This window comes from Vigna unguiculata, chromosome 1 (genome assembly GCF_037176805.1).
Source record: "Vigna unguiculata cultivar grain cowpea cultivar isolate G323 ecotype 2 chromosome 1, ASM3717680v1, whole genome shotgun sequence".
Lineage (NCBI taxonomy): Eukaryota > Viridiplantae > Streptophyta > Magnoliopsida > Fabales > Fabaceae > Vigna > Vigna unguiculata.
In genome coordinates, this window is record NC_140792.1 from 6,145,779 (window position 1) to 6,217,867 (window position 72,089).

The 72,089-nt window shown below is 34.4% G+C and overlaps 2 protein-coding genes across 2 annotated transcripts; both read right to left on the bottom strand.

Moving 5' to 3' along the window:
• Nucleotides 1–8,070: 8,070 nt before the first annotated feature.
• LOC114163994 (E3 ubiquitin-protein ligase RMA3-like) lies at nucleotides 8,071–8,867 on the bottom strand. The gene has a single exon (XM_028048445.2). It carries the CDS (start codon nucleotides 8,843–8,845, stop codon nucleotides 8,261–8,263), a length of 585 nt encoding a protein of 194 aa, XP_027904246.1. The 5' UTR covers nucleotides 8,846–8,867; the 3' UTR covers nucleotides 8,071–8,260.
• A 20,500-nt stretch (nucleotides 8,868–29,367) lies between these two features.
• On the bottom strand, nucleotides 29,368–30,834 carry LOC114176613 (uncharacterized). Its single transcript, XM_028061706.2, has 2 exons — nucleotides 30,532–30,834; nucleotides 29,368–30,423 (listed from the first exon to the last, which is right to left on the bottom strand). Exon 2 carries the CDS (start codon nucleotides 30,410–30,412, stop codon nucleotides 29,600–29,602), a length of 813 nt encoding a protein of 270 aa, XP_027917507.1. The 5' UTR covers nucleotides 30,413–30,423; nucleotides 30,532–30,834; the 3' UTR covers nucleotides 29,368–29,599.
• Nucleotides 30,835–72,089: the final 41,255 nt, after the last annotated feature.

Genomic DNA, 72,089 nt, shown 5'->3' on the forward strand with positions numbered 1-72,089 from the left:
GTAGCCATATACATGTTTATTTTTCTGAGAACATCATAAATAAGGGCAATAAAATCAAGCATATATAATCAACCTTCATCCACTAATTATCAGTCAATAAAGTTTCTTTCACAAATTGTGCATTTTCCATATTATCCTCTTTGTAAGAAGACCATTCATCACTAACCAACCATCTCTTTAAGTCCTTTTTTCAAACTTCTAAACCTTTTTTAGCATGACAATGGTTGAAGCAAATCTTGTCAGAGCAACTGAAAGCAACTTCAATAAGTTGAAATTATTGAACATTGATAATTTCAAAATGTGCCCCACAATAAATTTTTTACTAAATGTAGCATCATCAACAATTTGTGTGATCCAAGAAAATTCTTGATAAGTATCACTATTATTTTTCATTTTTTTGTTGCATACATATTTTTCAATGCAAGATTCAAGGTGTGCGCTACACAAGGAGTCTAATAAATTGAAGGAAATTCTAATTCTATGAGCATATCGATTGCCTTACATATTATTGCATTATCGTTTATAATTTGTACCACATTGTTTGGTCCAACCTCCATAATTGCAACTCTCATGTATTTAGCAATTAAATCCTTGCCCTTTATCTCATCAAATCCATCTATTTACTTCAAAAACATTGGTCCACTCATAGTGAAAGCCATAAATATCATAAGTGATTTTCTTTGAGGATCACTCTACCCATCACTAATTATTGTCACACCTTTCTAGTTTCATGATTTTCTTATAAGTTGTAGAAGATTTTCTATTTTCTTTCTTTTGAAAGTAAAGGACCTCTCAATTTGTTACATGATGGTGGTACATATCCACTAAGATTAGAAGTATTGGTAGCGTAAGAAAATGCACTCCTATAACAATGACTTCTTGCGATATAAAATGGCAATCTTGAAGAATAAAACATCCTTCCAATTTCATAATCAAGAGTATCTTTAACTTGAATATTTAAAGAAGTTTCTAGAGGACATTTGAGTTTTTGGTTAACACCATTGTTTGTCTACTTTCCTTCCTCAAATGCATAAGGTAACGAGACTTTTTTTTTCTTTGAATTTTCTATCTTTAGTGTTGCTTCATTATCTAATCTTTTAAACTCAGCAAGTTTTGACAAGGTCATATTTGGAATAATTCTAATCTCTCCTCACATAATTTTTAACATATAAGCTTTATTCGAGTGTAAGATGCAATAAATGAAATATCACACAGACTACACTCAGTCATATTATTTCCACCACCAGAAATTTTTCTTATATTTGAAACATATCTCAAGAGAGGTTTTTGTTTCATCTTCTTCTTGGATAGCTTGATTAGGTATACTCATCTTAATTTCCTATAACAAAAATAATTTAATGTAAAAAATATACTAAAATATAAAAAAAATCTAATAAAAATTAATTAATTTAAATATAAAAAATAAAAATGTCACAAAAAATAAAAACTAATTACACTATAATATATTATATATTGTATATTTTTAAAATAATATTAAATTATAGACTATTTAATGTTATGTTATATTTTTAATTTGAGTATAATTGCCGTAAAAGTATTATCTTTAAAATATTATTTTTTTAAGAAAAAATTTAATTTATCTTTTCATAATTAGGGATGGCAACGGGGCGGGGCGGGTACGGGTATCATGATCCCATCCCCATCCCCATAATAAAAATTTATCCCCATCCCCATCCCCAAACCCAACGGGTATACAACTTTTGACCCATCCCCATCCCCACCGGGTAACGGGTATTTTCTTATACCCATACCCATACCCATTTTTTTATTGTTCCATATATCAATTAAATATTTTTTATAAAAAAAATTTAAAAATCACACCAACGGAATCATGATACTATCAAAATATTCAATATTAAAATAACATACTCTTTTTGATTTTCATGATGTCAAATATTAAGAAAAATATTATAATAGTATAAATCTCAAATTAAAGTATCAAATAACAACTAAATAAAATTCAAATAATTATATAAAAGCTAAAAAATTACACATTACTAAAATTTTATAATAACCAAAATATTTATTAATTTTACAAATGATCAGTGGTTTCATTTGCATTCGATCCACCTACACATAGAAAAAAATGAAAAATTAGATATGATATAATAATTGAAATTGAAAATTTTAATTACTAGAATATAATGTATCTTCTTCATCAGATTCATTTTCACTCATGAGAACATCTTTTCCTTTTAATTTTTTAACACCTACAAACACCAAATGTAGAATATTAGATGAGAATTCACAAAAAATACTAACAAAACATATTAATAAATTTGAGTAACTTACCTAGATGGTTTGAGTTCCATATCCAACTTCTTGTACACATCAAAGCCTCTATAGTAATATGATGAAGTCGACTACGGTGAGAAGTTAATATCTGACCACCAGTACTAAAAGCAGATTCAGAAGCTACAGTTGTTATTGGAATAGCTAAAACATCCCTTGCAATTGCTTGAAGGGTTGGAAACTTTAACCCATTTGTTTTCCACCATGATAGGATATCAAATTCTTGTGTAACCGGCAAATTATCTTCTTCCAAGTAATAATCCAACTCTGTTTTCACAACTGTAGTTCTAGATTTTTTCTTTTTTGCCATAAACTCTAAAAATTCATTCGCATCATTATCAACATCCTTTCCCAACTCCAATGATATAGCTCTATAAGAAGAAGTTTCATTCTTTTTTGATTGATATTCCAAAACCAAATCATAGCACATTTGACGAATCCTACTAAGTTTCAGATCAAAATCATTACCATACAATTTATAAAAATAATATTCTAACATGTTCATCTTGTACCTTGGATCTAAAACTGAAGCAATTGCCAATATATCATGAATAACACTCCATTAACTTTCAAAATTGAGAATTAAACATTATCATGAAACAAAAAATAAATAATAAATAAAATTATCATAAAGGAGTAAAGATAATTAAATGTGTGACCCAAATTTGAGAATATCCATTTGAACATAACATAACGAAAAAAAATGTATAATTAAGATTATGATAAAAGGAAAAGTACCTTGAAGATCTGCTTAAACCTTAAAGAACAAGCCAAACAATTAAAAGAGAGTAAAAAAGTGTATAACCAAAGTAACAAAAAGAAGAGCTACAAAATAAGAGTCAAACATTTTCATGAAAATAAATAAATAAATAAAGATAATCAAATGTGTAACCTAAAAATTATTTCATAGAATGAATTTGATGAACACCTATTTGAACATAACCATGTACAGAGAGTAAAAATTATGTAATAAGAAGAAGAAAAATTACCTTCAAAATTAAATCTTGAAAAACAAACCAGACAATTGAGAGAGTAAACAAAGTGTATAACAAAAAACAAAGAGAATGAGAAATATGTTATATATATATATATATATATATATATATATATATATATATATTATTATATTATATTATATTATATTATATATTATATTACTATATATATATATTATATGTGTAGATATCTTATGTTTATATATATATATATATATATATATATATATATATATATATATATATATATATATATAATTATTTATATATATTATATTATATTATATATTATATTATTATTACTATGTATATATATTATATGTGTGGATATCTTATGTTTATATATATATATATATTTATAGATATATATTTATTTTAAGTATATATTATATTATATTATATAATAATATAAATATAATAATATAAATATAATAATATATATTATATTATTATGTATATATATTATATGTATATGCGTAGATATTTTATGCTTTTATATATATATATATATATATATATATATATATATATATATATATATATATATATATATATATATTTCTTTTAAATTTTTATAAATTTATAATGTTATAAATTTGTTTATAAAAGATCTCACTAGTTAAATGATTAATTTGTTTTATACGTATATATTATATATATTATATTATATTATTATGTATATATATTATATGTATATTATATTATATTATATTATATTACATGTATATGTGTAAATATATATATATATATATATATATATATATATAAAAGTATATTTTATTTATATCTATATATACTATATTATATTATATTATATTATATTATATTATATTTTATGTGTAAATATATTATTTATTTATATATATTTTTTAGATTATTTAATAAATTATAAATAGTTTAGTAATTTAAGCGGGGACGGGTATTTGGGCGGGTATATATATATCCCCATCCCCATCCCCATCTCCAGTTGAAAATTTCGGGTATTACCCATACCCATACCCATACCCAGTCAAAGCGGGGATTCCCCGTCAAAACGGGGACGGGTTCGGGTGATACCCACGGGCACGGGTTTATTTGCCATCTCTATTCATAATATTTGTTTGTAATAAAACTTTAATTTATCATTTAAAAGATAGATTATAAATGGTATATAATTTAAAAATAGTAAAATAAAAATATATGATTCGAATAATTTTTATACTTAATACATTTAAAAATAAATAAATTTAAATTATAAAATTTGTAATTTTATGTTTATAATTTAAAATAAAAATAACATAAATGTATAGAATGCATGTATAGAATCTTAGTTGAGAAGCTAAAAAATCAACTCAAGTCAACTCGGGTGAAGGTTGAGATGAGCAAGTTAAAGACAAAGTTTGAGACGAAATAGCTAAGGCCAAAGGTCAACTTTCATCAGCATGAGCTGAAACTTGACTCAAGTTGGTTTAAGTCAAAGGTTGAGTAAACTTTATATTTGGGTTAAAAAATTGAGTCGAGTCAGTCCAAGCTGAAGATTGAGTGGATTCAGCCAAGACCGAGCGACCTAGGTCGATTGTCAAGTCAAGTCAGTTAGAGTTGAAGACCTAGACACAGAATCATCCAAAACAAAGAATCAAGTCAAGTCAGCTCGGGTAAGGATCAACTCAAGTCAGCTCAAGCCAAAGCTTGCCCGTAGTCAACTGGGTTGAAAATTCAAGTTGAGTCAACTTAGGCAAAAGGTTAAGCTTAGTTGTTCGAGCTAAAAATCATCCAGGCATGATGGTCAAGGCGAGTTGGCACAGGCCAAAGGTGGAGACGTGTCGGTCGAGGACGAAGGTCGAGATGATCCTATTAGCGTTTAAGGTCGATACGTGTCGGCCTAGATTGAAAGTCGACCTGAGTCTACCCAAGCCAAGAATTGAGTTAAGTTAGCTCATAATGATGGTCAATTTGAGTTGGCTGAAGTCGAAACTCAAGTGGAGTCAGTTTGGGTCAAAGGTTGAGTGGAGTCGAATAGGCTAAAGGTCAAGCCGAGTTAGCCCGAGTCGAATGTGGACCTGAGTTGACCAAACCGAAGAATTTAGCTTAGTCTACCCAGGTTGAAGGTCGAACTAAGTCGGTTAAGGTTGAAGGTCGAGACGAGATGCTTTAGGTTGAAAGTTGACCCAAGTTGGTGTTGGCCAAAGGTTGACCTAGGTCAACTTAGGTTTGACGTCAACTCGAGTCAGCCCAGGTTGAAGGTTGACCCAAGTCAGCTCAGGTCTAGGGATGTCAAAAAACGGATATTAAAAATGGATACCCACTACCCTCGGGTACGGGTATTTTTGATACCCGCATGTTAACGGAGTGGGTACGGTTATCATAGTATCCGTACCCGTGGATACCCATACCCGCTAAACTAACACCCCTTAACATTCTTCTATTTCCTTTCTTTGAAATTGGGCATATACATCAAACCTTATATAGACAATGAAGTTTATGGTATGCTTGTTGTCAAATGATGGAATCAAAATAAGAATACTTGACATGTGGCGATCGAGGTTTATTATTTGCTTATTTTGTTTATTTTTCAGGAACCAATCGGAGAAAGTGAGTTTGTTGATCAAAGCACTAATTAAAGAATTTCTATTGTGTTGAACGTCATTTTATATTTACTTTTACAATTATTTGGACTTGTATCAACTTGAGTTTATTTGAACTTTATTTAAAATTTATGGCACTGATGTATTTTATTTGAATTTATGATTAAATATTTGTTTTTTAAATAATTTTGCAAATACCCGCAGGTACCCATGGATACCCATAGATATGAAAAAGAAAATAGACGGATACTCGCATAATGGATACCCGACAGATATGGGTACAGGTTCGAGGCAGATGTTTATCCAGCGGGTAGGGTACGGGGAAGCTACTACCCGTACCCTACCCCTCCCCGTACCCTACCCACCCCGTTGACATCCCTACTCAGGTCAGAAGGTAGAGTAAAGTTTTCTAGATTTAAAGGCTTGACCTTTTGACTTAGGCAGACTTGACTTGACATCCAATCTAGGTCAATTTGTCTTGACTTTCTTCTCGGTAAACTTGTCTCAATGGTTGAGTATAGGTTGAGTCGATTTCATCTTCAGTCTAGACCAAAAGTTTTAAAAATTAATTAAAGTTTTATAGTAAGCTGAAATTCACCTTAATAATGATCTTAACTCATTTTAAGAGAAAGTTTTGGGACCGAAACTTTATGAGACCCTCATTTAATGGACAGATGAATGGGACTAATTTAAAAATAAATTAAGACTCACCCATGGACCATTAATAAATTTACAATTTAAGAAACATTAATTGACCAAAGATGCTACGTGTAAATTCTTCTATATACTTGAGGACAAGCACTTCGGATATAAACTAATAAAAAAATCTGAAAACATTTGATGTGTTAGCAGATCGACCTGCTTATCATCAGGCTTTATAAGTTGGATATAGACGTAAAATAAATTTTTCGTTTATTTAACAGGTCAATTTTAGCTAACCTTTTTTAAAATATTGAGGAACGAACCTCAAACGATTCACGCCAACTCATATACCCACCCATGGAAGAAAGGGTGAGCAAAAAGTATTAGTGTCCTACGCTATGAGGTGACAAACTTAAAATTATGTATTCAGATAGTATATTAGATAGTAGATGATATCTTATTACTTTTATATTCATTTTTAAACTAGGTTTGTATACGTGGGAGAATACGTGAATATTATTTTATAAGTAATATTTTGAAAAGGTAAAATAATTATAAAAAATAGTTAAAAACATTATTTTAATAAGATGTGATTTTTCATTTTACTATTAATTTATACCATTATTAATCTATATCATTATATAGAAGATTCTTTTTCAGTTTGACTATTTTTTAAATTAAAATAATTTTAATTATTAATTTAAATTTAAGCGTTTTTTAAATTAAAATAATCAGTTTTTACTTAAATTATTCATTTGTTTAGACCAAATTAATTATATATATAGTTTTCACTAGTAATAATAATAAAATATTGATGAAAACGGTTACATTAAGTACGTTTAAATATGGTTTTAGTTTTTTAAATATCTTGCTTTTAGTTTGTTACAAACTTTTGTTTCCTGCAATTTTTTTATTTATTTATCCTTCTTCATTTATTTTAGTCTTTTCAATAAATATATCCTTTTAGTTTAATTCCTGTTATATTTTATTATGAAACTAAATGATTTACATATTAAAAGGAAAAAAGATGAATATCTTACATGGATAACAATATAAAATTATAATTTTTGCCACAGAAATCAAAAGTCAAAGAAAAAAAAATTAAGGAAAAAATATTGGATAGAACTATATTTCCAATACAAAAACATGTGCATTTTAGACATACAAATCTATATATCCAACTAAGTTGACCTGTAAAAAATAATTGATCAAACATCACCATTGGAGTTGCATAGAACAAACTCAAGAAGGAGAAAGTCATGCAAATGTACATTATACAAAATGTAAATAATGAACAAAAGAAGACTCTTTAGAAGTTGTGAACATCTTCATGTTTGTCTTAAATCTATTTGCCATACTACACAGTTTATAGTCTATACAAATTTCTTGATTAATTCCCTTTCGATAAAAGATAATTATGTAAACCCTCCTCACATGCAAACCATTCTCAGTACAGTAAAATAATTTGAACAAAACCAGTTATAATAAAAAAAATAAAAGGTAAATGTTTTCATATAATGACATAATTCTTCAAGAAACATAAAAAATAGGAATGCATTACATCTACAACATACAAATCATTTTGAAATAAAATGTACTACTAATGACCGATCAAAGGATGTGAAAATGATTCTCCAAGCACACCTAAACCTTAAAATGCAAAGATTAAACCCTACATGGAACTGAAAAACTCTATATTGATCGAGATTTCTAATTTCTAATTTCTAACTAAACCCACAACAATGCTCAATTTCTGAATATCTGCCTAGTGCTCTCAACCCTCCTGGAACAGGGTCTGGGAGGAATTTCATTACTTGCTTCATCATCAACTTCACTATGAACATTTGAATTGCCATATATTGTGGTAAGACTTTCATCTGTGACCTCTCCTTCACAAACTGGACATTCCTTTGCCTTTGAATAAGAACATGGCAATGGCAACTTGTGAAAGCAAGCCCAACAAAACAAGTGACCACAACAAGTCAAAACAGGATCCTTTGCCCTCTTCAAACACACATTACAGTGAAACAACTTTGCAGCAAAACCCTCACCTTCATTGGTTCTCAACCCTAATGCTTTAGCAACCAAATAACTAGCCTTTCTTTTACCCTTTGTTTCTTCTGTAATTTCTCCTCCAAAATCACCACCGTGCACCACTTCTTCATCTTGAAGATGAGCCACTGTAACCACTTCTCCGGCGTGGTTAACGATCTGAATCGGAGCATGACTCAGTCGTCGCCTCTGACGTTGCCTTGCCCTAAAAGCTGCACCTTCTAGTCTTCTCAGTCGCTCTTCTATTCCATCTAAATTTTCATTCAAATCAACCTCCATTGCAAACTTCAATCCTATGCACACACCTAAATTATTTCAAACTCAATCAAAACCAAAATAGAATGAATGTTAATCAAGAACACGAACGAAACTATAACCAGACCCACGAATGATTTGAAACATGAAATTCTTGATGTTTAATCACACCACTTATCAGATTTATCACTCTTTCTTTTATATATTTTATCTTCTTTCTGATTCACTCGTCCTTCCACTCGTGTACACACGCACTCGTTCTTGTTTTCCCCTTTTGAAATAAAACCCTAAAATTCGAACGAATGAAAAAAAAAATGTACAGAAAGCATAATTGATTAAAACCCCATGCACGTAAAAAGAATTAGACAATGAAAAGAAAACTGATTGGACAAAAGAGTAGAGAAATTGCCTGTGTGTTGTTGATGAACGCTAATATGCCATGAACGATTGAGGTTGTTGTGAGTGATCTAAGCTTGTGAGATCAAAATTGGGGTAAGGTAATAATAAAATCATAATTGAATGGCAACATAAAGTTGAACTTCGTGATGCTGAAAAAGCAAAAGTTCGTATTGCGATGGGAGAACGAGAAATAGGGTTTGTGGATCGGATGTGCCCAGATAAGTTTTATACTTTATTTATGCTAATAAGGTTGGAAAGGACACAAATTACAATTTTTATACTTATCCTAATACAATCGAATTCAGAGAGAAACAGGTAGGTTCTTTTTTATTTTTTAATCAGAAAAACAAATATATTAAAATTTACATAATCTTTATACTTTTTTGGATTTCATCATAACCTACCGAATGATAATAGTGCGAGAAAACTAACTGAAAAGTAATATTTTATATTTGTACAAAATATACTGAAATTTATATATATTTCAAATTAAATTATAGAAGTGGAAAAAAAAAAATTGAAGGGCCAAGACGCTCACTATTCCGCCTTAAAAAGGTGATCAATTAAATAACCATTCCTTTCATTCTTTAAGTCTAAAATTGGTGTCTGATATTCTTTAGACAAAATCCCAAAATTTAAACATCCAATAAAAAAAAAGAGTGCAAAAATTCCATGATTGATTAAAGACCCATTTGAGTAAATCCCTACAGATTAAAAATAACTAAAATAATGGAGAAAACCCTGATTTGAGGAGAGAACTATCTACCAAGGTTCATTTGGGGTGGTGAACAACTTGTGGGCATTTTCTTGGTCAGAGTAATACAAATTTAGAGATAAAATTAAAATAAATAGAAATGAATAAGATATGAAATGAAATTAAGTGTTTATTCTTTTTGTGTACACAAGTTGGGATATAATTAATAACAAATTTTCTTGTGGAAAGCAGTTGAAACAGGTTGTCTATAGAGATGGCAAATAAACCCGTCCCCGTGGGTATTGTCCGAATCCGTCCCCGTTTTGACGGAGAATTTTCGCATTGACTGGGTATGGGTATGGGTATGGGTATGGGGAATTCCCGACTTCTTTAATTGGGTATGCGGATGGGTATGGGGATGTACATATCAGTGTCATAATACCCGTCCCCGCCATATCTCCGTCTCCATTTAAATTATTAAAATATTCATAATTAATTAAGTAACTATATATATATATATATATATATATATATACTTTCTATTTTTTATTTCTTTTAATTATTTGGTTTGTCCTGAAACTCATTCGCATCTCCAATATATTTTTTATCTTATCATAACCTTTATGTAATTATGTTCAAATGATGTATGTTAATTAAAAAATTTTTGCCTAACATTTGAATATTTCTATTATTTTTTAATATTTTTATTTATTATATATTTTCCTTTCACATGAGAATGTTTATACTCTCAATTTAAGGTAATATAAAAAAAATTCTTTACTTATTATTATTAATTTTTGTTTAATTTGAAGAACTCTTTTGTTTCATTAAAATAATTTTCTATTGAGTATATATGTTGATATTTGAAAAGTTTTCTTAGTTCTCTAAGGTATTTCTCATTTTATCATACCTTAATTATACATTTGATTTCCTTTGTGCGATTTCTTTCGATAGTCTCTCAAATTATTTCTAAAACACACATTTGTTAGTTTTTTAATATTTTTATTACTGTTTATTTTCATCATGTAGAATAATATTTTGATATATTCTATCTAATTATTTTTTATTTTATAACTCATTATTAATCATACTGTAATTTTTTCACTTTAAATTATGTTTGAAGTGGTTAAAATTATATATATATATATATATATATATATATATATATATATATATAATGATATTTAGGAATAATATATGATAATTCACTACAAGAAAAAAATGAAATAATGACTGATTTAGTCATTAACCCATATCAATCACTATTTTTTGTCATTGGTGGTAGTAGTTGATTTATTGTCTGAATCAGTGATTAAATTAGTGACCGATTCAATTATTGAATCGGTACTTGATTTAGTGACCAATTTAATTACTAATTTATTTGTAATTTAGTGACAAATTTTTTGGGCACTAATGATATTTCTATTTAATTTTAACCACTTCAAACATAATTTAATAATTTGTTCTCTAAGATATTTTTCATCTTATCATACCTTAATTATACATTTGATTTCCTTTGTGCGATTTCTTTCGATAGTCTCTCAAATTATTTCTAAAACACACATTTGTTAGTTTTTTAATATTTTTATTTATTGTTTATTTTCATCATGTAGAATAATATTTCGATATATTCTATCTAATTTTTTTTATTTTATAACTCATTATTAATCATACTGTAATTTTTTCACTTTAATTGTATAAATAACTTTTATTTACTACAATATAAAAATTTAATGTAACTGCTATGAATATGTTTTTGTCACTATCCAACATATATTGAAGTTTAAAAGATACAAAATCTATGTCAAAATTTTATTATTGTGTTTATCATTTGTTCTTTGTGTCATTTTGATCAAGTGATGTATTATAACTTTTATTAGTGTATAAAAAAGAGATTCATTAGAATTTAAAAAATTGAAGTAAACAAACATTTAAAATATATTTTAATTTGAATATCTGTTTTCCTTTTATATTTTTTTGAAATATTTTTTAATTTTATCAACATTAATGTTGTAGTTTGCAAATTTAATAAATATTTTGGTTCTCATGAAATTTTATTTGGTATTCTAATATAAAATGTAGACAATTATAATTTATTTCAAAGTATTTGATAATATTATGTTTTCTTTACCGTAATTTTTTTCTCTTATAAAAAATAATATTGAAGTTGTTAGAACACGAGTACGGGTATGGGTACGAGATTATACCCGTTATCCGGTGGGGATGGAGATGAGACAAAAGTTTGATACTCGTTGGGTTTGGGTATGGGGATGAGGATGAATTTTTTTGCGAAAATGGGTATGGGATAGCGAAACCCGTCCCCGACCCTCCCATTACCATCCCTAGTTGTCTATATCATTAGAGCGCGAGATTAACACTGATAGTAGTTTTTTAAATTTAGATGATAACACAAAGATTGATATATATATATATATATATATATATATATATATATATATATATATATATATATATATATATATATGTATACATATACATATATATATGTATACATATACATATATATACATATACATATACATATATATACATATACATATACATATATATACATATACATATACATATATACATATACATATATATACATATATATATATATATATATATATATATATATATATATATATACCGATACAACTAACTTTTAAAATATAAATTAGAGTTAAAATAAATGTTAAATTACAATAAAAATCTATTATAATTTTTTAATAAATAATATAGATATATTTTAAAATAATAATATATTAAAATAAATAAATAAATAAATTTTATTTATTTATTTATTATTTTAATAATATTTTATTACAATATAAAATATAATGATTAATAAAACATTAAACTGATTAGTTCATTTATTATTTTTGTTAATTATTCATTTTTATAGTATAAAATGTGTATTATTGTAATAGTAAATTTTATTTTATTTATTATTTTAATATTTTATTTTGTTATAGTATATAATATACATTAATAAATATTTAATATTATAATTATTAGTAAAACTAATTTATACACCTTACTTTATTTGATCAATTATATTATTTATATTTATTATTATTTAGTGTCTAATCCATTATCGAAAAAAAGTATAATTGATTATATATAATCCTTACTCATAAATTTTGAGAAGAAAAATAATTATACTATATAAATTAATTATGAAAATATCCTTGGTAATATTTTAAGAAGAAGTATAAATTAAATTTAAAAAGAGAAAAACATTAATTTTGAAATAATTAATTAATGTAATGGAAACTTTTTAAAAATAACAATAATATTCTAAAATTATATATATATATATATATATATATATATATATATTTTTTTTTTAAAAATAGTATATGATTTGCAAATTTAAGGGTAAGCCCATCACCGAAAAACAAGTTAGAAATCTAAAAACAAGTTAAAATATGTAACCTATCCTACTACAGGGTGGATCAGCAGGCTGGCCCACTATTTTTTTAATTTTTATTTTATTTTTATTTATAAAATTGATTTATAGATATACTTATAAATAAATATTTATAGTATATTTAATCACATAAATATTTTCTAAGTTTTTAATTGATCAATTAATATCTTTACTCAGATAAGTTAAAATATTTACATGTTAAATTATTCTATTATAACTAAAAAATTAGAACTTAATTGGCAAATGTTAATAATTTAAATAATAATAGTATTGCATATTTACAATTATAAAAAAATATAATATAAATTTTATTTTTTGTAATTATTTTTAATTTTTTAAAATTTAAGAAACGGGCTAAGGGCGGGCTTGCCTGCCAGTTTGATGAGCCAGGCAGGTTGGGCCAAAAAGGGCTAGCGGGTTGAAAACACCAACCCATCCCGTCCTTTTCTTGATGGGCAGGCGGGCCAGCCCGACCAACTAGCCCGCTTTGACACTCTTAATTTAAAGGATTTACCTCCTCAACATTAACTTTTTGTATAATAAAAAAAGTTAAATATGTTTTTTGTCCCTTAACTTTAAGTGAAAATTGAAATTAGTCTCTCTTCGAAACTTTGGCCAAATTTAGTTCCCTACAAATGTGTGGATTTAATCATTTTAACAAAATTTTGTTAAGTTTATTTGAAATTTGAAATGAGTTTCTCAGCTAATATTAAAGCCGAAATGTGCCAAACAATGTAAACAACTCAAATGCTATCATGAAATACGTTTAAAATGTCAAATAAAATTAACAAAATTTGGTTAAAAGGACTAAATCCACATTTTTTTTAAGTTAAAAGACTAAATTTGACCAAATTTTTGAAGAGAGACTAATTCCAATATTCACTAAAAGTTAAGGGACAAAAAACATATTTAATCGTAATAAAAATGAAATGCATGTTATTGCAAATTTTCTACAAAGTAACAAAATGAATTCAATGTAGATCATTTGCATCGTGTAATTATTGATAGAATATTATCGAAAGTAATAAATCTATCAGTAAAATTAAATTTATCGAGGATTTGTCGATGAATTTTAAATTTTAATTTATCAAGGAAAACTCATGTCGGTAGAAAATTCGTTTGTAAAATTTGTAAGAAATGTTTGTTTGTAAATTACAACTATTATTATTATTGATAAATTTTTTCATAGGTAATTTATCATCACAATTACAGACGGCAAAGGTCGTCAAAATTATCTGTCAATAAATTACAATTCTTATTACTAACGGATATTTTCAACGGTATCTTAACATCACAACTATTGATGACCCCATTCCATCAATAAATTGTCGGCACTTTAGGCAGCAAAATTTCCCACCTAATCTGATGGGGTATTTTTATAACGGGATATGGGTGAGAATAATAAGAGAAGAAGGGGAGGAGGAGGAGATGACACAACAATGGTAATGGTGGTGGCTTGGTGGTGACACAAAGGCTCGCTAATGACACGAGCCAGTAATGCATGTCGATGATCGTCAGTGAATTGCCAATGGTTTTCAGAGTTAAAGGAGGAAATGGAGGAAGAGGAAAGGGAAATAGGAAGACAAATAAGAGGAGAGGATAAGACCTCAAAGGATGAAAATGACCTAGAGGTGGTGACGGTTGCATGGTGGTCCGACGGTGGCGAGGAGAAAAAAGATGATAAAATAAAGAAAAAAGAAGAGGAAAAGGGGAAAAAAGAAAGAGGCCAAATCGTGCCTTTACGTACGAATTTGTGATTGTCGGTACCTAACAACAGATTTCTACATTTGTCTGTACAATTTACCAATAACGCTTTATTGAAAAATATCGAAAATTATGTTGAAAGAAGTAAGAATGAAAGTGTTATATTGTTTTTAAATTGTCAGTTCTAATAGCTTAAAATTGTCAATTTTAAAATTTCTCACTTTTAAATTTAATAATGTTAAAGTTGTTGATAATCATGTAAAGTTATTGCATTTTAAGTACAATTGTTTCTCAAAATCACACTACAAGGAATCATAAACGCAAGTTCTTCCAAAATTTTCTTCACCGATCATAAACCTGCAATATCATGAATCATGTCCTTTAAATGATTGTCCATCTCTTCTTCTAAATTTTTGTTGTTCCTAACTAAATAGCAAGGTCTAATATTTCTTCGTGTTAAGTTCATATTGTATAACTCTTTACTATATCAAAGATAATCAGGTGATCACACATCTTCCTCAAATCCTCACTTATTTGATTTAGACAATGAACGCAAGGACAACAATATCTCTCGTTCATAGGTTTTTCGTTTCGGCAAGCAAATTGCAAGAACTTATTGACTCCCTTTTCATACCCTAACATGATCTGCATTAATCCAACTTTAGTCAATAACTACATATGCTACAAACTACATCATCATTAAGTATGCAATGTGTTATTCTCACTTGCGTAATTAAAGGTAAGGCTCTTCTGAAAAAAAAATTACATAATTCACTAATAGGTACAAATAAAGTCCATTATCTTAAATTTGATAAAATTCTAGTAGCATTTCGCATTGGTTTCCAAAGTGTAAGAAATGAAAGTTTTAGCAAAGCACCATGGTCATGTATCAAGAGAATAATACAAAATGATTTCAATTGAAATTTCACCAAATTTAAGTATAGACTTAGAATATGTATGTATTAACCAATTATAAAAATTATTTTGCCAAGTTGTCCAATCGAATGATTCAAGATTTAATACAAATTATTAACCTTTAATCATTTACAATAAAACTAAAATGAGAATTAAAGTTTGCTTAATGCGTGCATGAATAGGATACTTAAAATAAATGAAATTAATAAAACTAAATCAAATAGAATCACCTGAAACATATTCAATACATCTTACTCATATAGTAATGTAAACTACATTTTATAAAATTTCTATAATTTGATCCCTATCATTTTAAATAAAGTAAGGACTAAAATATTAACTCACTTCGAGTCACTAAAATAAGTAATTAGTCTCTACAACTTTTATTTTTTTCTAAATTTCAAATTATAATTTACTCATCATATAATATTATTCTCTCCTTAAAAAGGTTTCATTTTAATAATCAAATTTAACAAACTAATTATCAAAATATAATTTAAATAAAAATTACACCAACAAACAAATTCAATAGAGACATTCATGTGTCATCATAATTGAAATCTCCAATGACACACTTGGACCTACAAAAACTTTAATCTAATTAAAGAAAAACATCAACCATGACAAAAGACTCTCACCAATAGTGGTAGATCTTTACCGATAATTTTGGCAAAACCAAAATAATATAATCAAACTTTATATATTTAATCATTGTCACTAGTAAAACAAAAATAAACAATTGAATCATCAATATCATGCTTCAAAATAGGTGAAGAAATTGAATTATTATTGTTTTCATCTTCATACCACCCCTACACACTAACTAATTCAAATTCGTAAAACGACCTTTAACACCTTTCAAAACATGCACAAACAGAATCGTTAGAGAAAGAAATGAGATGGAAGGGATCACGAGGAAGAAGATAGTTGAGAGCCCTAATTTAAATGATTGTACATCGAACTCAGAACATGCCAACATAAACAAGTTCCACTTATTTACAAAAATGTCACCAAACATTTTTTTTTCTGTTGCTTTTCTCTAAGTTCATGTAAAGCATGTGACATAGAATACTAATTTTGCACTAGTGAACCAACTAGGTTTTAAGTTATTTAAAGTTGTTTGTGATTTAAAACAAGTTTCCAAAGTTTGGTATTAGTGTATAGGCTCTTTTGTCATTAAAAATGGTTTTACTCATGTGAAAGTAGACACTACCTTTTATCAAAGAAATCACTCTATTTTTTTTAATAGTTGTTCAAATTTATGTTTATGTTATAATCTTTGAGCTACTATAATGAATATCATTGTGAGAAATTATCCCAAAATAGAACAAATTTGAAATGAGGACGATGGCAGAACATAAATTATTTTTAGATTTTTAGATTAAACAAGTAGACTTGATAGTAAGGATGAAAAATGGATCATGACCTGCATGTTAGCACACCATCCACCCAAAACAATTAAGGTTGGATTGAAATTTTCATCCCGCCAACCCATTTTGGCTTGGTCTGCCTAGCCTGTCAAATTGGCAATTTGAAGACAGGGCAGGCGGGATAGTCCACTAGCCTTTTTTTTTAAATTAAAAATATAAATATAAAATAATTTGAAAGATTAAATGTTCTATATTATAAGATGTAAATATGTAAAAATATTGTAACTTAAATTATTACTATTGTTAGGTGAAAAATGGCAAGTGCACTGATCGCACGTAACAAGTAATAAATATTGTTATCTCCGTAGGGACTTGTGCAATACATGACAAATCTCACAATTCACAATTTAAATAGACAACAAAGCTCACAAACACACAAAGAAACTTTTTTTGGTATTTTATCAAACAATTTGTGTGCCACAGAAATTTAACATAGATTATATACAATTGTCAAGACTAGATTTCATTCACTTTATTCTCATGCATTCACAAACATCTCAATTCAAATCTCAAGTCAAAATCAACTCACAAGAATACTCAAATCTTATTCCTAGTGACTTTGAGTCTATGATAACTCATCAAGTTCCAATTCCTTGAATCCTCAACCAGTGAAATCATGCATTAAGTTCAAGAGTCTTAAGATTACTAATGAATCATGTTCTATCTCTATATATAAGCTCCATTAGGCATTCAATTTCAGTTCTAGGTTCAAAAGACATTTTCCAACACCTCAAGAACCACAAATCATGCATGGGTGGCCAAACCAAAACAAGCATTAAGCATGGAAATCAAATACTAACATAGAAATGGAAAAGCATATGGATTAACATCACACAATACACAAGAATTCAGTTCATTACATCTAATCTCAACAAATTGGTTTAGCTCTCCATGGTGGAGAACCTAGGTTTTACAAATTAGAGAGATGGGGAAGAAAGGGAAACCAAAGAGAAGATGCAAGGCCTCTCCCAAGGTTCTTGGTTGTTGCTTCATGCTCCAATTATGCCTCCCCTTCGCATTAACACCTCCAATTCGTAGATCCTCTCTCTCATCAACCCCAAAAAGGGGAAACACCATGGATGAAGATTGAAGACCCAAAGAGGAGTGGGAGAGCTTCCCAGCATCCTAATCAACCTCCAAGAGCCTCTCTTAGTCGCTCTAGGTGAAGAGAAGTCGTGGGAGGAAGAAAAGATCTTGAACCTTCGTGAGAAAACATGTTTAAATACCCATTTTCAACCTATCAGTGTCGTTACCGCCGGGCACTATTAGTAAAATTGCGAAACTGAAAATTCTTGAGAGTCACCGCCTGGCAAGCATGTCTCCACCGCTCGACGGCAAGTTTTACGAATTGAATGCCGCTCAGCCTCACTTTTTCACCACTTAGCCTTGTTGGCGCTCAACCTCATTTTCCACCCCTCAGCCTTGTGGCGCTCAACCTCATTTTCCACTGCTCAACCTTGTGTAGTTTGACAACATTTTGTATTTGAAGCATTGGACGTGATTCCTTGGTGTCTAGCATGACTATTTGGCTCAAAATCAAACTTTTGTTTTCCAAAACATGCTCCCTTAGGTTCTTGCTTGTTTTTATCCACTAGGATTGCTCCGTATTCATTTATTTACACACTTAAAAGAGAGATTAGAATTAAAACAAGCATAAAATAGCTAAAACACAAAATAATACAAAACACACTAAACTTGAGAAGATAACAAGATAAAAGTTAGGAAACACTTGATTTATTTATGACAATAAACACACAAAAAGAGGTAAAAATGGACCTTATCAACTACTTACAAATTAAGTTTTAATTATTAGTTATAATATAGTAATTTAACATTTTTGTCTAATTAATTTTTAATAAACAATTAAAAAGCTTAGGAAATATTTATAATACATATAATATATTATTAAATATTTACAATACATATATATATATATATATTTTGTAAACATAAAAAAATTATAAAGTTTTAAAAAAGAATAAAAACTTAAAACAATAGTGGGTAAGCTCGTCAGCCCACCCTTTGGTGGGTCGAGTCTCAAATTATAGTCAGTTTTGTTATGATGGACTAGCCCGAGTTGATCCATTTTCAACCGGCTAATAACTAGTCGGTCCAAAGCGGGTTGGACTAGCCTATTTTGCCACTCCTATTTGATAGTACTAAAATTTAGACATTTAAACTACCCAAATTATATGTTATATCTAACTTCATAGATGAAATATTGTCTTGACATGTTTGATGAAAATATTATAATTGATGAATAATAATTCAAATAACACAAATAAATTTAGTCTTAGGAATTTTTTTATTTAGGTTAGGAATCTTTGAATGTTTTCAATTTAAAGATATTAAAGCTTTAAACATGGAATATAAATAATTTCTTTTCGTTGATAATATTTTTATAATACGTTTTAGCGAACATATTAAAGTATATGAATACTTACATTCCATATATGGTATTAAAATGACAAAAGATTATAAAAATTATTAAAAATAGGCCACATACACGAGAAGGGAACGTTAAATTGTGTACATGAATTTCTTATAATGTTCGTGATGTATCATTTGATGTTCAAAATCTAGTTTCTTTTGATGTACACAATGATTTAATTCTTTTATAGGTTGTTATTGAACACAACAATGTTTTTACAAGGCTTTTAAGGACTTGTGATTAGGTTTTAGTAGTGTTTCAACACTTTAAATTCGTTCATTGCTTCTCCTTGAAAGGTAGCTTTATATAGAGCATAAAAGAAAGAGTTGTTGGAAATCTTTTCGTAGTTGTTGAGAACTTCAAACTCATATAATTGTCTTCATGCATATGAATGAGTAAGGACATTGAGGTGTAATGAATGCTCTTTGTAACATTCCGTCCGGATATTACGAATTTAATTAATAAATCAAAGAAATAATAAATAAACTTCATTTATTATTTATCGTTTTCCAAAAACGCAGGAAATTTAAAACTTTATTACACTGATAAAACCAACTTTTATAAACACAATACATTATCAAAAAAATCTCCTTATAAGCCGAGTTCTATAATTGAAATGATTACAATAAAATCCTTAAAACTCATTAAATGATAAAATGTTGCCACAAAGTTTCCCAACTAGCCCACACTCCGGCTTTAAGCTCCACCAAAACCACCTGCAACAATATTTGCTCCTGTGTACCACGTACACGATCATCGCCAAACACACGCAGATAGGGTGAGCTAAAGGAATATAAACATATGCAACAATTTATATAACAAAACACACACATTATAGGAACTCCATCCTTTGGTATCATCATCCATGGCCACCACCATGTAATCCATGTTCTACGTCTTTGGTTCATAATCTCAAGCCATCGTTGTTGTCCAACCTACAAGCCACCACTTGTAGAACACATGTGGGAACACTCGCTATTTTGAGCCATAACTCAAAGAATGCCCGTATTACCCTCCATCCTGAGCCACAACTCCAGGAATACTCCAACATCTAACCCTTGAGATATCGCCCAAAGTCTCGTGGACCACGCACATCCAAAGCAAGCAAAACACAATGTCTGCTTCATCAAAAATCACTTGGCGCTCCACACGAGTGGCCAAGCGCAAAAGGCTTCTAGATTGTCTGGCGGGGGACACGTGCCGCCAAGTGCCAAGCGCCTCTAATGCTATTGTTTCTACAAGTATCGCCTGGCGGGACAACCCTTATCGCCAAGCACCACATGCTTCAATTATCTACTGGTTTTGTAGCTATCGCTTGGCGGTCAAACATCACCGCCAGGTGCTACACCAGTACTTGTGCAATACTGGTTTTTCAACACCCAGAACAAGTAAAAACAATCCATTCACATTTCATATATATATGAATGACGCATGCTCAAACAAATATAAGTAGCAACACTCTAACAATTTAAGCACATGATCCCATGCACCAATGCAAATTAATATTGACACACATGCATTCACCAATAACCAATTCTCAACATGTGACTAACCCAAAGGGACATTCAAATTGATAGAGACTTACCACATAACCCAATCATGCTTCATTATAAGTTACTTGAAATTATCAAGAGCTTATTCATGTATTCTAAAAACTCCAAAATCAACAATATTGAGTAACGTATATCCCTAGCTACTGACCTCCAAATCAAAGTGAAGAACTACATGTTATGGACCACTTGTCAAAATTTCACATAAATCGGACGGTTAACGAACTAGGAAATGCAGTTTTACGAAAACTGCGCAAACCAGAAAAATGGTGGCGCCTAGCGCCCAAAAGTGAGGAAGGTGGCGCCTGGCGGGACTATACGAGCGCCAGGCAGTTCCTGTTTCGTGAGAAATACGAAAAACATTGTTTTTCGTGAATCAAAGCACCATGCATCACTAGTATGGCGCCTGGCGGTCAAATGGGTGCCGCTAGGCGGTTCCTGCTGTTCCAGGAACCCAGAAATTTCCTCAACACCTACAACTCTGATTCCCTTCGATTCTAGACTCCATACTCATAGCACAAGTGTTTAGGTTTGCAATTTATTTCATACAACTTCCAATCACCCGAAATTCAGTTAATTTACCCTATTTAATTTAGTCAAACTAAATTCCCAAATTCACAACCCTAACATGACGTCTATGACATATAATCATTCTCACACAGTTAGAGTACCATTTTTCCCCTATCAAAATCATTACAAAACATCCAGAGCATCAAAATTGAACCAAAATTGGTTCGCGCCGCTTGGCGGGTGTTCATCACCGCCAGGCAGTTCATTAGAAACCCAAAAACTGAGTTTTTATGCTTGCGTCGCCTGGCGGCCAGAGTCATGTCGCCAGGCGGTTCCTCTTCAGGAACCCAGAAATTTTGCAAAACTGTGTGTGACGCTGGCGACTTTGAAGGCCCGCCAGGCAGTTTCTGAAAAATTTCCAAAAACCCATAATTACGAGTTTAACAGAGGAAAAATATGCATTTTTATACAAACACAACTGCAATATATCACAACCAATTAAAGTTACGGGTTCAGCTCCCCTAACCTGGATTCCTTCACTCTCATGGTTTTCTAGCCCCCTTGGCTGCTAGGGCTTCCTTGCTCTTTCACCTTCATGCCAAAGGAAATTTTGGCAAAAAGAAAGTTTAATTTGGTTCCACCAAGGTTCGAACCCAAAACCATTCCAATATGAAATTCCAATATGAAATCAAAGCACAACCATTCAACAAATTCATGTTTAATGATAATTCTTATAATTCTATAATTATATTACCACTCAACATGATCAAGCATAATTATTAAAAATAATTATAAATTAAATAGCACATAAATGGCACCTGTATTTCCTTATAGGTTTTCTCTCTTGATGGGGATTGAGAGAAAGGAACAAGAATATAAACTTACGTTCTATGTGTGCTCTCAGAAGGGAACCATGACCCTTTAAATAACCTAATTAGGTTAATTACTTTAAGATTCAATATTTCTAATTTGGCCCCTCATAAAATTAGAAATCACTTTATGGTCTTTACACAGTTTTTATTTTCATAACGGATGCCTTTAGCCAAAACATTAATTTAGTCAGATTACTTTATTATTTAGCTTAATAAATAATGACTCTAACACATTTAAATACGTATCATATATATGTATCATATATATATGTAAGACCCAAAATTACCGGCACATAGTATATATTTTAATCTACTCAATTACAGCTCACCTAATGCAGAAGATGATTTATACATTTCAACCAATTTCATCCGGGTTTTTAATTCATCCACTTCCACAATTTCTTCGTTCACCCCACAAGTTTTTGAATGACCACTTTGTCTTTTGAAAAAGTGACTTCCGGATTACATACCATGGAAGCTTTACGAAAGAAGCTTTCTGGAATTCCCATAACAATATTTTCAGAATAAAATTTTTGGAACAGAATTTTCAGAATAAAATTTACAAAAGATGATTTCCGAAAGGTGTGAAATGTGTTTGGAATAAATTTTCCAGAATGAGATTTTCGAAAAAAAAAATAACTTTTCTGAAACTCATAAAATATCTTTCAAAATAATTTTATTAGAATTTTGAAAAAATTTCTAAAACAAAAAATATATTTCGAAAAAGACTTTCCAGAACAATTTTTTTTTCTGTATTTTCTCTCTTATTCTTTCTGTCCAACGCCCTTCCTTCTTCTCCCTCTCCAGCAGCAAGGCAGCAGTGACGCTGGTGGAAGCAGCAGCAACGGTGGTGTGGTGTGTGATGTAGTCATGAAGGGTGTTTGAATTTTTTCTTAGTATTGTGGGGTTTAGTTAGTAATTGTGGTGGTGCAGAAAGCAATTATGATTCATCCGAAAGAGGAAACAAAACTCAGTCCAGCAATCTTAGCCCAGTTAAGGAAGAAAATGAGACAAATGCTTCCTGTATTCAATCAAACTTCTTGGTGCACCCTATCAAATGTGTGAATTGACAAAAATGAACTTTTAACTTCTTTTAATTTAATCCTAGAATTTTAGCCCCTTCTTTTTCACCTGTTCAGTACACACATCACCCATAGAACCATTTTTTTTATCAAAGAAGACAATTGTGATAAACGTGAGTTTGTTTTCATCACCGGAGAGTTTGGAAAGTGATGTTCTTTTTCATTTTTTCCGTTTGCAAAATGGATAATCTAGAAAGCCACTAGAATGCGTAACGGAGGATAGGGAAGGTGCAGTCGTGTAATACATAAACTACAAATGGTATCCGAAATTTTGTGGCGGAAAAAACTTTCTTCAATATGTTTTCAAAATGCTGATTCCAAAAAGTGTCAGATTATATCAACAAATTTCGTAATAGACAATTTTTCACGCACAAAACCCTCACCGTGTCTCCTTCTTAGAGACAAATTTGTAATAATCCCAAGGACAAAAGTGAAATTAAATAAAATAATAGGATTCAGGAAGAAAATTACGGAGATGTTAGATAGAGTGTTTATCACTAGACTTAAAATTATAACTTAAGCTGTCACTAGTCATTTTGGTTCTATTATGAATTGTTGGATCGAAAATTTATTACTAGACCAAAAATTATAATTAATAGTCAGGACGAAACACTTCTTACTTAAGAGTATAACTGCTTAAGTTTCATGATTCGATTGTGACTTTTTTTTGGCCTCCTTTACAAGACAATTAATATCAATTACAATGGAGATGAAAAAAACAATTCCAAAAGAATGATTTTCATATATTCTTACTAATGAGGAAATAAACTTGTAACCTTTGTCTAATCAACATAATGGTTTAATCAAACAAACTTGTAACCTTTACCACCGAGGAAGAACATTGTAATATAGCAATCATTCTCGTCTAAGATTATGAGTTTAATCTCTTCTGGATGAGTTTAAAAGAGACTAATAAGTGTACGTAAAATTTGTTATTTCAGTTTGCTTTGTTAATATTAGGGTGATCATGGATTAGATTTTTAATGATCCAATCCACATTCATTTTAGATCCAAATAATTATATCATATTTTTGATTAAAATTCATTTTTTTTAACAAAACTAGTTTGAATTTTTTTTAAATCCAGATCCAAATATTTGGATCAAGATTTAAATCCAGTCCAAATATTTGGATCAAGTTCAAGATCCATAATCCATTTTTTATATAAAAAAATTAAATTGATTTTTCTAAAACTTGTGTCCTCTGACACAACTCAGTTTGTCTGGGTTGTCAAGCCCGCTTAGCCCGTTTGTGTCTTTAGGCTCGCTTGGTCCGTACAGGTCATCGAGCAAGGTCTGTTCAAATCTGAATTTAGCCTAGTCCATCTCAACCTTTAGCCTAATCCAACTAAAAATTTAAATTGAAAATTTGAATTGGATTTTTTTGATTATCTATATTTGAAAATCTTGATTTAGAGAATGAATATCCAATTCATAAAATATATAAAATATAGACTAGATTGAAATCCAGATCCATTAAAATGAATTGAATTTTTAATAAAATAGATTTTAAATAGATTGAATTAGAACAAAAGTAGATCGGATCAAGAAAATTAAATTTTTTGTCGACTCCCGTGTTAATATACGACTCTATAATGACCTCTTTATTCACGTTGGATAATAATGACAAATATTTTCACTTTCTCTTTTAAACATTTTGTTAATTAAAGGAACTAGCATTTTACATTAACCTACCAACAAGGAAATTATTTTCAACATTTTATCTCAAACTCGTTCTTAAACCAACTTTAATGGGATAAAACACTTTCAAAATAATTTTGAAACTAAATTAGAAAAATAATTAAACACCATGATGATAAGTTATTACAATAATACAATTGTAAAATTATTTGTAAGTTTTTCTCCCTTTTTTTTCATTTTATGTCTTCATTTATATATTTTAAATAGCTAAAAAATAACTTAACCAAGTTCACTGCTACAGAAGAAAGAACGAGATCTGAAGAGAGTGATTATCCAATAGTTTGACACCTATATATACACTTAAGTACTCCTAACTCTTAAACAAAAATAGTTAAAACAAATTATAAGAAACAGGTGAAATGGAGAAGTAATGACCGTCACAAAATGATCAACTACATGAAATATTGGACTACCCTGCATTTTCTTTATAAAGTAACATCATTAGGACTTTGTTGTAAATAGTGAGTTATTAAGATAAAAATATTTTTAATATCTCCATAATTATTAACAACATTAATCAAAGATATCACTACGATCCTTGACTAGCAAAGATTCATCACTCTCCATCAAACCTTACATGCAAACACATCATTCCCATGCAAACAACCCAAAGTAAAGGAGCAACGAGATACTTACTCTAAAAATATTTGTATCGGGAGTGTCTTCTACTATGTGCTATATCTTCACTATGGCATAACTCTGATTTTGAAAAGGATGAATAATCAACTCATTATCTTAGAGTGAAAACAAAAAATGTTTGACTATATAATACTTTTTGTTAAATAAAGTTTATATAGTTACATTTTTCTATTTATAAGATTTTTAACTATAAAATATTTATGTTTCATCTCACTTTTACCACTTCAACTCTTAAAATGATTTACTCAATCCTTGCAATTAATCCACTGAGGTGTCTTTCAACATAATCATAATCATGCAAACATTAAAATCCCTCAATGTTAGAAATATGAGTTCATGAGGAGAGGGTGAATTGAATGATAAAAAATTTTGTCTATTGAATGGATAATTTTCTTTGACACTAGATAATCTTTAAAAAAAATCCTAAGAAACTAAATAGAAAATAATTCTAGCCTGGATAAATAATTTCAATAATATCAATTGAAAAAAACATTCTCAAAAACATGAACTAAAAAAATTATAACTTTCATAAATCTAAAAGTATTCTCAATGTCACTAATAAAAAGTCCTAATTAGCATTAACTAAAAGTTAGTACAGTTATATTGATCAAGAATAATATTAATTGAGAACAAAATCTATTGGATTGAAAATAATATTTGTGAGTATTAACCGGAAAAAAAAATATATAAAAAATGGCATTTTAGAAATGATAGTTGTCTAAAAATAGTGAGACTCAATTATTTTAATATTAAAATGTTTAAGTATAAATATAATTGTTATATAAGATTTTCATTATTTTAAAACACATTCTCTCTAGAAATCACTTTTATAGAATTCTCTGACTTTTCTCTAAGAGATTTTCCTCTCTAGTCATCTGATTGAAGAATCGAGACCGAGGAGTGATCTTCGCGGCGAGCTCTTCAATTTGGACTGATTAATTTCTCCATTTGTGTAAGTTAATTTTCTACCCCTTTTCTCAATCCAATTTATTTTTCCCTTACATGCAATCTTTCTTTTGGTTGCATGTGTCGTTTAAATCATTAGTATGAGTCTCTGCTAATCAGTGATCATCACAATATGTCCTGATCGTTCTTGTGATATTTCTATGTGTAGATAGAGCATCTTGTAAGTTAGAGGTGTTTGTCATTTATAGGGTCGTATAAGCTGGATAACAGGTAAGGGAAACTAATTACATTGTTCTAAAGTTATATACATGTTTGACTTACTTATTGAATTATTGTACTGTGATTTGCTAGCATGATTGGGTTGTGTGATGAGTTTTACCTATTGAATTTGAGGTTAAATCCTCAAATTTACATAATTTGGGTTGTATGATTAGATTCTAAAATGTTGTATGACTAGTACTACAAATGTGATAAATTGAGTTGATAAATGTTGTGAAATTGTATTTGGTATGTTTTGGCATCTATGAAGGTTCATGAGTTGTTTAGACTTGATTGGGAAGGCATAATTATGCATAATCATGTTCAGCATAATTTTGTAGACTCGTTGGTCGAGGGATAGCTCGCTCAACGAATCCAAAGCCAAAGGTTCAATGAATTGGGAGTCGCTAATCCAATCTAAAGTCAAGGGCTCACTGACTTAAGAGTCGTTGGTCAAGTACCTGCTCGCTCAACAAATCTAAAGTCAGAGAGTTTACTAACTTTGTAATCATTGGTCGAGAACACCCTCGTTGAGCGAATTCAAGAAAGATTTTCCATCCTGGAGTCCTAATGATACACTTGTTGAGCGAGCCATCTGGTCGCTAGACGAGTGGACATCTGTGCGCTTTTCGCCTAACAAGAAGATGGTTTCGCTGAGCGAGTGGATCAAAACATGAGTAGTTGTTAGATGATCAATTTTAGAGGCTTTGGGATTTCTATGAATGATTGCTTAAGAAATGATTGGTACATGAGATCTAATTGAGATTTGTTGATACTAAATCAAGGAGAATTATGGTGAATTATAGTAGTGTATGCATTGATGTAGGGATACAGTTGGAAGTTATCTTAGGATGACCTAAAGATTGTTTGTTTGTCATGTCTTACTAGTTATTCAAGTTTAGTATAGTTTATTTATAAAACCATAAATATTTGATAATATTTGTAAAAAAATATTTGATTTAAAATATAATTACAATAGAATTTAATTTAAAAGAAATATTTGATAATATTAGTAAAAACAAATGATATTGAGCTAACTATGTTCCGATCTCAATTAAAGTAATAATGTTCAAGACAAGTTAACAATATTCCAACAAACTCAAATCAAAATAAGAATATTAAAAAACATGAATTTCAAAGAGGAAAAGACACCAAGAATTTGAAACAATAATTTGTTTAAGTAAAATTTATAATTTTCTCAATAATCAAAATACTTTCACAAACTTTAAAATTTTTCTATAAAAATAACACATTGCAAATTTTGAATAAAAAATTATATGGAAAATTTTCTCATTAAAATTTATTAAGATTTAGTCTTCTATCTTTTGAATTAATTAAAATATGACATAAATATCTTATCTCGAACAGTTTCCACAACATACTTTTTGTACTTTTTGGTCGGGTGAAATTCATCATAAATTTGTTTAGTAATAATACTTAAAATTCGAAAGAAAAAGTACTTGATTGATCATTGGGTGATCTACATGTACTGCACGCAAACATCACAAATAATTCAGACTATCCCATGCTGCATGCTGAGAGGAAACTATTTCAAAATAGAATAACCATGTATGGGCACCAAAAAAGTGCATTATCACCTTATATACACTTAAAAGAAAAAAAAAAAGAGATAAATTTATAGTATGTGACATGATAAAAAAAAAATATATATATAATAAATATAAACAAAATCAAAGTCTCCATATAACCAAATAATCAAATGAATCCCATATATCAACCATGGAAAGCACCACAACAAAATCCACATGGTAGACTTCCTACCACTATTGATCTTCCCCTGTTGTCGTGTGTGTGCAGACAATTGGTTTTCCATGTTTGAAAATATCAAATAACAAGAATCAAGCATCACCCTTTTGGCAAAAAAACCGCACCCTCTTCCAAAACAAGCTCCTTCATGTCCCAATAATCATCAAAAGCATCATGTCCTACTAGGAAATGGATCTGTCGGACTATTGTTTGACAAATATTTGACGACAGTGCACGAAAGAGCTCTTTCAGGCTAAAGTAAACTACATAGTCAATTTCTTATTCATGTGAATCCTAAGTAAACACCAAAGTTTGTACATTCAAGAGTTAGGTTATAAAACATAATTCAAATTAACTAAAACTGAAACCAAATCAACCTACTTCTACATTATATATTTCACATGCTTTTATTTATATACCAAAAAGGAAAAAAGGAAAAAACTTGTTATCTAAGCAAATAACTAAACGTTGTTGTTGGTATCACCATCAACTTTTTTTTGACTGAGAAAACATCTCCGGTAAAAAATTCTCCGCGCCACCCTCACGGTGGCCGTGGCTGGTGGTTCCGTCGGTCTCCAAGAACTGAACCCTCCTCCTCAAGTCACCCAATTGCTTTTCCATGAACAAAAGTTTCTCTTTCAGCGTCAAATTCTCTTCTTCGAGGTGAGCAAGATGCGAGTCCTGTTCATCAACCCTTTTGTCCAAGTTCTGTTCCTCGCCGGAATTAGCGTTCACCATCTCGAACCTCCCAGCGCCGGAGCTTTCGCCGGAGTCGACTTTTCCGGGCCGGAGCCGGATCAGGCCCTTCATAGAGCCGTATCCGTTGAAGCCCCACTGCTCCTCCTCCGCCCTCTCGTGGAACTTCGCCGGCGACAGCGATCCTGCCGGCGAAATCAGCGGCGCGATGCCGCCGGAATTCTTCGCCCGGATTATGAACGACGTCGTGTTGAGCGGCGCTAACGGCGGCGTGAGTCGGTTTCCTCCGCCCCCACCGCGGCCGAACGTTCGCTTCGGGTGGTGAATCCGGCGACCCTTTGGGGCGGAGCGGTTTGCCGTTAGTGGTTTTGACTCGTTCGGGTTACCTGGTTTGAAGGTGTGACCCGGGACCGACCCGGTTCGGGGAAAGTCTCTTCTTTTATTCCAATTGACCCGACCCGGATGGGGTGTGAACGCCGGCGGTGGAGGTAACACGGCAGTGTTTTCTGGCGGGTACAGCGGCCGGGGATGCGGCCAAACCGCGTAGTTTTGGTTATTCTGAAAGATCTGATGAGGGTGATGCATCATGATTTGGTCGTTCATGAAAAAAGTTCCTGAAAAGAATTTCATATAAAAATGAGACAGGAAAAATAAAAACAAAGAAAATTAGACGCAATAAAGCTTACAAAAAAAAATGAAGATGATAAAATAAATTTAAAAACCTGAGTATTGTTAGTTCAATTCTGGTTTGCTTGGAGTGAGAGGAAAAATGGTTTCTGAGAACACGTCACAGTAAGAGAAAAACTAATTGCTTTCCCCATTACTTACATCATCTGTGTTGTGATGATGAAGGAAGAAGAGAGAATATAGATCAACGGTTGGATTATAGTTTTGTTGAAAGTAACGGTAGAGATTTGACTGTGTTGTTCTGATAAGAAGAATCAGGTTCTAAGGGTTTGGGGAAAGTGGAATCAAAGTAGGGTGCGATTTATTTACCAAGAAGAATTTTCTCTATTTATGAAAACAAATACTAATTTGTTGTTGATATCGTCACACGATTGTGGTTGATTTAAGGATTTTTCACCGATATATAGTTGATATTTTATATCTTATCTCTGTTTATTTGTTATTAATTTTTTTATTATTTATAATTTAGATTTAACCTATATTTTTTTTACTATAAATATAATATTTTATGTGTATTTTTCATAAGAGAGATTAATCTCATTCATGATTTTTCTCAGTATTTAACAGAATCAAACACAAATTTGTCATAGATAATGTGGTTTGTAACTACATAATGCTTAGTGTTTTTTAGTGTTTTTGACTTTTTATCTCTTAAATTTTCGATAGCGCCACCATCATGCAAATTTTATTACAGGGCTCTGAATATTCTTTTTCTGGATTTTTTTATGATGTCAATCTATTGTGTTTTTAAAATTTGCTGACTTTTATATATTAAAATGGCTTTTAATAATTAAAAACGTAACAGAAAATCAACTAGTATCGTGTAACCGGTAAAATGTAAAACACAAGTATTTCATATCCAATGAATTACCTCCATTATTTATTTATTTACCTTTCTACATACATGTGGGAGAAAGATGAAGTTTACAGTGTTTATTGGTTAGATTTATTAAAAAAGAAAATTCTATAAGTATAAACTTGTAATTAATTTGTATTTATTGTCTTCGGGTATGCTTATGTAAATGGCACCAAAATTTTCTGTGTTTAAAAGTGTTGCCATTGTTGTACATTGAATTAAAACAGGATGACTCTTTCCTTTTATGTTTTTATATAAAAAGTACATTGATACATGAACTAATTAATGTAACAATTCGTGTAAGGTAAGTTATCATTATATATATATATATATATATATATATATATATATATATATATATATATATATATATATTAGTATGTATTTTAACATATATTTATATTAAAAATGTATGTTAGACAATTATGAATATTTGAAAAACAATAGTATATATATCTATAACAATAAATGGGATTTCTCTTTTTGTGTCTACATTTCATAATACCCATTTTACCCTTAGTTATTTTAAAAATTAATTCTTTTATAAATAATTTAATTTTAATCATTTTTCTACAAATCTCTTTTGTTTTAAATTATTATTTATTTTTTTTTACATATCTTATTTTTGTTATTTTTGTTTAAATTATTTTTATTATTGATCTTAAATTTCTTAAAAATTAAAAAATGCGAATACACAGACGCGACAACGCCGGTGTGTTCGCTAGTATTCATAAAAGAATTATTAAATTTAAAATTTGGATAAAATATAATGTACAAGATAAATAATCTTTTAAGATTTTGTTTTGTTAGAAGTCTCTAAAAATATTGTTCATTTGAGAGGATGTTAGATATAGTTAAAACATGATATTATTAGTTATAATATCTTATATCTTGTGTTAGTTACATATTATGTATATTTGGGTTTAGTTTATATTTTCTTCGTTATTTTTCATTATAAATATATTATCCTATATTTATCTTTTACACAAGAGGAATTAAATCTATATCTAGTTTTTAATACTTTAACAACATTTTTTCTATTTTTTTTCTTTTGTATAAAAGTTAAACATTATTAGTATAATTAATTTGAACTCGCTTATGTAAGGCCCACTTTTTCTGTCCTTAATGTTTAAGGATTTGGCCTTATCTGTTGGGTCTAAGGTCAACCCATAGGATATCCCAAGACCCCTTACAACCACTTGTTTTCCTTCATTCTGCATTCACTTTGCAAACAACCCCTTTCTCAGCCTCCCTCTTCACTCTTTTCAGAGCTCTGCTAGGGTTTGAACTACTTTCTCCGTTGGGTAATCGAACTCTACTCCCGGGTAAGTAGAACTCTAGAACCTTATTCCTTTTACGTTTCCCATTCTGTTTGGAAGCTCTATTTCCGCTTGGAACTCAGCTAGAATCTCAGTTTCGTTCTCCTTGGTCGTTTTTCCGGTTCCGCAAGCTGCCACGTTCAGTGGTGCTCTTTTCGAGTGTTTGTGCAGTTTGCTAGCATTTCTAGGTAAGGGAAGCTAGGGTTCTACTGTTTTCAAGTTATTATGTCCGTATGACTTGTTTTACACTTTGGGTGGTTGATGTATACTATTTATTGCATGATAACATGTTGCTTGCACTATTATGATGGGTTGAATTTAGTTTTGCACGAGGGAGGGTAGTGAGTTCTACTGAACTCGCCTAGGCGAGCGAGTTGGTCACTCAAAACGAAAGCTCTCGCTTCAGCGAGGAGCTCTTGCCTAAGCGAGAGCAGCAGCTCACCTCCCTCTCTATTTCGAGGACTCCCCTAACTGAAGGCCATTCGCCTGAGCGAGAGTAGTCTCGCCTGAGCAAGATAGGCTAGCTTGAGCGAGACCTCGACGTGTCTCTGTTTGCAGTCTCGCCTAGGCAAGAGTAGGTAGCTTGAGCAAGGGATTCTCTCGCCTGAGCGAGAGCTCTTTAGCCTAAGCAAGATTGACAGAGTTGAGTGTATATGAATTTGTTTCACATGATTGGATGATGTGTGCTTTAAACAGTTCAAGTTATGATGCCATATATGCTCTATATGATATATTGGGACTGGAATTGATGAGTTTGGTATGATTTTGCGTATGGAACATGATTAGATGGTTGGTTGAATATTGGCATGAGATTTGGTATACATGATAATTCTATGTTCGGTTGGTGAGACATGACTATGGTATGGATTAGGACATAATTTGTAACACCCGAGAAAATTAAATAATTATTTAATAAATGCGGGTAATAGGAGCCTTTAAGGAATTTAATGTGGTATGTTATGAAGTGGAAAAGTACAAGCTCAAGTGGTTGAGAGTACTTAATTGTGTGAAAGGACTTGGGTTCGAGTCCTATGTATGTCAATTGCATGTTATTTTAACTTATGCATTTTTTTAATAATATATTTGAATATGAGTCATGATAATGTAATCCTAAAATTATAGGAATTATCACGAAACAGGATTTGGTTGAGTTAGTTGTGCACTTGCTTTGTGATTGAAGGGTTGTGGGTTCAAACCTTGTTAGGAAAGAAACTAGAACTTTCTTTTTGCTTAATTTTATTTTGGCATGGGAATGAAGAGGCATAGAAACCCTAATTGCCAAGAGGGGTAGCCTAGTGGGCTGGAGACAACCAAATAATGGCTCATGATTAGCCATTAACATGAAACTTAATAGCAATTTTCATTTTAGTGTTAATTACACTTAATTAAGGTAGTAAGTGATAAAGAGAAGGCAATTGGAGGAGAAAGAGAGTGCTACATTTTCGTGTGAAGGCTAGGCAAGGGATTTCAAAGGAGTTGTACTGATTGAAGGAGTGGTAAGGCTGAAAACAACGCTATCAGAGTGGAATCAAATGTTGGAAGGGTTTGGTTGGAGGATACACACACCAAATTCGTGTTTTAGCAAGGAATCCAGGTAAGGGGAGCTATACCTTATGTGTTTGATTCATATATAATGTATTGCATGTAAATAATGTCATTTTCACGTTGTTTTTCAAGGTTTCTGGGTTTTTACCCAGAAATCGCCTGGCGGTAAAGCCCGAGCCGCCAAGCGATGCATCAGACTGGGTTGGTTTTTGCTGCATTTTGACATGAACCGCCTGGCAGGGATGAATGTCCACCAAGTGGCACGACACGGTTCGTTTTTCCTTGCTTGTGGTTCGTGTTGTGGGCTATTTTGACTCCTGAATGTGATTTTGTGAATAATATTATGTGTTTAATGTTATGAAAATTGAGAAAATTGAGTGTGATGATGATGGTAAGTCATCATGTATGAGCAATCATGAATAGAGTTGTTTTCTAAAAAAGGGGGGGAAGGACTCGAACATGAATTATTGTGGCCAAGGTATGCGTGAGTAGAGAGAATGATATCATGGAACGTTAGTATAGTGAATTAGGTGTGAATTATTGTCTTTTAATGCAATTGGTGTCTGGATCGAGTTCTGGACATATTGGGTATATCGCAAGGTCAACAACCTGGTAGTTATCTGGGTTCTGATGTACCGCCCGACGGCCCGCAGCTTACCGCCAGGTGATGATGAGTCTAGAGACCAATTTTCGTGTATAGGACTATTTGGTCGTGAGGGAATGTGTTGTGAGTGGAATGCAACAGAGATTAGGACAATGAAACTGGAAGAACATAGGGTACTAGAATTTGTTATAATTGAGTTAGTATGGGAACTAGGATATTTGATTAATAAGAAGTAAATTGGTTTTAAGCAGGGATTGTGCATTGGTGTTTTCACCTGTAAGAAATGAGGTGTAAAAGATGTAAAGTATCACTCATGAAGTGTCGAGAATTTAGATAAATTATAATAGTAAGGATATGATTAAAGGAAGGGGTGTTAAAAAGTGTATAGAGAAATTATTGAATTGTGGTGAATCATAGGCTCTTAGAGAAGCCATGATAGAGGGATTGGAAGGTGACCAATTACTAGATCACACAAATAACAGAGGAAATAATGGGTACCAATTTAGGAAGGACAATTCTGTTGGTCATGATATGCAGTAGTGGGTTAGTAAGGCCAAGAATGTAGAGGGGTACTTAAATCTAGTAGATGGAATTGGGCATAAGGATTGAATAATGAAAGAGTGTATTAAAGTTGGTTAAGTATAGGAGTATCCAATCGCGAATAAGTTAAATGGGCTATAGGGAGTGAGTATGGGATTGTTGTTGCTATAACTTGGTTAAGTCACATTGCACTATTTGGTGGTGGGTAAATCACCTAGTTTGAAAGGGTGAAATGGTGAGTATGAGTTATAGGCAGCCAAAACTACATTGGAGTGGATGGTTAATGGAGATAGGCTAGCTTGAGTGAGATAGGCTAGCTTGAGCGAGACCTCGACGTGCCTCTATTTGCAGTCTCGCCCAGGCGAGAGCATGTAGCTTGAATGAGGGATTCCTCTCGCCTGAGCGAGAGCTCTTTAGCCTGAGCAAGATTGATAGAGTTGAGTGTATATGAATGTGTTTCACATGATTGGATGATGTGTGCTTTAAACAGTTCAAGTTATGATGCCATATATGCTCTATATGATATATTGGGACTGGAATTGATGAGTTTGGTATGATTTTGCATATTGAACACAATTAGATGGTTGGTTGAATATTGGCTTAAGATTTGGTATGCGTGATAATTCTATGTTCGGTTGGTGAGACATGACTATGGTATGGATTAGGATGTAATTCCATGAATTTCTTGGTGAGATCTCATGGTGGTGCCTCATGTAATGGACGTAATTCCATGACCTTCTTGGTGAGAGCTCATGGTGGTGCCTCAGGTAAAGGACGTAATTCCACAAATCTCTTGGTGAGATCTCATGGTGGTGCTTCATGTAATGGACGTAATTCCATGACCCTCTTGGTGAGAGCTCATGGTGGTGCCTTAGGTAATAGACGTAATTCCACAAACCTCTTAGTAATGTTTCATGGTGGTGCCTCAGTATATAATTAAGGATTCAAGTAAGGATTACATCCTGAAACTCTAAAGAGCTAGTTAGTCTCATGTAGAGCGTACTGACTCAAGTGGTGAGAGTAGCAGAAGACCCTAGTCTTTGGCAGGGTAATGTCCTTAGATGTTTGAAGGCTAACCTTGTGCGTGGTAGGGTAAAACCCATTGGCAATGGCTCTGCAGAGCAGTAGAGGCCACCACAAGTGCAAACATCTAGTGAATTTGACTGATTATATGTATCCAGATAATTGAGTCTTAGAGTTTTTCTTGGTTGCTATCACATGTTTTATTGATTCATGTATTCTTGACTTTTAAATTGCATGTTCATTTGTATGATAAAACCTTTTTACTTTAGCTTACCCTTTCTGTTTGCTTGTGTGTTTTATGTGTGGTTTTCTCCTTTTGCGATGATCATCAATTTATTGATGTGAGCAGATGTGAGAACGCCTAGTGGTCATCAAGGTGATGGAAACTCCGCAGCATAACTTATCTTGGGTGGGATCCCTTTACTCCGAGTACTATTTTAAGGCACTGTGGCCTATGTAATATCTGGCTTATGAGCAAACTCTTTTGAATGACTGTACAATCCTTTATACTTTAAATCTTATGCTCTTGGGATATTATAAATTATGCAATGTTTTGTTTAATTAGATTTATCTATTAAATGGAACGTTACAACTTCTATTATAATTTATTCAATATTATAATAGTGTAATCTTATTCTATTTATTGTAGTTTATTTAATTATTTTAACACATGTATTATATTTGGATATATAAAATTTAAACCATAAATTAATGATTAATGGTAAAATAATTTTGAAAATATTTAGTACTTAAAAGTTAATATGATTTTTTCTTCTAATTTCAACACTTACATTCAAAATAACATATTGTAGTCTATATTTATTATTTTCATTTAACATGTTTTGTATACATCGTTTAGAGATTCAATTTGCCTCAACTCATAGTGTTTGGCCAAGTCTTGGCCCATGTGTTGGGGCAAAAAAAGCACACGAAGCCGAAAAGCTCCCTATTAAAAAAGCTCACCACCAAAAACCCCATAAATCCATATGAGACAAGGTCAACCTATGGGATTTCTTCTGAAATATAAAAAATATATTATTAAACTTTCGGTTTAGGTCTGTCTGTCTCGACAATCGACATTGACCCACCCAGGGGAGGCTCAAGGACTTGGAGACCTAAATTAAACTTAAGAATGAAACATTTTATTTAAAATTTATTTTTTTAGATTTTTTATGCAAAAATATTTATTAAATTGTCAAAATTAATTTCACTTAACATTTCTTTTTTAATGGATAATAAAGTTAATTCGTTTAATCCTTTTATATATTTTTAATTGTTATCATGAGTTTGGGAATCAGACTTATCCTTGTCACTAATTAATTCTCTTTTTTTGGTTGTTGTCTTCACCTAAATCTATACTATTATTATATTGTTCATTCAAAGATCACCAACTTGTATGAACTCATCACACCCACACACTTATCCTTTTGCACTCCTGGGCAAAATTAAGTAATTTCAAAACTTTATTATGGTTTATTTTATTGCATATCAATAATGAATCAAAGGATGAACATCACTGGAAACCAATCAATCTTCTAGAAATCAAATAATCATGCATATACAAACGGAAAGATTCTATTTTTCACACAAGTTAATATTTTGAATTTACAAGAAAATCAAATATGAAAGATATCATTCACTCAAGTTTAAAATGTATATTTTCTATCCTAAATTTGCTCAAGTGTTTTGGCTCGTGTTTTTGCTCATAATACTCATGTAAGTAAACACTCTTGATATTTAACAAGACTTCAATATTCACAAACTTTCAGGAAACACGCAATCTGTAAGACTCGTATAATTTAATTAATTAAATAATTAATTAATTAATAAAAGCGGGTAGAGGAAGCCTTTATGATATTTTGTGTGATGTGGAAAAGTACTAGCTCAAGTGGTTGAGAGTACTTTATTGTGTGAGAGGACTTGGGTTCAAGTCCTATGTATGTTAATTATGTGTTTTACTTGTTGTTATATTTTTATATGTGGGGGAACATGTTGTAGAATAATATAATCATTGAATTGTATTAGTTATCATGAAATATGAATTGGTGGAATGGTTTGACATTGATTTGGCATTGCATGGTTGTAGGTTCAAACCTTAGGGAACCTAAATTAAACTTTATTTTTGTTAAATGGAGTTTTGGCTTGAATTTGAAGGGTTAAGGAAAACGTAGTTGGAGAAGCATCCTAGAAGGGCTGGAAAGTAGACCATAATTAACCATTGAATGGCAATTATCACATGCATTAAGCCATTTTTCGTTTTAGAACCATTAACTCAAAATTAAAAGCAATTAAGGAGGGAATAAGGGAGAGAGAGAAGGGTTTTTGGGAGCTGTAATTGTTCTGCAATAGTCTGGGAGAGAATTCGGACTTGGAGGGGTGTGACAGATTGACGTAAAGCAGCTGAATTGGGAGAGAAAGCCAAAGGGAGGCCATTGGTGATTATAAGGAACTCTCAAGTGTCTACTTTTAAGCAAGGAGTCCAGGTTAGGGGAGCTAAACCACATTCTATCTATTGCTCTATGTCTAAATGTATGAATTATAACCTGTGAATGTGTGATCTTTAGCTGTTTGCACTGAAATTCGTGTTTCTGGAAATTGTGTGAATGTGTGATCTTTAGTTATTCATAGCCGCCAAGCGACGCATGATAATCTTGATGTTTCTGGGTTCCAAAGATGGAACCGCCTGCGACACTTGCTTGACCGCCAGGCGACGCTGGCTGTTCAACCCAATTCTGGATTTTTTTCTGGATGAAGGGCTTGGCGAGTTTGGTTGAACTGCCAGGCGACGCGGGTCTATGGCTCGATTCTTGCTATTCTGGGCATTTTGGGTGATTTTTGATCAGATGGAAAACCAGGGTTAATTATTGAAGGCTGATTTAATGTTGAATTGTATTTGAATTTCATGTAAGGGATGATTATTTCGAATGAAACAGTGATAAGGTTAGAAATATTGGGGATTTTTGCTGATGGGGATGAGTGTGGTTTGCACATTGGGCTGTATATGAGTGAGTTAGTGTGTGAACGAAGAGAAACTGGACATGACGAAGGTTGAATGGGGAGATTTAGGATTTGTTGCAGGGAGGAGCATTCTGGAAAATCCAGAACTCATACGCACCGCCTGGCGGCATGGGATCTACCGCCAGGCGCTATTGCAGAGATATCTCTCTTTGTGTGGCTGTTGATACATTGAAGGCTCTGCGATTTTGAGAATATTGTCACTTGAACCGAGGCTGGCCTGGCATTGGATGCAAATAGAGCGGTAAACTTGAGGCTAAGAATTTTAATAATAATATGAGATAAAGTGAATATTCTTGATATAGTAATTGTAATGGATGCGAGGCATTGTGGGCACTACTATAGAACTTGGATATAACCATTGAACTTGTTTGAGTGACTAACTAATTCTGGATGCGAATAAACAGTGCCTAAATTCAAACCAATACAGTATTGTGCAGATACTGGTGTGGCGCCTAGCGGCAGAGTTAAGCCCGCCAGGCGGTAGCTTCTACTCTAGAGGCTTTGTATGACGTGATTCGCCTGGCGGTGAAGGATGTCCCGTCAGGCGATAGTTGCAGAGGCAACATGAAATGAGGCGCTTGGCGCCTGGCGGTACGCGTCCCCCGCCAAGCGGTCTGGAAGCGGCTGTGCCTGGCGGTACATGTCCCCCGCCAGACAATTTTGATGCTGCAGCCTTGAGTTGTTGGATTCTACATGCGTGATCTACTAGGCTTTGGTGAAGCTTCAAAGGTGGGATTGCTGGTTCCTTGAGTTGAGCTCGGAACGTATCCTTTGAGTTGAGCTCGGGATAGGGGTTAAGCACGTGGCATTCCTCGAGTTGAGCTCGGAATGACATCCCTCGAGTTGAGCTTGGGATGGTGGATGAACACGAGGAACCCTTGAGTTGAGCTCGGGTTGGCGAGTGTTGCCGGTGTGAGTGTGCAGGTTGTGGCCAGTACAGATGGGTCCAAAGAGATTGCCCTCCTAAGTAGTTAACTTACGAGTTTGGTAGTCTTAGGACGTTGCGAACTATGTTCGTATTTGGGAACTCCACCTGGCGTTACGATGTTTGATCCGTAGCAATGGTTTCCCGCACGTGCTCTATCAGTTGTGACCAATAGGTATGGCAGCAAGTCACCTTAGGGTAATCACTAAAAGAGGTAGAACACGAATTACCTGGTTGTGGCCAGGGGATATGAAATCTAAGGAGGGGTTTATTTGGCGTGTTGCATGAAATATATAACTGAAACGTAATATTTTATATTTGTATAAAATATACTGAAATTAATATATATATATATATATATATATATATATATATATATGAATATATTTGTATACTTATTTTGTTAAGCTCACCTTATCTGCTTGTATTTGGCGATGATCGTGTGCGCGGTACACGTGAGCAGATGATGTTGATGCAGGTGGTGCTGAAGAGGCTTAGCCACGGAGTGGGGATATCATGGGAGTTTCATGTTTAAGTTTTATATCTTTGGATTTGTAATAAATTGTAAAGGCTCATGGCCTATTTGATATCACTTTCAATTTTGTAATTATGGATTTCGGTTTATTTATTAATCTAATAAAGTTTTAAATTTCCCGAATTTTGGGAAATGGGGTATTATTAAATGAAACTGTTTATTATTTCTTTATTTATTATCAAAATCCGTAATATCCTGACGGGATGTTACATAATCAAAGATCATGAGGACTTTTCACAGGTTATAATGGGGCCAAGGCAAAGGTAGGACAACTTTAGGACTTTTGAGCTTTTGAAATATAAATATAAAAGAATACTGGAGCATAATTTCAAAAATAACTATTTCTCATTTTGTTGCTCTTTTTGAGGAAGCAATTATTTTTATACATCTTTTTTTTCTATCATTTTTCTTATCTATTTTTATAAATTTATTCATAACTCCTTTTTGTGATGCAATTAAAGCGTCAACTTTTTCTCTTCTTTTGAATTTTTGAATAGCCTAATTCAAATTTTCTAGTTGATATATATATATATATATATATATATATATATATATATATATATATATATATATATATATATGTATGTATGTGTGTGTGTGTGTATAACTACTAAAAGTGTGTATAAAATGAGTTAAAAAATAAAATCTGGTTCTGGCTGTTAAGAAAGTAAACTCGATTGTAGACTTCTTGTATTTGAAGTCTCAAGTCTCTTTCTGTTTCTCGAGATTCAACTTTTTCATAAAATTGTAAGGTTTATTTTGAGATTAATTATTAATAAAACCAACTAAAATAAATAAATAATCCTTAAACAAAATTAGGCAAAAGAAACACATTTCTAATCATGATACAAATTTAATAAATAGAATAAAAACAACATCAACTCAAATAGAACGTAAAACATACTAACTAGAAATGAGAATAAAAAAATTGGTACACACAGGCAATATCATATTCAAGGCATGAAATCTGTCAAAACACTTAAAAGAAGGAGATGCAAAGAGTGGAATTAGTAGATAAGAAGTTGTACAAATATAAAAGAAGAAAACAAAATCAAAATTCATGTCACAAAGAGATACAAGAAGAAAATGGGTAAACAATTGGGTTTTATATGCTAAAAATGAGGTTTTTAGTTGTAGGTGGCATGAAGTTCATATTGACAATCAAATGATGTTAACAACTCATCAACCACCCATGCATACAAAAACCAAATATAAATAAGCACAACAAAAGAAAACATGCAAATTTGGTGAATCAAAACTCCCTCAAAAGGGCTGATAGACTAAAGAAACATGCAAAACATCCACCCAAAAGAGATATCTCAGAATCAACACTCAGTACAAAATAAAATAAAATACAAAATATATACAACAGAAAAAAGATAAAAAAAACCTTAAAAAAATAATAAAATGAAAACAATGAAGAAATATATGAATTCAGAGTTATAAAAACAGAGAATGAAAAAAAAATGGAACAAGTGAAAAACTGTAAGCAGTGAACTCAAAACTAAAAAAAATATAGACAAAAATTAAAACAGTGAAGAAATTTAATCCATTAATTAAAACCAAAAAAACATAGGGAAAATCATACAGAGACACAAACAATGAATCACTAATGAATAACGAAAAAAATTATTAGCATTTAAACAAAACACATTACAATCCTCCAAAAATAGAAACGAAAATATAATACCATGGTAAGAGCGCAAGATGGGCAAACGATGGAGGAGAATCGAGTGAGACAAAAAGAGATAGAACATATCAATTTATATTTTTTTTGAATGGTTAGGGTTTTAGAGGACATGGTAGGGCTAAAGAACAGATTAGTGGGGTGGAGGAGATGAGAGTAGAGTGAAAGAAAAATAAGAGAGGGTCTCCTTTTTATTGAATGACTAGGGTTTTAGTGGTTATTATAGAAGGTTATAAAATAAAGAGAGAAAATAGTTTTGGAGGGAAAGAAAAGTGATATTTTGAAATTGTACACGTGGCAAGCAAAGAAGATGCCACATGTATTGATTTATTATTTTATATTAAAAACTACTTAAAGAGGTAAGAAAGATCAAATTTTGAAATGGAAAGTTGAGCGGGGAGTGATTAAGATAATGACATGTGTTTGGATTTTGCTATTTGTGTTTTTTGTATTGTATTTTTTATAGATTCTAGGTCTTGTAAAGACTTAGTAAAAATATATACTAATTGATCACTTGAGTTAACAAACTTAGTCTTGTGTCTCCAAATATAATATTTTCCCGAATAAAATGACAATCAATCTTAATGTGCTTGGTCCTTTCATGAAACATAGTATTAGAGGTAATATGGAGGGAGAGTAACTTGATTGTCATTCGAGTGACATCTCTAACTTGCAATTCCTTAAGTAATTGTTTAAGCTAAACAAGTTTGCAAGTGGTCGATGTCATACCTCTATATTCTTCTTTTGCACTAGATCTTGCCACAATACTTCATTTCTTGTTGTTCCAAGAAATCAAGTTACCTCTAATGGAAACACATTATTCAAAAGTAGATATTTTATCAGAAGGAGATCCTGCCCAATCAGCATCTGAATAACAAATAACTTTAGTATTATTATTATGACCATGTAGCAAACATTTTCCAAGAGTCCTTTAATGTACTTTAATATATAAATGATTATCTTCCAATGATATTTACATGGGGAATTAAAAAATTGACTCACCACACTAATTGCAAAGGAAATGTCAAGATGAGTAACTGTAAGATAGTTCAATTTTCCAACTAATCTTTTGCACTTCTCAAGATCTAAAAAAGTCTTTCCTTGATTAGGGAGGAATTTAGTATTGTGATCCATTTCTATGTCAATAGATTTTGTGTTCATTAAGTCAGTTTCCTTCAAATCCAATGCATTCTTCCTTTGAGATATAACAATACCATATTTGTTGAATTGCGTTACCTCAATCCCCAATAAATATTTGAGTTTGACAAGATCTTTGGTTTGAAAGTGGTGACAAATGTGTTGATTCATCTAGGAGATGTCATGGTGTTCACTTCCTATAAGAACAATATCATCAACATATATTATTAAATTGATGCACCCAACACTTGAATGACGGTAAAAGACTGAATAATCTGTCTCACTACGAGTCATACCAAATTGTTGAAAAACACATCTAAATTTTCCAAACCAAGCCCTAGGAGACTATTTCAAATCCAATGCATACTTCCTTTGAAATATAACAATACCATATTTGAATTATGCTACCTCAATCCCTAATAAATACTTGAGTTTACCAAGATATTTGATTTGAAAGTGGTGACAAATATGTTGATTCATCTAGGAGATGCATGGTGCCCACTTCCTCTAAGAACAATATCATCAACATATATTATTAAATTGATGCACCCAGCACTTGAATGACGGTAAGAGACTGAATGATTTGCCTCACTACAAGTCATACCAAATTGTTGAACAACACAACTAAATTTTCTAAACCAAGCCCAAGGAGACTATTTCAGGTTATACAAAGATTTGTGGACACAACGTACTATTCCAAAAAACTCCCCCTAAGCAACAAAACCTACACGTTGCTCTATATAAATTTCTTCCTACAAATCTCCATTAAGAAAAGCATTTTTGACATTTAGTTGGTAAAAAATTCATTGTTGCAGAGCAACGATTGCTATAATTAAGCGAATAGAAGCCATCTTTGTCATTGGAGAAAAGTATCGCCATAGTCCAAACCAAAAATTTGTGTGTAACCTTTGGCCACAAGACGAGCTTTGAGACAATCAATAGTACCATCATAACCAACTTTGATGGCAAAGACCCACCTAGAACCAACAACGGTCCCATATGGTAATTGGACGAGCTCACAAGTTCCAATATTGTAAAGAGTATTGATTTCATCAAGCTTGACCTGACACTAACTAGGATGGGCTAAGACATCACCTTCAAATTATGGAATTGACATAGTAGAAATAGACAAAAGGTAGTTATAAAAAGATTGAGATAATTTATGGTAACTCAAAGTAATTACAGGTAGAGCATTTGGAAGTTCAGACTCATTTGTTGAAGATGGAGGAAATACTGGATTAGGCACTAAAAGTTAGTCATCTAGTGAATGATGAGAATGTTGTCACTGTTATACACCTGAAGGATTTAATGGCCTTCCTCCTAGCTCTTTAAAGACTTGAGTCAGTGATCAAGTCTCCATGGATGAGTGTTAATGCATAAGCAATGAAATGGAGAAGAGGATGAAGTGTTTTAGTTCGGTTTAAGTGAGGTTTCTTATATAGAGGTGAAGCCAACTCCTAAGTAGAAAGCTAGAGTATTCTAGAGAGGATTCTACTCTAAGGTGTGCTCAAACAAGAGAGTTGTGCATACAAATGAGCAACATTTCTTAACTCAAATTCAAGCCGAAATTACAATAGGTACAAGCCCATAATACTCCTTCTATGCCCAAACTATGGCTCAAATACAAGGCCTAAATAAAATCCTATACTATTAGGGCCATAATACAAAGCCCAAAATATTACTCCTCTAATATTTACAAAAGAATCCTAGACTAAATCTTCACATCTTCCTTAGCCTAGATGAACATCAACTTAGGCCTGCTCAACTAAGGTGAAGCCCAATCTTCTTGGATCCTTCTAGTTGTGGTTAGGCCATTCACCATCACTATTGGTGGAGGTAGAGAATTCGAAGGTGAACATGACACAACATGAGGATCATAAATAATAGAAACATTGACTATAGTAGAAGAAGACACACACGAAGAATAAAGAGACTAAGTAGAGAGAAGACTATCTAAATGTCACATTAGTTGAAATAAAAAAGCGGTTAATAGAAAGACAGAAACATTTATATCCTTTTTGTGATCTAGTGAATCCTAAAATGACACATTTGTGCGACCTAGGAAATAATTATCAAGACTATGACTAAAATTATTAACAAAACATGTAGACCTTAAAACTTTTAGAGGTAAGAGGTGAAGAGGTTCATAAGGAAACAAAGTAGAATGAGTTTTCATTTTATCTAAAACAGAAGATGAAATACGATTAATAAGATAACATGCAGTGAGAACAACATCACCCAAAAAATACCGAGGAACCTTACCATGAATTAAAATTGTGAGTGGTTTCAACAAGATGTTTATTCTTATGCTCAACCATTCTATTTTGTTGAGGTATATAAGCACACAAGGTTTGGTGTAGAATACCGTAAGAAGCCACAAAATGTTTAAAAGAATGTTAAATGTATTCATGACCATTATCACTGCGTAAAATTCGAATAGAAATCCCAAATTGATTTTTGACTTCATTATAAAAGGATTTAAACATAGAAAATAACTTAAAACGATTTTTCATTAAAAATAATCATATACATCTTGAATAATCATCAATAAAAGTAATAAAATATTGAAATCCTATATTATTTTTAACATAGTTGGGTCTCCAATTGTTAGAATGAACTAAGACAAAAGGGGATGAAGCAAGTGGTGAGACACTACGAGGAAATGATCTATGAATATGTTTCCCTATTTGACACGACTCAAATGACAAATTAGATAAATTGGACATATTAGGAACAAACTACTACATTTTGGCAAAACTTGGATGATCTAGTTAAGCATGAAGGAGAGATGGAGAATCCATAATTGGGCCAACATGTGCAGAATGTCGTAGATGATAAAGACCTTGAGACATCCAATGTCAATCATTTGTCCTGAACTTCGATCCTGTAAACAAACAAGTGATTGATAAAGTAAAAAGAAGATTGAAGGATGTAAGGCCCACTTTTTAATTCATATGTATGGGCCCAGTTTAATTAAAAAGGGGCCCAAAGTCAGCCCACTAGCTTTCTCATTTTCAGAAAAACTTTTCAGCTTTCCCACTCTACTTTTTCCCCCAATTTCCTCTACTCCTCACAGGTATTATTATCCATTCTCTCTAACAGAGTGCTACCACTCCTTCGAATAGAGGTTGAAGCTAAGATTGTTGTTAACTTCCACATGGATCAAACTGAACATTTCATCCCTCCATGTAAGTTGAACTCTAAACCTTCATCTTTTCCTACTTTTCCAGTTCGATTGAATTAGTTTAGTTTTGGGTTCTTCCTTAGAGCCTCATTTTTGTCCTTGTGTTCATACTTTTCAACTCTTTAGTATGTTTTTGGAGTTGTGGTGTTGTTTTCGTTAGGGCTCTCTTCCCGTAAATTTGTTTTCCAGTTTCAAGGTAAGGGAAGCTAAAATTTTTAACATTTTTAAAGTATCTTGCTTGTTTTTGGTTTTGATTCATGTTTAAAATGTCTGGTTGATGTTTGTATTTGTATGAGGATGAACTAGATTCTTGCCCAAGCGAGAGGAGTCTTGCCTAAGCGAGAAAGTCTAGTTTAAGCGATAACTCGCAGATGTGCACTGTGCTTGTTGTTTGAGTTCTCGCCCAGGCGAGATGGTTCTAACTTAAGCGAGGGGACCCTGTCGCTTGAGCGGGACCTTCTAGCCTAAGTGAGAATAGTGAAGACTTGTTTTAATTCTCTTATTTAATTTATGGTTGATATACTCCTTGAGAAAGCATGAAGTATGTGACTATGCATGTATTATGGGATATCTTGAACTGAAATTGTTGTACTTGGTATGAAATGATAATGGATGTGTGAGAATATGTATATGGTATATGCTTCACGTAATTCCATGAGTCTCCTAGGGAGATTTTATGGTGGTGCTAGTCTAATAATGTATGTAATGAAATAAGGATTCAAGCAAGGTTTCATCCTAACACTCTTGTGAATCAGTCATACTCACAGAGAGTAGACTGATTTATATGGTGAGAGTAGTAAGAGGTCCTAGTCTTTGGCAGGATAATGGCCTTAGATGATCATAGACTAACCTTGTGAGTGATAGGGTGAAACCCATTGGCAATAGCTCAATAGAGCACTAGAGGCCACCATAAGTGCAAGCAACCAGTGAATCCAATCTCATTACATGTATCCGGATAATTGAGTTAGAGGGTCTTATATTGGTTGCTATCACATGTTGTTTGTGCTTAATAACTTGCTTGCTCATAATCTACTTATTTACCTGTTCAAAATATAGACTAACCTTGTGAGTGATAGGGTGAAACCCATTGGCAATAGCTCTACAGAGCACTAGAGGCCACCATAAGTGCAAGCAACCAGTGAATCCAATCTCATTACATGTATCCGGATAATTGAGTTAGAGGGTCTTATATTGGTTGCTATCACATGCTGTTTGTGCTTAATAACTTGCTTGCTCATAATCTACTTATTTACCTGTTCAAAATATTTTCTCTAGCTTACCATTTTCCTATTTGTGTTATGTTTTCTTATGGTATTTTCCCTTTTGCAATGATCACCAATATTGGTGTGAGCAGATATGGAGACTCTTGGTGATCGTTCAAATGGTGGAGATGAAGTTGTTTAAACTAGGTTTTAGTTATTCTCTTTTGAGCACCTTTGGAACAAACTGATCTTATGTAATTCCTTGCTCGGTTGAGCAAATCTTTTGATAAACTGTTTTACTTTTAATACATGTTTATGGCATTGTTATGTGCTTTTGATATTTCTTTTTTAGTATATTTGGGGATAACTATAATTGTAAATCCTCATATACTTTATGTCGCATGTTGTACTTTATTATAATATGTGATGTTTTATTTATTATAATTCTTTATTAAATAGGATGTCACAAAGGATGTAAAGAACATTATCATTAACAAAGAAGGGAAAAAATTAGGGATAAGTATGTTTTTCATCCCTGTACTAACATGCTAAATTGGAAATCGTCCCTCTGCCAAAGTTTATATAAAAATGATCCTTTTACTTTTATAATGAGTGAAAAGTATCCTCCATTTTAAATGGTGTTAAATATTTAATGACTTGGCAAACGACGTAGATGACGTGGCAATTTTTTACCTCAACAGTTGTTACTGCAATTAAAACATTTAAAATTTAATTACTTGATTTTTATAATTTATGCTTGGGAGACATTTCTAGGGTTGTGGGTGAGTAAAATTGGGACTTTCTTTGTTGGAGCACCATTGATCGATCTGCACCAGGTAAGGCTCGCATAAGCTTCAGGTCGTAGAGCAACGTCGAAAATCATCTGTGAAAGTCGATATGAACTTGGAGTGTGGTTTCGTTGAAGAACGGGTAAGTGGTTTTGATTTGGGGTTCATGTAGGGTTCGTAAACAATGAATGGGGTAAAGTTCTTTTTATTTTGTTAAAGTCAGGTTGTTGGTGATGAAATCTCATGGCGAGAGCTTTGCATACATTCGCGAAAGTTCTGGAACGAAGAGTGTTCGTGCATCAAGTTTGTTCTCGGGTCTAAGAGGCAAATTATGTGGTTGTGGGGAAAGAGTAGTGCTTCTGCAAGCAAACACGACGAAGAACAAAGGAAGATGTTTTTTGGAGATGCAGGAATTGGAGAGTAAGTTCTTCTAATTCTGTTTTTGTTAGAGAAATTATTTATGATTGGTTTTGGTAATGTGTTTTTGTTTTAAGTGTAGAGTGATGATAACTGTAAGTACTTTGAACGGGTTCATGATGGTGAAGAAACTATGATGCAAGACAAACCATAAATAGAGGAAGAAGATGATGAATTAGTAGCTGTTAACGACAAATATGTGATACAACTAATTAAGAAAAATACCAAGTTGAAGTTGAAATTAGAGGCAGAGATGGCAGCAGGGAAGATACAATTTTATTTTTTCGTCGTGGCTTGGATTTTGACATTAATGTTTTGTGTAATTTTCTGTTTAAAGAGGAATTGTTCGGTTAATTGACAGAGTTTGTGTTTTAATAGCTTGTTGTCATTGTATTTGACTATGTATCAGACCCTTGCATTAGTGTTTAAGTTCTGTTTTTTGACAATCAGTTTCACCTTCTTCTTTATTTTAACGCTAGAAAACTGAGTTGATTTAGTACCCATTACTACATTATGATCTGCTGAATTCAATTAACCGAACAATACGCATGTAAATTAAACCACGACGTATTCTTTCATGTCAAACATGTATTGGATCTAAAGCACCGAAAAAATGCTGCCACAAGTCATAGCTTTTGAACATTAAAATATGGTAAAATAACAAAATTTGTTCAATTCTGATTTCACCACTAAAAGACATAAAATGTTGGCACAAGTCATAACTTTTGAACATTAAAATATGGTAAATTAACAAAAGTTGTTCAAAGTGGTGACATAAAGTATTGTATCAAAAGTTGGACCACAATATTTAAAAGCAAAAAATACAATAATACATCAAAAGCGGTGGACCACAATTCTATAACACTTCACCCAATAATAGTGTGGACCACTTCATATTACAAAAGTGTGGTCCACTTCACATTACAATACAAAGTCTTTAGACATTCACATGCTCTAGGCAGTGAGGTTGTTGGAGCTAGGTTGAGAACCTAAAGTTGGTGCCATTCCTCTCGTCCTTGCTCCTGGAGTGTTGTCGGTGGAACTATTCTTGCTGGTATTCATGGGTGGAGCAATTCTTGTACCTGCAGGTCCTTTTCTTCTTGAAGATTGCTTCCTGATCATGGTTTTCCCCTGTTTTTCAAGAACACCAAATATGCATTACTTTCAACAATTAATGACAACTAAATGAAGGTCAGATCTAATATAAAATAGTATTACCCATGTCATTTTTTTGGTTGATTTTTGCATCCTCTTATGTTGTGACCGAATTGATCACATCTTGTGCACTTCATCTTCAAATTTCTTCTGCTGATTTTTGAGTGACTGACAATTTCATCTGCTTCCCTCCTTCTTAATTTTCTTGGCCTTCCAGCAGGTGTCTTGTATGATGGAGCTAAAATTTGTTGTGAGTTGGTTTAGCAACATCCCCCTCTAGTACATCCAGTGCTTTGTGCTTAGCTTGCAAAGCTGTCCATGGACTAATTCCAATATTGTGTGATTTCTTAATGTCATCCATAATTTCATTTGCTGACATATTACCAACATTTCTAAACTTATCCATAACAACTTTCGATACCCACTCTATATTGGCATTTTTGTTGTTAAAAACTCTTGCACATTGATGTACATCAACAAATGTTTTAACTCTAAAGTTATGACATGAGCCAACTTTGCTTACCAAAATTATAAAGCCACAACTTTTGTTGCAGACAGCTCTGACTCTTACTTTGTCCATTTTCACAAATTCAACCTGCCTCCCATTCAAAACCGCATGCTCTCTAATTGCTTGTTTGGCCTCTTTCAATGAAAAAAATTCCATTCCAAGCTTGAACCTGAAGTTCTTACACATATCATCACTTTTGAACTTTGAGAAATTTTCCTTCCCTTCAACATCACTTCCTAAATCTTTGCTGCTATATTCTTCATCTATTTCATGGTCTTCAACATTTTATTTGCCTCAAAACCGCCAGGTCCTATGTGTTCAACCCCTGTTTCAGAACTTAGCTTAAATCTTTCAACAAATTGTCTCCATCTATTAAGAATGTCCTGAATGTTTCTTCGTGGTCCATCATCCATCACAAACCCATCATCGCTATCTTCACATAATTCTGCATCACTGTCGTCCAAAACCACATCTTAAACTGACCCTTCTTCATCAATATCAGCTCCCTCACCAACCTTTCCATTATGGTCTTCACCCTCACCTACCTCTCCACTATGCTCATGACCCTCACCAACCTCTCCATTATGCTCATGACCCTCACCAACTTCTCCATTATGCTGCTGACCCTGACCTTCGTTACCAACTCCAACCTCTCCATGAAATTCAACACCAACCTCCTTATCAGTACCCTCACATTCAACCTCACTAGTTGGACATGTTAGAATTAATTGACGAATTAATTCTATTAGTGACTCATTTGAAATATTATGATGGGCCCAATTGTGATTTAATAAAATATAAAGACTTATTGGTTATTATTATGGGAAGTGATAATAAAATAAAATAAAGATAAAATAAAATAAAAACCAACTTGATGGACGTTGGTTTATAAAAGGAATTGGGGTTCTGTCTCTGGCCATAAGGTTCTTTTCACAGTAACCCATCAAGAACGTGTGAGAAGAAAAAGAAAGGCAGAGAGATAGATTGGGAAACGGTGGTTGAAGAACACACAAGATTATAAATTGAAGAACGCATATTCACAGGATCTCTCAGGGATCAAGGTTAGTGCCCTATTATGATTTATCGTGTGAGAATTATAAATCTTAAAGATCCTTTATAAGTTTTACATGTGGTATCAGAGCATAGGTTGTAGGATTTATGATTCTCCTTTTATGATGTTTGTTACCAAATTTGTATGAATCCTAATTAAAGTTTGAAGGATTATTGAATATGAATGAACAATACAATGCATGCGTGAACGTGAAAAGTTTGGCATTGAATGAACAGTACATTTGGCATTGAATGAAAAGTTTAAAAATGGTTTGTTGTGAATGGGAACGTGTGCTGTTACCGTGAGTGAACGTGTGAAAATGGGAAGTTTCCCAATTTCATATTGTGTGAACGTGCACTGTGAAGTTACATTCCGCTACTGTTAATTTATTTATTAAAATTAAAGTGTAATGCTTTTATTAGTTGATGTCACTAATAAAATTAATATTAATTATTTTATTTATATAAATAATTAATAATTTTATTTTAATTTGCAATAATATTTATGTTTGTTATTGTTAAATTAAAATTAATGAGGAAGCTATATAAAGTTTATAGCAATTAAATGTATGTGTATTTATTTATTTGAAATTAAGTATGATAAATTTTGTTAGTCACCAAAGTGGCCAAAATTTTAATGTTTATATAATTTCAAATTATTAATGTTTTTTATTTTAATTACCCATAGTATGGATGCTAAATTATGAATAATTAAATTTATGGGTTAATTAAAATTCATTAATTATAAGACATTTAAGGATCGCCCAAAGGTTGATTAATTGTTCTCATAATTAATGAACATGATTGTAGATAATTTTGTATGCGTCACTAGTTTTATTTATATACCCAAAGGTAGTAGGTGATTCTAGTTGATGCATATTTTAATTATCAATAATGTTATAATATGATTAGCATCATTATGTTTATGTTTGTGTATTAGTGGATCTCCCAAAGGAGAACATTAATATGCATAGAATGATTGTTTATATCTGAATCTGTTTTACGTTTAGTTTTATGACTCAAAGCATTAATGTTAGGCATGTGTTAATTGCAGTCTCTGTTCCGGTATCTTTACACGTGCATGCTTCGTCTATTCCAGTCTTTAATGGGTTGAATTTCCCTGACTGGAGTGAGCAAGTCCAATTTCACTTAGGTGTGTTGGATCTTAATCTAGCTCTTCTAGTTGAAAAGCCGGCTGCTATCACGGATGCTAGTAGCAATGAAGAGAAAGCCCATTACAAAGCTTGGGCAAGATCAAACAGACTTAGCTTAATGTTTATGAGAATGAGCATAGCAAGTAATATAAAGTCAGCTCTTCCCAAAACTGATGACGCAAAAGAATTTATGAAATTTGTGGAAGAGCGCTCCCAAACTGCTGATAAGTCTCTCGCTGGGACACTGATGAGTACGTTGACCACTATGAAGTTTGACGGTTTGCGTACTATGCATGAGCATGTGATCGAGATGACAAATATCGCAACAAGACTTAAGTCTTTAGAAATGGCAGTGGATGAAGGTTTTCTCGTGCAGTTCATTCTGAACTCATTACCGTCTGAGTATGGTCCGTTCCAGATGAACTACAACACCATGAAAGACAAGTGGAATGTGCATGAATTGCACAGTATGCTAGTTCAGGAGGAGACCCGACTGGAGAACTTAGGAAGCCACTCTATTCAATATGTGAAGAATCAAGGAGCTGTTGGAAAGAAAGTTGCTAAGAAACATGGAAAGGGTAAAGGACCACTGAAGATTGACGATTCCTCAACCAAAATCCAGAAGAAAAATGACAAATGTCATTTCTGCGGGAAGTCTGGACATTTCCAGAAGGACTGCATAAAGCGTAGAGCTTGGTTCGAAAAGAAAGGTGAGCATAATGCTTACGTATGTTTTGAATCAAACTTAACTGAAGTTCCCCATAATACGTGGTGGATTGATTCTGGATGTACGACTCATGTTTCTAATGTGATGCAGGGATTTCTTATAACCCGAACCATAAACCCAAATGAGAAGTTTGTCTTCATGGGCAATAAAGAGAAAGTTCCAGTGGAAGCGGTCGGGACTTATCGTCTAATCCTCGACACTGGATATCACTTAGACCTTATGGATACTTTTTATGTACCTAGTATCACTAGGAATTTAATTTCTTTGTCTAAGCTTGATATTGCTGGATATTCTTTTAAGTTTGGGAATGGTTGTTTCAGTTTGTTTAAGCGTACTTTTATGATTGGATCTGGTACACTTTATGATGGTTTATATAAGTTGAATTTGGTTAATTTATATGCTGAAACTCTTATGACTTTGCATCACAATGTTGGCACTAAACGTAGTTTAGTGGATGAACGATCTGCTTTCTTGTGGCATAAACGTTTGGGACATATTTCCAAAGAAAGAATGCAAAGATTAGTAAAGAATGAAATCCTTCCGGATTTAGATTTTACTGATCTGAATGTGTGTGTGGATTGTATTAAAGGCAAACAAACTAAACACACAAAGAAAGGAGCCACGAGAAGCACTCAGCTTCTTGAAATCATACACACCGATATATGTGGTCCGTTTGATGTAAATTCTTTCAATAAAGAGAAGTATTTCATCACCTTTACTGATAATTTTTCGCGTTATGGACGTGTCTATCTACTGCATGAGAAATCTCAGTCAGTAAATGCCTTGGAAGTTTATATAAATGAAGTGGAAAGGCAATTAGACAGAAAGGTGAAAATCGTAAGGTCTGATAGAGGTGGTGAGTATTATGGAAGATATGATGAAAGTGGACAACACCCTGGTCCGTTCGCTAAGTTCCTTGAGAAACATGGTATTTGTGCTCAATACACAATGCCAGGCACACCACAACAAAATGGTGTATCAGAAAGGCGTAATCGAACCTTAATGGATATGGTTAGGAGTATGTTAAGTAATTCATGTTTACCCGTATCATTGTGGATGTATGCTTTAAAGACTGCCATGTATTTGTTGAACAGGGTTCCTAGTAAAGCTGTTCAAAAAACTCCTTTTGAGTTATGGACGAATAGGAAACCCAATTTGAGACACCTGCATGTTTGGGGTTGTCAGGCAGAAGTAAGAATATACAATCCGCAAGAAAAGAAACTGGATGAAAGAACAATCAGTGGATTTTTCATTGGTTATCCAGAAAAATCAAAGGGGTACATGTTTTACTGTCCTACCCATAGTACTAGAATCGTTGACACTGGAAATGCTCGGTTCATTGAAAATGGCGAAACCAGTGGGAGTGAAGCTTCACGAAATGTGGAGATTAAGGAAGTTAGAGTACAAGTTCCTATAACTAGTACTTCTTTATCAAGAGTTGTTGTTCCACATGTTGTAGAAACTCACAACAATCAAGAAGAACAACAAATTAATGATCTTGAGGTTAACAATGAACCAATAGTAGAACAACCACAAGAAATAGTATTAAGAAGATCTCACAGAGATAGAAAGTCTGCTATTTCGAATGATTATGTGGTTTATCTACAAGATTCAGAAAATGACTTAAGTATTGATAATGATCCAATTTCTTTTTCAGAAGCCATTAATGGTGATAATCCTGATAAGTGGTTAGATGCCATGAAAGATGAGCTAAAATCAATGGCACATAATGACGTATGGGACCTTGTGGAATTGCTAGAAGGATGCAAGAGAGTTGGGTGTAAATGGGTCTTTAAGACTAAGCGTGACTCTCAAGGCAATATTAAACGTTACAAGGCCCGTCTTGTTGCCAAAGGTTTTACTCAGAAAGATGGCATTGACTATAAGGAAACATTTTCGCCTGTTTCTAAGAAAGATTCTTTTAGAATTATCATGGCATTAGTAGCTCATTATGATCTTGAGCTGCATCAAATGGATGTTAAAACTGCTTTTCTAAATGGGGATTTAGAAGAGGATGTCTATATGGACCAACCGGTGGGGTTCGCTGAAGAAGGAAAGGAGCACATGGTGTGTAAACTTAAGAGATCGATATATGGACTTAAACAAGCTTCTCGGCAATGGTATCTTAAGTTCAATGATACTATTGTGTCCTTTGGATTTAAGGAAAACACCGTTGATTGGTGTATATATCTGAAGGTCAGTAGGAGTAAGTTTATATTTCTGATTCTGTATGTTGATGATATCTTGCTTGCGACTAATGATCTTGGTCTATTAAGTGAGACTAAGAGGTTTCTCTCTAATAACTTTGAAATGAAAGATATGGGTGAGGCATACTATGTGATAGGAATAGAAATATTCCGTGACAGATCACAAGGATTGTTAGGTTTGTCTCAGAATGCATATATTAATAAAGTTTTAGAGAGATTCAGAATGGATAAATGTTCAGCATCTCCTGTTCCAATACAGAAAGGAGACAAGTTTAGTCTCATGCAATGTCCAAAGAATGATTTGGAACGGAAACAGATGGAAAATATCCCTTATGCATCTGTTGTTGGGAGTTTGATGTATGCTCAAACCTGTACGAGGCCAGATATTAGCTTTGCAGTTGGTATGCTTGGTAGATACCAAAGTAATCCAGGTCTGGAGCATTGGAAAGCTGCAAAGAAAGTTTTAAGATACCTACAAGGAACAAAGAATCACATGCTTACTTATAGAAAATCTGATCACCTTGAGGTGATAGGTTATACAGATTCAGACTTTGTCGGCTGTGTGGATACAAGAAAGTCTACATTTGGTTATGTGTATCTTTTAGCTGGAGGAGCGATTTCATGGAAAAGTGCGAAGCAGTCTGTCATTGCTGCATCCACCATGGAAGCTGAATTTGTGGCATGCTTTGAGGCCACAGTTCAGGCTAATTGGTTACGGAACTTTATTTCAGGACTTGGAGTAGTCGACAGTATTTCCAAGCCGCTGAAAATTTATTGTGATAATTTCGCAACAGTCTTCTTTTCTAAAAATGACAAGTATTCTAAAGGTGCTAAACATATGGAGTTGAAATACTTTGCCGTTAAAGAAGAAGTTCAGAAACGTAAAGTGTCAATAGAACATATTAGCACAGATCTTATGATTGCTGACCCTTTAACAAAAGGGTTACCGCCCAAATTGTATGCTGGTCATGTAAAGAATATGGGCATTATGTCTACTAGTGAATGTTAAATGTTGAATGTTAATGTTTTGAATGTTTATGTGACACTTTGAGCTCCCTAATGTATAAATTTCTGAAATCTGTGTTTTCTTCTTTATGTTTATGCATGCAAATTATGATGAAGAAAACAAATTATGTTATGTTATTGTTTTGTAAAATGACATTATGTTTGAACCCATTATGGACTTCTCGTTTTTAAGGTCATATTAAGGAGAAAGGGATGATATAGTAGTACATGGAAGGGATCATGTCGATCAAATGATGTGTGACCGCCATGACTCTTATTATTTCTGTATCTTTAATTATGAATAATGATGAAACCAATTTATGCAAGGTCTTTTATTGCCCATTATGTTTATGTATTAAATCACATAATGTTATGACATCATATGAGTCAAGTGGGAGAATGTTAGAATTAATTGACGAATTAATTCTATTAGTGACTCATTTGAAATATTATGATGGGCCCAATTGTGATTTAATAAAATATAAAGACTTATTGGTTATTATTATGGGAAGTGATAATAAAATAAAATAAAGATAAAGATAAAATAAAAAACAACTTGATGGACGTTGGTTTATAAAAGGAATTGGGGTTCTGTCTCTGGCCATAAGGTTCTTTTCACAGTAACCCATCAAGAACGTGTGAGAAGAAAAAGAAAGGCAAAGAGATAGATTGAGAAACGGTGGTTGAAGAGCACACAAGATTATAAATTGAAGAACGCATATTCACAGGATCTCTCATGGATCAAGGTTAGTGCCCTATTATGATTTATCGTGTGAGAATTATAAATCTTAAAGATCCTTTATAAGTTTTACAGGACAACCTTCAATTAACTTCACAATCTCAACATTTTGTGTTTTAGTAATTGTATGCTCGACATAAATATCTACTTCATCTTTACTTTGCTCTGCATAAGTGGCTAACTCCATGGCATCCTTATCCAACACAAGAAGTTTCAAATCTCTATTTATGCTTCCCTTAATGGGCTTCCACCATAACTTGAATTCACCAACATATTTAAATTCCTTTACTATATTCACAGCTTCAAAATACGACCACATATCAGGATCAACATTATGTATCCTATGTTTCTCGCCACCAACGTAAACCAACTTCTTTTTCGCCCTCACAAATTTCCCCATGTGGTGAATTTTTAAATTGAACCTAATTTCTCCCATTTCATTCAATTTCTAACACTGATTCAAAAAGATAACCCCAAATTACAATGTGTTTCAAAACAATGAATTCATATGCAGACGAAAATCAAAATCAAAAATCAAAAATCAAAATAAAAAACTTATAAAACATACCTTCACTGTCGCGGACGAAAACCCTAGGATACACTTTCTCTAACCTCGCACTCGTCGCACTACTGTAGTAGATGAAAACCCTATTAGGTTCTTGATCAAAATTCGTAGACAATGTTGTTGTCGTATTGCACACCAGATTTACCTCTCTCAATGGCACACCATCGTCACAGCACTCACAAACCACTCTCAATGGCACACCATCGTCACAACACTCACAAACCACTTTTGCATATTTTTTCTACTCATGGGTTTACCTAAAAAGTTAATAACACCTTTGCAAACAAAATACTTAAAAGCAAAAGTATTTACTTTAAAACGTAAATTATAAAAATCAAGTAATTAAATTTTAAATGTTTAAATTGCAGTAACAGCTACTGAGGTAAATAATTGCCACGTCATCTACATCGTTTGCCAATTCATTAAATATTTAACACCGTTTAAAAAGGAGGATACTTTTCACTCATTATAAAAGTAAAAGGATCATTTTTATATAAACTTTGGCAGAGGGACGATTTCCAATTTAGCATGTTAGTACAGGGATGACAAACATACTTATCCCAAAAAATTAATTGTACAACACCATGAGATAAGACCTTACCCATCAACCATGGTAACTGAAGGTGAATAACACGTAGAAGATAAGGAAGAAAATAAAGATTTGTTACCCGTGATATGATTGGTGGCATATGAAACAAAAACCCAAGATCCAAGGGAAGTAGATTGATTTAAGCCAATAAAAGATGTACCTATGTGTGCAATAAAAGTAGTGGAACTAGGTTTCTGACGATCCTCATACCATTTGAGAAATTCATTGAGAATAACATAGTGTCCTATGGTATCAAAGTAATAAAAGCTCAAACAAACATGATTGAACCCTAAACACATATATAGTGAAGCATAAAACATAAGGCATAACAGGTCGCCATTTATAGTTTCAAATTTAAATATAAAATTGCAATCCTTATTTCAAACCGGATAGAAGGTTAAGTTACAAAATTCACCAAATAAAAGTAAAATGTAAGGCATTAAAAAATGAGTAAACAAAAAAAGGTAACTATTTGACCCTAGAAATATGTTTACCTATTTCTTACCAATTGGTGAATATGTCAAATTGATTAACCACATGACGTTGTCATAAAATGGAAAAAAAAACTTGAATGCTTTTCCCATAAAGGAGAAAGAGTAGCGCATAAGAAAATTCTAAAAACAAAACACAATGACTTTTTACAGAAAAAAAATGAACTTTAAACCATACGAAACATGAGAAGTGGTCACTAATTTGCAATAGGTCCAATTAGAACAGATCTCACTTATACAACATACATGCGAATAAAATGAAAGAGGGGGAGCAAAGATTACTAGAGTAGGGTTGATGAACCCTAGTTGCGAAAAAAATATGAAAAAATACATACAAATAAACTTCATAACAAAGATTAGTAGAAAGTATATTATTACAAATAGCATATTCATGTGAAAATAAAATTGAAAAAAATTCAGAGATGGTAGAGAAAGCAGAGTTTAGTAGTGATCCTTTGAGAGAGGAAGAGTTGGACTCGTGATGCTTTGTTACATGCAAAGAGTGGAAGGAGAAAAAATAATGTTTGAGAAGAAGACATGTTCCTATTGTTGAAAAAGCAACATTTTTTCTTTTTTAAATAAGTATTATTTACTTTTTGTTTTTGTTCCTGCAGAGAACAAATAAGATGAGTTAGGCACAAGTGTTACCTTACCCATATAGTTCGCTATCTTCTCAATAGGCCTCTTCCCGGTTGGCATATGTCTGCTTGGACCCGGGAGGGGTTACCTGCAGAAGGGACTCCGAAGCTCAAGTCAGCGAAAGCTCTCAAAAGGTCAAATCAAGTGATTAAGGAAGTAATGAATGTGTACCTTTAATTTGTTGGGTCCATGCGTATTTATAGATCATTAATTATGTCTGGCCACATCATGGGCTGGGCCCTTGATTGGGCCGTAGGTGGGCCTGGGCCTTAGCCCAGGCCCTTAGTTCGGTTGTTGGAGACTGGTGACTTGTATTGGAATATTATGTTTTTTACTAAGTTCTTGGTTGTTTGTATAGAGTGGTCGGCCTGAGCCGGTCACCCTTTAACGGCTTAGGCCGCTATGGTTGTTTTCGGCTTATTAGATCAGTGTCGCTTCTTAGTGGTTTTGGTCCGGGTACCTTTAGCATACACATGATGCTTACTTATTATTTGGCGGAGGCCGACCAGGTGTGGTACACCTACTATTATTCGGCTTAGGCTGACTAGGTGCAGTACACCAGTCCCCCAACCTTTATCGACATAGTTGTGTTGGTAAAGGGTGATAAGCGTTTGCTGTCTTTCGCTTAGGCCGACTAGGTGCGGTACACTAATCCCCCAACCTTTAGCTGTGATGAACAGTGTTAAGGCTAAAGACAGGAAAAGGTTTGTGGCAGGTAAGGGGGTGTCAGGGGTCTAATCAAAAAGTATTTTGCGCCGTCGTTCCTGATATTCATGACCTTTGGTGTGCTTTGTGTCCATTGGTATGGGTTGTGACTTTTTGGCAGGAAGAAGTTGTATCATTTGGAATTCACGCTTATAAATGTGGATTTCACGAAGGGTTTGTGTTTGTTAGTTCATTTGCGAGAATTTCGTAATCAGAGACTTTGCGTGCGTTATACTTGTTCGACTAGTTCCTTGTTTCTGCCGACATCCTTTCAAAAAAGGTATGTCTAGTAGTAGTGATATTGTGTCGTTGTCTTCTTCCAGTAGTGAGAGTATGGAGTCCGGGGGGTGTAGGTAGACAAGTTGAGGATGAGAGTACTAGCCTGGTGACTGTGGTGGGCAGAATTCCGATGGAGACGGTGACTGAGGTGGGAAAAGACCATCATGAAGAAATAGCATAGAGTAATTGGCCGGCCAAGGCCGGTTATGAATGGATAGAGGCTGATGTTCATAACCAGTCGTCCTTGTTCCAGTGGTCACACTGTTGAATTCTTAGTTGAATTGCACCCCCGTTATCGCGAAAGGCGTGGATCGCAGTATCGTTTCATTGGAGCGGGTGAGCGCCATCGAGCGTGTCTGTCACGGCCAAGAAGGGGCTACCGAGAAGTTCTTTTATATGTATGTGTCATTTCTCCCAGCTGCATGTGAGGTTACCGCTAGATGACTTCACCATGGGGGTACTTCCTGAGCTCAACGTGGCACCTACACAGTTACATCCGAATAGTTAGGCATACTTGCAGGCCTTTCGTGTTTTGTTCCAGTCATTGTATCTACGGCCTTCTCCTCTTGCATTTTTATATTTTTATGACACAAGGCCCCACCAACTGACTACCTGGTTATCCCTGGTGAGCCGTCCTAGCATTAGTAGAGTGGACGCGTTTTCACAGTCCTTCAAGCATTTCAAAGATGGTTACTTTAAGGTTGTGATGAAGGAGGAGGGCAGGTCATATTTCCCTAATGGAGATGGGAGTACAAAATTCCCGTTTAGTTGGACGGGTAGCCCTTCTCGATACAAGGATATGGGCACCGACGAGTTGTCGGCGGCGGATAAGGAGGTGGTGGAGGTCTTGATGAAGTTTTCTGATAAACTGCCCTCTAAGGGTTTAGTTAGGGTTTATAATTCGGTTCACCCGATTATTGATATTGAAGGTATTTGTTTATAACTTAAACTGTCTTGATGTTTCTAAGTTAAACTAACCGAAACTTGGTGTATTTTTGTAGGACACATGGCTCAGTCCGGGAAGAAGAACTTGGCACTTTTTCAAGCATTGAGGAAGGATATGGTTGCGAAGGCCAAAATAGCTGGGAACACTGAGGTTCCAAACTTAAAAGAGTCGCTGGTTGAGGTGCACACACATGGCGGCACCAAGAGGAAGGCTGAGTTACCGGCTCGACCCGGTAAGGGTAAGAACGTGAAGAAGGTGAGGGTGGCTTTGCTTGGGCCGGGGTCATCGAGTGGGGCCAAAGGACCAGAAGCCAGTTTGATAGAGTTGCCGGAAACGTCTGTTAGGAAAGACATTGATATCAATCTGCCGGAGACAATGATCAATTCTATTGACAGTATGGAGCCGGATCATCTGGTGAGGACTATGGTGGAATTTGGAAGCAAAACGTTGATTTTGAGTCGCCGGGTTGGCTCGTTGTATCACCGGAAAGTAAAGGAGGGGAAACGGGAAAAGGTGGAGGAGTTGCAGGAGAAGGTTGACAAGTTCGCGGAGGAGAGGGTTACATGGAAGAAGGAGAAGGAAGGTTGGGAGGAAGAAAAGAAAAGGTTGGGAACCTGGAAGGTTCGCTGTCTGGACTCGGAGAGTAAACTTAATAGAAGGATAGCGGACCTGGAGGCGGATTATGACGAACTGAAGGAAAAATATTAAGGTGCCGAAGTGGAGCTTGATGACGTGAAGGGTTGTATTATCTAAGAGCACATCAATGGGTTCCAGAAAGGATTGAGGCAGGCGACCTTCTTTTATCAGGATGTTGATGCAGCTGATACTAGGTTTGATGTTAACAAAGAAGTGGTTGATGGCCAGCTTGTGAACGAGGCTGAGAGTAGCCCAGAGGAGGAGGTAGAGAAGGAAGCGGCAGAGGGGGAGAAGGATGCGGAAGCTGCCGTGGAGGGTGATGATAATAAGGCGACGTATGAGCTTTATCTTTTATGATTTGAAACTGGTTATGAATTCTAAAATGTCTATAATCATCTGTATACTATGTCTGTAAGGATTCGTATAGTATTTTACTTTGCTTTTAATATGATAAATGCTTTGTATGTTATGTTGTTTATTGGATGTCGATAACTTGTGTGATAGTGTTGTGTTAGTGGTATGGTATAATTGTGAACGGGTGTTTTGATGTATGCGATGTTATGCGAACTTGATTTTTATTGAGGGTATGCGACCCAGGTCGCCTACTTGTGGTAAGGGTGGGGATTTTAATCGAATTAATCATCAAGTTAAGGGTGTTCGACCCAGGCCGCTTATTTGTGGTAATGGTGAGGAACTTAAATGAATTAACCATCAAGTTAAGGGTGTTCGACCCAGACCGCTTACTTGTGGTAAGGGTGAGAAACTTAATCGAATTAACCATCAAGTTAAGGGTGTTTGACCCAGGCCGCTTACTTGTGGTAAGGGTGGGGAACTTAATCGAATGCGAGAGGTGAAGTGAAGAATAGTCGTGAAGTTGGGAACCCTTTTTTTTATTCATTGAATTTGGGGTGCCTCGTTAAAACCTCCCCGGCCAAAACCCTTCTTAGGGAAAAAAGACCAGGTGAGGAAAAAGAGTACACCCAGGGTTACAAGTGTTTGGTACAAAGCATTTCTTTAACTAAAGTAGAACTTTAGATGGGATACATTCCATGTGTTAGGTATTTCTTCCCCAGATAACTGCTCAAGCCGATATGCTCCTCCCCCAACGTCTTCACGTATTCGGTATGGGCCGTCCCAATTTGCGGAGAACTTGTCATCCTTCTTTCTTGCACTGCTGGCCATTCTCTAAACTAAGTCTCCTTTTGCGAACGATCTTGGGCATAGGTTGGCGTTATATTTCCTGGCGGCTCTTTGTTTGGCAGCTAGGTTGCGTATTTGAGCTTTTTCTCTTAGCTCGGGTAGGAGGTCAAGGTGGATGGCCATGTTTTGATGATTGTGGGTCGAGTCATATAGTTCTCGGCGCAGGGATGGTTCACCAATTTCAACAGGTATCATGGCGTCTGCACCGTATACTAGGCTAAACGGAGACTCGTTTGTTGCTGATTAAGGGGTACACTTGTAGGTCCACAGCACTTCTACTAGTTCTTTTGGCCATCGGCCTTTGGCGCTGTCCAACCGCTAGCTCCACTAGGATAACCTTGTTTGCCGCCTCGGCCTGTCCGTTGGTCTGTGGGTGTTCAACAGAGCTGGTTATGTGTTTGATACCTAGGCCGATGTAGAATTTAGCGAGTTCTTTATCTATAAACTGTCGGCCATTGTCGGTGATGATGTTATGTGGGACACCATATCGGCATATAATATCCTTCCAAACAAATTGTTGGACTTGCTGGGCTGTGATGGTGGTTAGTGGTTTGGCCTCTATCCACTTGGTAAAGTAATCGACGACTACTATCAAGAATTTTACTTGGCCTTTACCGGGGGAGAAGGGGCCGAGGATGTTCATTCCCCACTTTGCGAAGGGCCACGGGGATAGGATAGAATGAAGCTGCTCTTATTTCTGATGAATGAGATTGCCATGTTTCTGGCATGGTTTGTATTTTTTGACAAAGTCTTGGCAGTCTGCTTCCATAGTCGGCTAGAAGTAACCAGCGCGAAGGATTCTAGTAGTCATGGTGCGTGCGCCGGAATGGTAGCCGCATATGCCTTCGTGTAATTCCTTAATGATGTACTGGGCTTGTTCTGTAGTGATGCATTTGGGAAGTGGTTAGCTGTATCCGCGTTTGTACAGATCACCACCTATCATGGTATATCTGGCGGCTTTATCTATCCAACTTCTGTCAGCATTTGGTGGGGGGTTACCAGTTTGGAGGTACTGGATGTAAGGAGTGGTCTAGTTGTCAGCTTGGGATTGGGTTAGGTTATGGCAAGTATTTGTGATGGAAGGAGCGGATAGCGTTTGTTGTAATAGGGATCAGTGGCGGCTTTTTAATTTGGTACTGGCTAGTTTGGATAAGATGTCGGCTCTGATGTTTTCGGATCTAGGAATGTGCTGGATATGGACTTGGTCGAAGGTGGACTGGATGACTGTTCGGACCAGATGGTAATATTGTAGAAGGGTGGGGTCTTTGATCTGGAACTCGTCATTTAGATGGCCTACAGTGAGCTTGGAATCTGTTTTGCATGTTACTGATTTGACGCCAACCTCGCGGGCCAGAGATAGGCCAGCGAGGATGACTTCGTATTCGGCTTGGTTGTTGGATGTCTTGAAGGCGAAGTGGAGGGATTTTTCAATGAGGATATCATTGGGGCCTTCCAACACGATGCCAACACCTGCACCCTTCGGATTTGAAGAACCATCAACGTAAAGTGTCCACTGGTCTTCTGTGGGTGTTTGTTGGAGATCGTTGACAAAGTCTAGGAGGCATTGAGCTTTGATGGGGCCATGAGGTTCGTAACGGATGTTGAATTCAGATAATTCAATGGCCAAGGACGACATTCGTCCCACCAGGTATGGTTTTTGCAATATCTTCTGAATTGAGTAGTCGATTTTGACGATGATGCTATGATTTTGGAAGTGTGGGCGTAGGCGATGGGTTGCGTGTACCAAGGATAGGGCCAACTTTTCCACCATCTAGTATATGGTTTCGAGGTCTTGCAGGGTTCGGCTAACGAAGTAAACAGAATGTTGCGTGCCGCCTACATCCTGAACCAGCGCGGTGCTGACTGTGTGATCTGTAGCAATGATATAGACTACCAGGGGCTGATGAGTATCTGGTTTGTGGAGGATAGGTGGTGAGGTGAAGGTGGTTTTCAGTTTTTGGAAAATTTATTCACAATCGTCGTTCCACGTGAACTTGGTGGATTTTTTGAGCAGCTATATGATGGGTTGGGTTTGTTCGGCTAATTTGGGAAGGAAGCGGGAAATGGCTGTGAGTCGGCCTATGAGGCGTTGTACCTCTTTGACGTTGGTGGGGCTTCACATTTCAATGATCGCATTACATTTTTCAGGTTTGGCCTCTATGCCGCGCTGGGTTGGCATGAATCCGAGGAATTTACCGCGGTCGACACCGAATACGCACTTGTCGGGGTTGAGGCAAAGTTTGTATTGTCGTAATGCGAAGAAGATTACTAAGAGGTCCTGAGCATGCTGGTGATGGCTCGGGGATTTGACAACCATGTCATCGACGTATACTTCAACACATTTGCCCATCAAATGACTAAAGACTTTGTCCATCAATCGTTGGTAGGTTGCTCCGACCTTTTTAAGGCCAAATGGCATGACCCTGTAAAAGTAATTAGCATCATCTGTGATGAAAGCAGTTTTGTTCATGTCAGATGCGGCCATGGAAATTTGATTGTAACCGGAGTATGCATCAAGAAAGCTGAGGACCTTGTTACCAGCCGCGCCGTCAACAAGTCGGTCAATATTGGGTAAGGGGTAGGCATCTCTAGGACAGGCTTTATTAAGATCCGTGTAGTCGACACACATCCGCCACTTGTCGTTGGCTTTCTTAACCAGGACTCTGGTAGAGAGTCAAGTGGTGTAGTGAGCTTCTTCGATGAACCCTGCGCTCAATAATTTATCAGCCTCGGCCTTGGCCGCTAGGAGTCGCTCTTCATCGAGTTTGCGTTTTTTCTGCGAGATATACCGAGCCTCTTTGTAGATAGATAACTTGTGAGATGCTACTTGAGGGTCAACTCCGGGTAAGTCGGCAGCTGACCAAGCAAAGAGATTCGTGTTGTCGACTAGAATGGGTGTGATGATGGCACGCTCTTCAGATTCCAACCTGGTGCCAAGTTTGATTGAGTGGCCATTTGGGAGTTCTAGGGGGATGGTCTCTTCAACAGGTTCGAGGCGAACATCTCAGCCCACTCTGGGATCTAGATCATCACCCGACAGAGCGATCCCAGAGCCGGGTGGCCGCTCGATGTGATTGGCTTGTTGGATAGGGAGTTGTGGGCGTAGGCTGGCCATGTAACATTCACGGGTAAGGCGTTGATCGCAATGGATGGTGAGGATGTCGCCAGAAGGGGAGGGAAACTTCATGGCCAGATGAGGGGTGGAGACGACAACGCCAAGGGTGTTGAGCGAGGGGCGGCCGAGGAGGACATTCAACGATGAGGAAGCGGATATGGATAGTCTTGGTTTGGGCGCCGTCGCGGAAGACGGTATGGATATTAATATAGCCGCGAGTGGAAACTTTTTCCCTAGAAAAGCCATAAATTGGTTCATCGTATGGGACCATGGCAGTGTCTGAAGTTGAAGTTTCTGATATGTTGCCCAGTAAAGGATGTCGACAGAACTACCTTGGTCGACGAGGACTTTTTTGACTGCATAATTTTCTATTTCAACAGTGATGACCACAGGGTCGTCTTGTTGGTGGTCGAGGTCGTGGAAGTCGTCGCCTGTGAAGGTTATGGGAGGCATGCGGCGTCTGTGATGGGAATGGGTAATGTGGTTGATGGATTGGATATGGTAGAGGTGTTTCTTTCTGGCAGAAGAGGTAGATCCTCCACTAGCGAAACCACCGGAGATGATGCTGATAGTGCCGCGTAGGGGAGGGTTGGCGGGGGTGACGTCGGTGCGAGCCAGTTGGGGGTCTCAGTTGGTGGATTGGTTGGGGTGTTTATCATGACGAGAGTCATGGGAAGGGCGTTTGTGGTTGGGACGAGGAGGATGGCGGGATCGAGAGGAGTGATCCTCTCTGCGGATAAAGCGGCGAAAGTGGCCAGCACGCACTAGTTCTTCGATTTTATCCTGGAGTGCTTTACAGTCCTCTGTAGTATGGCCATGGTTGCGGTGATAGCGGCAGTATTTGGTCATGTCGACGTTGGGGGATTGCTCATCTTGCGTGGCGGTGGGATGAGGTCAACTTGTAAGGCCTCATCAAGGAGGCAGGATTTGGGGACATTGAGGGGGCGTATCTGGTGAAGCGGGATTGTCAGGGTTCTCGTGGTCTCAGATCAGGACAGGAGGGTTGTGGGGGTGGGGTTGGCAGTGGAGGGTGCGTAATCATTACAGAATTTAGTATGGAGGGTTTGCATTTCCTCCATACGTACGTAATTGGTGGCACGCAACTTCAACTCGTGCATAAAGGCAGGTGGATGAAGGTAGACGTTGTTGGCGAAGAGGCCGGGTTGAAGGGTGAGGGCCATGCACTAGAGTATCATTTCTTGGTTGAGGTATGGGGTGCGAAGGGCAGCCTTGCTGAAGCGATCGATGAATGCCCAGAGCGTCTCACCTTGTTTTTGCCTGACGTCGAGGAGGGATATTGTAGTAGTTTGGTGCGGGCGGCTGCTAGCAAAGTGATTGTAAACATGTGTGAGAGGGTGTTGAAGCTGTCAATAGAGTAAGGTGGGAGGGTCGTGAACCATTCGAGGGCGGGGCCTTTGAGGGTGGTGGGAAAGGCTTTGCAGAAGACGGCGTCCTGGGAGGTGTAAAGGGCGACGTGGGTGATGTAGACTTTAAGGTGTTCGTCAAGGTCGGTTTCACCAGTGTAATGCTCCACTGTGAAGGGTTCCCACTGGGTGGGGAGGGGGTGTTGGTGATGAAGTCGGTGAAAGGGTGACGGTGTCTGGGTTGGTAGGATGGGAGTGGGTGAGGGGGTATGGGATGGTGGACAAGGGTGGGAAAGGTGGAGGTGAAGTTATGAGGAGGGATGTGGGTAGTTGGGAGGTGGTGAGGGTTGTAGGGTGGGATATGAGTAGTATGTAGGGTGGTGGGCATGTTGTAGGGGATATGTGTGGTGGGGAGGGTGGCGGCGGGAGTGGGAGCTGCGGTGTGCCCTGGGAGGGTGGAGGAGAAGTGAGTGGGATGGGCTGAGAGGATGGGAGTTTGTTGGGTGGTGGTGAAGGTGTACGGTGTAGGATTGTACTCGCTTTCCTCTTCAATAGGCTGGAAAGTTGGGGACCCTGCAGCTTCAGATGTTTCCTTGGCCTTTCCCTTTTGAGTGGGATCAGCTTCGATCTTTCTCCTTAGGCGAGAGTTTTCCTATCGCAATGCTTCCATCTCATCAGCGTTGCGCTTTTTCAGGTCAGCCAGCTCCTGTTGCATATTGGCTTGACCGTCTAGGATGGCGGCCAGATCCGGAGTGATGTTAGTGGGTCCTGAGGGGCCAGCTTCAACTTGTTTGTTAACTCCTGCTCTGCTACGGGTAGAAACCATCTTCGGAGAAAGCGGGTAGTAAAGTACTATCTCGTGCCCCACGGTGGGCGCCAATTATTCCTGCAGAGAACAAATAAGATGAGTTAGGCACAAGTGTTACCTTACCCATATAGTCTATTATCTCCTCAGTAGGCCTTTTTCCAGTTGGCATATGTCTGCTTGGACCCGAGAGGGATTACCTGCAGAAGGGACTTTAAAGCTCAAGTCAGTGAAAGCTCTCAAAAGGTCAAATCAAGTGATTAAGGAAGTAATGAATGCATACCTCTAATTCGTGGGGTCCATGCGTATTTATAGATCATTAATTATGTCTGGCCACGTCATGGGTTGGGCCCTTGATTGGGCCGTAGGTGGGCCATGGCCTTAGCCCAGGCCCTTAGTTCGGTTGTTGGAGACTGGTGACTTGTATTGGAATGTTATGTTTTTTACTAAGTTCTTGGTTGTTTTCATAGAGTGGTCGGCATGAGCTGGTCACCCTTTAACGACTTAGGCCGCTATGGTTGTTTTCGACTTATTAGATCAGTGTCGCTTCTTAGTGGTTTTTGTCTGGGTACCTTTAGCATACACATGATGCTTACTTATTATTCGGCGGAGGTCGACCAGGTGTGGTACACCTACTATTATTCGGCTTAGGCCGACTAGGTGCGGTACACCAGTCCCCCAGCCTTTGTCGACATAGCTATGTTGGTAAAGGGTGATAAGCGTCTGCTGTCTTCCGTTTAGGCTGACTAGGTGCGGTACAGTTTTCTTTTCTTTTTTTTGTAATTTTTGCATGAGACATGTCAAAAATTTCATTCTGTGTTTCCTTGATTTGTATATTGTGTAGATGCCAACAAGTTAAGTGAACCCCTATACTTTTATTTTTGTAATTTTTCTAGACCGAATATTGTTCACTACAAATTTGATATGTAGAAATTCGTAGCTCTATTTGTTTTTCATATTTGATCCATCTTTACTTTATCTAATTTTTCCTTACATATTTTGTGAATTTCTTTAGTGAATTTATCATTTACACATAACCCCTATTTTTTTATTTTATTGATCTTTTCAATAAATTTATTTTTCTTAATCTTCTTTGCTCATACTTTTGTGCCTTAAATGTTCTTATAAAAAATTTCATTTAGTTGTTTTATGCATATTTTCTTTTTGTAAATGTGCATTCATTATCTAAGTTTTGAAATTTGAACCTCTTTTGAATGTTCTTCTTCAAAAGTGTATGTTGATGTTTATTTTTATTGTGCGATGTATATTCCAAGTGTGCTAATAAAGATTTGAAATGTGTTATATGATGATGCATATGAATTGTTATCCATGTTGCTTTATAAATGGTAGAAATAAAGGAGAGATCTAGATGTACAATTTGATTTGTTCATGTAATTGGTGGAAAAAGTAAATACCAATGCATGCATACCAATGTTCATGCACTTGCATGATGCTCGTTAGGTTGAGAAATATTGATGTCTTTTTGAGTTGTGTTTATTGCTTCCGCAATGTGGTTGTTCATATTAAAGCTTAGGGTTGTCCATGAAATTTGTTTTGTTTTGAAATAATTTAACTTTCTAATAAATTTATTATTTCATCCAACATTTTTGGAAAATCAAATGTTAAATGTTCTTTTTTCAGAAATATATTATATGTTAAGGCACAAGACATTTATACTTTTCCAACAAATAAACACGTGTTTTAAGGATAAATAATATTGTCAAGCTTTTGATATATTTAATGTGAATCAACCTACAAACAAATTGAGTTTGTCTTTCATTGGTCATCTTATAAAGAACCAACAAATGACGAAAACTGAAAAGTGAAAAAGAGCATAAGAAGTTTAGTGAGTCATTGTTAATTATCCTAAGTTATGATGCTTCTTTAAAGAAACAACAAACGAGTCATCAAACATTATGAGAAGATTGAAGTGAGGAAGCTCACAATCCTATCATCTTTAATTGACCATCGCCTTTCATATTTAACATAATAATGGCCTAGATTTGTACAATCCAATAGTTCCCAACCCATTCTAATTCTTATAAATATTTCCTTACGTAAACTTTTTTTGTTATGATATTAGAGTACATTCTAGAATTGTGTAAGTTGTAGTTTGTTACACAAAACATGTATATTCATTACCTCATTGTCCAAAATATCTTATCTCTTGTCTTTTATTCGTTTTATGGTATTAAGAGTGCCCTTCCAAAGCTCTGCTTGTTGTCCTCCCATGTCTCCAACACATTCCTATAGTCCAAAGGAAAAACGATCATTCTGGTTCTAGTTCTAATGATTCACCGCATAACCCTTGAAGTCCTTACTTTATCATGATGATCCTTCCTTTATGTTTATCACTCTTGTCCTTAATGGAACAACTATCATTCTTGGTTTTGCGCTTTTCGTATGGCCCTCATCTCCAAAAACAAAATGGTACTCCTACTTGGCACAATTTCCATCTCTTCAAACGAAGAATCTCTTTACTTTTCATGGGAGAGACGTAACAACCTCATCCATCCTGGCTATTGAAATCACTTTCCTCGTCCATTGCTCAAAGCATCATCTTCCTCAAATATGCTAAAAACATTTGGAACGACCTTCATGAACATTTCTCACATGGAGAACTTCTTAGCATTGCAAAACTTCAGGAAGAAATCTATGGCATTTCTCAAGGTAATTGTTCTGCCTCTGGATTTTACATTGCCTTGAAAACCCTCTGGGGGAAACTGAATAACTATCGTTCTTTTGTTACCTATTCTTGTTAGGCCAAGAAACACCACTAGCAGGAATTTTTTATTAGATTCTTGAATGGATTACATGAATTCTTTTTTGTTGTGTGTTCTTAAATCTTGCTTATGCATCCCCTTCCAGTGGTCAATCAAGTTTTTTTTATTGTGGTTCAACAAGAATGTCCACTCAGTGTTGTTCCTCTTTCCT

Bases quoted from the DNA above. Each gene is read 5' to 3' on its own strand.
- LOC114163994 (XM_028048445.2), bottom strand. From the start codon at position 8,845: ATGGAGGTTGATTTGAATGAAAATTTAGATGGAATAGAAGAGCGACTG.
- LOC114176613 (XM_028061706.2), bottom strand. From the start codon at position 30,412: ATGAACGACCAAATCATGATGCATCACCCTCATCAGATCTTTCAGAAT.